We start from the raw sequence: 72,089 nt of genomic DNA, 5'->3' as shown, positions 1-72,089 counted from the left end.
TTCCGCCGTCCTGGTTCGGGGGTGTGACAGATTGGTATAAGAGCATTGTTTATAGTGAACTAGTATATCTAACCATACAACATACATGAATATAAATACAATGGGACTAAAATAATCTTACTAAAAGTATACCTTAAGGATATAAGTATTTTCTAAAAGTATACATACTTGCTAGAACCGTATCATAATAAGAACGAAACAAAAGTATTTAGATGTTGAACACTACAGTCAAACCTGGATAGTTATGTAATCATATCTGGGATATATATAGCCTAATCAACTATATTTATTTGAGATACGACCAACATGTGTTTGGGGGTTATAGTGTGTGGAAATAAGTCTAAAACTTACCAACCCTAAATGCAAAGGAACATTAGAACCAAACTTAAAGTTTAAAGTACTATAGGAGTATTTTATGATACTAAACAATAACAACAAGTCTAAAAACTTATCGATTTCGTACACCAGGAAGTCCTAGGATCAAATAGGTAATACTATAGAAGTATTTTAGAATACCATATGACCTCCACACTCAAAACTTCTACATGTATCTCATACGTCTATTCTCGCATCGACAACATGGTTGAGCTTCACCACGAAGACCACTACTACCCTGCGGTAATAGCCAACGAATGGATCGAGGAAGAGCCATAAAAGTGCAAGGGGAGACCCAGAAGTAGTCCCCGAAGAATACCAAGTGATGGACTACGAGGGAGAAGACTCTGATGAGGAATCAGACGAGGGTGAAGACGCCGAAGAGATCCTTAGCAAGCCTCACCTTTCAGGAGCAATACCGAACCAGTCCACAGAGAAGGAGGATCTTACCGAACTTCTACGCTCCTTAGAGGAGGAAGTGATCACCCTAAGGCAACAACTCATTGAGGATGAGCCTAGGGCAGCCTTAGCAGAGCAGAGACCGGAAGAGGCCACTCATGAGATGAGTGAAATGGCTAGGCACCCTGTGCGCCACTTCGACATGTGAGAGTCACTACACCACTCGTACTACATCTTAGGTTTATTATGTATTCGTTACCACTAGTAGTAGTAAATGAAGAGAGGTGCGCCCTCCAAAAATCCATGTAATCTGAATTCACTAATTACATGGATAGCTATATTCTATTATGATAAACTTAGCATTCGTACAATGTGTATTTCTACTCTTTACCATAAATACATCATCGAGATCTAGATCGAAACATTTAGAATCATACCACAAGGCAGGTGGCTTGTATGTGTGCATACATAAATGTGTATCTATAAATATAGCAAAGACACAACTGGATATAACCATAGTAACATACGAGCTCGTTTCTCCTCATGAAACAAAATTATGTCTTCTCATCGAAACAACCAGCCAACTGGCGAAACACCGATCCTACGAATAGAGTCCGCTACGTTCCAAGCCGCAGTGACAGCTGTTGTGACAGCCATCATGACACAACTCAACAACACCAATGGAAATGGAAATAGTGTCGACAATCCTACCGGCAGTGAGGACCAAAGTCACCAGCAAGTGTCTACCTACAAGAACACCATGAACCACAAATCCATGAACAAGAAGCGAAAGTCTTGGAACAAGAGAGGGAGCAGTTTAACTCCAGGACGTACTAAAAGGCAACAAGTTGTAGCAGCCCTTACCCCCACTACCCTACTACCTCAACGCCAAGAACCCCATATGTTGGGATCAGCCCAAAATACAACAAGTGCGGTTTCCAGCACTATGGAACCTGGCGAACGTTACACTGCAAAAATTGCAACTGGAGGGGCACACTACCCGTTTTTGCAGGGCATCAGCACGACAAATCTCCCAGACCCCCGACATTAGAATAAGACCGACCTGTTACGAGTGTCATGAATCTGGACACTTCAGGAGGGACTGTCCAATAACAAGGAACTATGGCAGGGAGGGAAGAGTGCTGACAATCACTGTAGGAGAGACCATCCCAGAATCACCTGTGAGCAGCAGTACGTTTTCCCAATAAAGATATGTAAAGGCTTTAGTCAATAATTAAAAATTACTCTCTCGTCCGAACGAAACATATCATTCTTATAAAAACTAAGGGTCCTCGCAGGTGAGCTACGATGGATTAGTGTATACATTAGGGTCATATATAATTGAGATTCTAAAGGCTTAGAGTGTGTGATTCTGCCTTATTTCCTGTTCCTTGTTTGGTTGTGGATTTATGACAGAGTCCCTCAGTCGACGGTCTTCCCATTTTTAATTATACATGACTCATATACACCAAGCGATTATAGAGGGGCCTAGTCGGGACCAAACTATCAAATTTCATCACTAATAATCGGAGCACACATACTGCTAATACTCGCTAAGCGTGGTACAAAATGTTCGCAGTAGTGATAACAAGGATGAAGCTGGTAACGTTAAAAAAGTGTACATAGAACACACCACCATTCCAAACGACCATCCCTTATAAATCAATACAACATCTATTACAACAAGGAGCCCAACAACGTCATTTGATACGGGCTCACTTGGTCCTCACCATACAAATTTCATGTGCCACAAAGAGACCCTTCTCTTTAACCAATCGATTAACGAAACCCTTACAACTAATAACGACAAATCCTCAAATCATCCCTGGCATCTAGACTCCTAAGTACCTATGTAAAAAATACCACGCTCTTTCCTAGCTCGCAGTAGAAATAAGAAACAAGAAGCAAAGGACACCGAGGGTAACCTCAGAAATTTATAACCTCCCCCAGATTGTTCCCGAAGCTCTTTCGGAAATATCACCTACGTGCCAAGTTGAGTTCGGAAATCGACTCAACTCATGGAGCCCTTTCCATAGCCCGACCACCAAGGTCGCTCAGCACCAACTTAAACGCCGAAGGCGTCCGGTCGATTGAACGAGCCAGTAAGTATGAGAGTTATCAGACAAAGACTTGAACCTCAGAGAACACCCATCCAACTCATAAAGAGGAAAAGCTAATTATCCATAGGACCACTGACTACTAAGAATCGAATAAACCCATCCTCAAGAATCGATATCCCCTATCCCGAATAAAAGACTTACTCGACCTACCCTCAAAAACAAGAAAAAATCGACATCCCACTAGCTCAGAATCCTGTAGTAAGAAACTCCCAAGACAGCCTAAGAATTATAAGCCCAACTACATCACGCGACCTTATCTATAGTGACAATAGTGTTCACCTTCAGATTTAGAGACACTATTTTTAGGGCGTCAAGTACACAATCCTCATTAACCATGACCATCCATTCACCTCACCATAGAGGATGTAAATGCAGACCACCCCGTGTAGGCTGAGGTGACCAACACACGGCTAACCAAAGGGCAAGTGCCCGAAGGCACTGTCACCGACCCCGAAAACACCAGGGAGAAAACCGAAAAGATCACCCAAACTAGAGCAGGACTATAGGCATCTAGAAACTGACAAAAGAACTACGCAAGTAAGTGACAGGAGCCCTTGGAATCCCAAGTCAATGATCGTGTCCTACTAAAAGCCCCCATTTGGAAGGGGAAAATACGCTTTGGGAAAGCGTAGGAAATTAAACCCGACACACATCAGACCTTTGAAAATCCTTGCTAGGAGTGGTCCAATGGCTTATAAACTCCTGTTACTGCTTGAACCCGACAATGTACACCCTCTCATTGTCCCGCTTGACGAAATTGAAGGGAATCAATACCTCCATTTCGTCGAAGAAATCATAGAAGTAATGGACTGGGAAACCAAAGGAGCAAGGTCAAACGCCAGTAGCGAAGGTCTGCTGGAACACTAAACAAGGACCTAAATTCTCCAAGGAAAGAAGAGACTAGAAAAAACTGAGACACCCACATTTTTCCCTAGTACTTGAGAGCTTCTTTAGAATGAATTTTGGGACGAAAATCCCTTCAACGGGGGGATGATGTCACAACTAGAAATTTAGGGTTTAAGATGTGAAGTTTGCTCACAACAGTTTCCTCTATAAAACCTTGCAACACTCCATTTAGTGAAAATTGAACTACCGTGCTATCTAAGTTCCAACGTTCACACATTGTGATTCAAGTCGAAACAACCTCGTATAAGCCCAAAAACTAGATCCAATAAGCCAAGTCCAATAAATTTTGGGTCTTAGCCCAAGAATTCTCGGCCCAAAACCCTTATTGGACCAAGACTTCCTTATTGGGCCCTAATGGGCCGATAACTTCTCCTTTTCGCATTGTTGGGCCGAAAACCCCTCTTTGGGCCCTAATGGGCCGAAAGCTTCTACTAGGCATTACTTTTGGTCGAAAACTCCTCTAAAGGGCCTTTTTGGGCCGAAAGCTTCTAGTTGGCCTTTATATGTGCTGAAAACCCTTTTGGGCCATCATGTGGGACGAGAACCATCCCTAATCAGTTGGCCTATCTAACCAAAAAAAAAGGGTGAGATAAGGGTGCATGCCACCTCACAAATACACAACATGTAACAAGGTTTTTGCCCAACAAATTCCCATGCACCTCACATAACCAAGCCTAGGTCAACTCCTATTCTCTCCCCCCTCTTGTTGAATCGTCTTACCTCCCCTCTCTCTCTCTCTCCACATTCACTTCCAAACTTCACTCTCATCTCATTTCTCTATCAAGTCTCCATTGTTTTCTAAAGAATTTTCGAGCTCATCATAATCAAACATCAATCTTTAAGCTCCTTGGTAAGTCCATAGTAAACTCAAGATGTTTTACTTCAACTTTATACTAAGATCTTTCCTCTTACACTCTTATTTTCGTGAATATGAACCCTAGAGCACCACCATTTCGAGAATCTTACCAAGAGAACAAGCTAGGATCGAAAATCCTTCTTCTCCTTCCTCTACATCTCGAAAACCCCCAAGGTGAGCTTCATACCTCACTCTTTTCAAGTTTTCATCCTTTTTGGGGGAGAATACAAGTCAAGTCTTGTTGAAATCTTTGGATATTTTCATGTACTTGTATGTTTATATGTTTATGTGTGTTGAAATGTTGTTATTTCATGCTATAACTCCTTAAACTCGAAAGTTTTACAAAGTCTCAAGTTGTTGGAACAAAGTTATCTTTGTGTAGTTTCACATATTTTGGTGTCATGTTGAAAATGAAACATGTTGCTAAGTGAAAGTGGTCTCTTTGAAATGTGTGTTATAAATCACAAATAATGTCAAAGAAATGTTGAAGCATTTATGGTTATCAAAGCTTGAAAAATGGTAAATATGAGAGTTTACACTCGAAAATGGTAAATTTTTGGTTATATAAACTTTTACCACTAACACTTGTAAAATTATGGAAACATAACAAATTTCAAGGTTTTATGTATTTTTTTTTATAAATTGTGACAAGTATTAGTCAAACAAAATTAGAGTATATTTGGTGCTACAAAGCACTTTTAACAAAAAATTTGGTGTGTTAAAAACTCACCACAACATTTGAATATTTTACTAAATATAGTTTTCTTTTTGTTAGTAAAATAATCGTAAAAGTTTGCACTACTTCAAAGGTATAAAACCTAGAATATTTTGTTACGCAAAACAGAGTTTTACGACAGAGTTTTACAACATATATGGTGAGTTGACAAGTTAATTGTAATTATTTATAAATATCATTAGAAATAATTTAATATGACTGGTAAGCAAAACAGAGTTTTACGACAGGAATATCCGTGTGTCATAATCTGTCCATCATAAAGCTTTTACTAATACGTATTAAGTCGTATGTCATAAAGCTTTAAAATTCGTGTCATAAAACCGCAATCATGAATTTAACCTAAGAGCGTCGTCTGGATTATTCGATAAATTCGCGTAAATTTTATTGAGGCTCTTATGAGACACTCCTTCATCGTACCTACCTAGCGTACACCGTAAGCCCTGTAGTTATAACCAGAGTGTCCTGGAGGGAGGGCGAGGTAATTGTGTATAGATCTATTTGGGGTTGACACCTCACACCTGAGTTGTTCGCTACAACTAGACGGTCTAGTCTAGGGTGACAAATATCTCTTAGAAACCGACGCCCGAAGAACGTCAACACAGACGCGTTAGTCATGTTATCAGGTTGTGACAAATCACATAGAGAATAACATTATTATTTGAATTTAGGAAGAATATACACTCTCATAGTTTTATGAAATACACAACTATGTTTCATCTATTTTGTAAACTAATTTAACCACTCGGTGTTAGGGTTGTAAGACCACAACTCTTTTATATACAAGAAATATAGGATTTTCTGGGAGCACACTCTATTCAAAAACAAACAAAGGAAAATAAGGAACAAGCATGCAAATATACATGGTTTTGGAACGAGACTTTCAAACTACTTTTTATAGAAAATATTGGATTTTCTGGCGTTTTACAACTTATTATACACGAAGATATTACAAAGTTTTTCATGCAAACATGTTTATGAACTCCCCAACATTCTATGTTGACGCTTTTCAAAACGACTTGTATTCTCAGGGAGTCAGTGAACTGGTACTCGAGCCTTGGATCTGGATATTTTGCTATCTTTTTGAGACATCATACTTTATGTATTTTTGTGTAATCGAAGAATAAGTACAATTTGTAAACAATAAATGTTGGTATATTGTAATGTATGATGTTTGGTTGCTATGTATCATTTATATTCAACTGCTATTATATTAATAAGTGATCTTTTCGCCGTCCTGGTTCTGGGGTGTGACACCAATCTGCTCACTGCCTTAACTCAAAAGGGTGTACCCTTCATCTGGGAGAGGAAACAAGAGACTTCCTTTTAAATCTTGAAACAAGCCCTCTGCAGCACTCCAGTTTTCTCTCTTCCAGAGGGGACAGAAGATTTCATGGTTTATTGTGATGCTTCCAATCAGGGGTTAGGATGTGTACTTATGCAACACGCGAAGGTTATAGCCTATGCGTCAAGGAAACTGAAGTCCCACGAAGTAAACTACACCACTCACGATCTTGAGCTGGGAGCTGTTCTCTTCGCTCTAAAAATTTGGAGGCACTATCTCTACGGGATGAAATGCAAAATTTTTACAGACCACAAAAGCGTCCAACATATATTGAAGCAAGAGGAACGAAACATGAGGTAACGGCGATGGGTTGAGCTGCTGAATGATTATGAATGTGAGATCTGTTACCATCCGGTCAAAGCCAACGTGGTGGCTGACGCCCTAAGCAGGAAAGAATACTCGGGTCACCGAGCGAGAAAACTAACAATGATTATCCATTCCCACTTGTCTTCACAAATCAAGGAGGATCAACTGGAAGCCTTGATGCCGGAAAACGTCACGAGTGAACTGTGACAACCCGAAATTTCTAACTTGTACATCCTTCATTTTTATCAAAGTTAGCCTCGTTTTACGATTTTGTAATGAAGTTGTGGGTCTATATGAGTGTTCTAGGCTTAGTACAACCTAGATATGAGTCTTAGAAAGGGTTAGAATGTGTTTAGCATCAATAAATCGGGCCAAACACACCCAACATGGTGTGTGCGGCCACATACCTAAGTGTGCGGCCAGCCAGCCGCACACCCTCCCAGCCGCACACCCAACCCTATATATTGGAGGAGACCCCCTTCATTCACTCTTTTCCCATTTTGGCTGCACTCTACTTTCTCTCACTACTTTCTCTCTCTAAAAACTTCATCCAAGAACACTCTAAGGGCCTCAAAAACGGGAAATACTCCATCTTTCAGCTTGTTATAGTGGTAAGACACCTTGATCTAAGCTTAAAACTCATAGTGTTCTTCATGTTCTTCATCACTTGAAGGTGTACGGCCGCACACCTTCATAAGATGGCCGTACACACCTTAAAGACTCTCCAAACTGAGAGTTTGGCCTCCATTTTGCTAGTTGGACATGGTATTGGCTTTGAAACACCTGAAAATTGACGTTTTGAGCATGAAGGAAGAGTGTACGGCCGCACACTCCCATGTACGACCGCACACTCCCATGTATGATCGCACACAGGCCTGGCCGCACACCCTGGCCGCACACATGGCCGTACACACATAAAAGTTGAGTTTGGTGGCCTTACACTCAAATCTAAGGCCTTACACTCATTTCAGGACTTCAATAGGTGTTTGTAACACTTAATTCTAAGTGTTTTCATGTCCCTAAGGTGTGTCCATGTGTTTTATTAGTGGTTATATACCCTAAGTGTATTCATTTATGTTTTATTACATGGTAAACTAGGATCCGTTTGTGCTCACGACTTAATTCGACACCCGATGATCCTATATCAATCTTTCTTTCGAGTTACTCACTTCAGGTGAGTTCATACCCCTTAATCAACCTTTGAAATGATTTTAATTGCTTTTATGGGGGGGATACAAGTTGAACTGACAAGTTATTATATCAATCACATGTGATTAATAGCCGTCAGACAAATAGATTTTTGCATGTTAAACTGTTTGATTCAGCTAAAGGTTTTCAAATCTTGTTTTCAAGTCTCTTTTAAAATACAAAAACCTCTTTTTAAGTTACGAAATTTTTATCAAAGTCTTTTCAACTTATACTCTTGTTAGATTCATGTCTATATAGATATATTTATATAAGTAGGTTTTGAAGGACTTAGGACTGATTGCCCGCTTTATTTCCTGTTCCTTGTTTGGTTGTGGACTTAGAGCATCCAGTTATCTGTCCGAGTGTTGTTGAAGTCCTAGTTATATATTATGTATATCTGGTTAGATATTAAAACTCTTACTCCAGTTCAACACCTTTGGATAGAAAAGGTACCTAGATGACCTCTCAAGTAAACTATAATAGGTATAGTTTAGAAACCAATCATAACTTTCATGAAGGATAACTTAGTTATATCTATATTATAAAAACTCGTACTTTTAGTGAAAAGAAAGGTATACAGAAATCATAACACGAGATACATCCTCATGACGCGGATTTCACCGTTGTCGAGTGGTAACCAGAGTCTCCTGGAGGGAGAGCGGGCATTGTGTGTATAGATCTATACAGGACAGACCATTCCACATCCTGACTGCTAGCTACAGTCCCGGCCGACCAAGCCAAGGGGTGACAAATGTCACATTCATTTCGACGCCAGCAGGTCGTCGTGTTTACATCCGTCAATCAGTATGGTTACGAGTGTCTTTACATTTACCTTATAATTCATGGCCTTAAGGTAAGTATTATCACGGTATTTTCTACATATAAAACCAGCATAATATATTTTCCTAGTTATACACTAGGCCACATTTAAACCTTTAAACTAACCTACTTAGGTTTAAAGGCTGATTTAGACTTTTTGAGGCGTAGTGTTCATTCGATACCACCTGGAGTCTACACTTCATTCATTTAGACTTTTCGAGGCGTATTGTTCATTCGATACCACCTGGAGTCTACACTTCATTCATTTAGACTTCTCGAGGCGTATTGTTCATTAGATACCACCTGGAGTCTACACTTCATTCATTTAGACTTTTCGAGGTGTATTGTTCATTCGATACTACTTGGAGTCTACACTTCATTCATTTAGACTTTTCGAGGCATATTGTTCATTCGATACCACCTGGAGTCTACACTTCATTCATTTAGAGTCTACGAGGCGTAGTTTTCATCTAATACTACCAAGAGTCTGCATTTTATTACCATATAGACAACAATGTCATTGTTGAAGTAAAATATTATTTTCCCCTATTACATTAAATTGTCGTTTTCCCATATACTCATTAATGTAAAAAGTATATTTTGATAATGATAGTAACATTTGGGGAAAACTGCCCTTTAAACACAAAACAGTCCGGTCTTGGTAGAAGACTACTTTTAATAGTAAACATAGGATCTTCTGGATGGAATTCAAATACCTTATAAGCTCTTATCACCATCATCTAATGAGATTATTTTGAGGAAAAAACATGTATTTATATCAATGTCATTAAAATACTTATGAACTCACTAGCATTAAAATGCTGATACTCTCTTTCAAAATAACTTGTATTCTCAGGTCGTCAGTAGACAGGTACACTCCGGGAGCTTTTGTGAAGACAACCTTGTACCGAGCTACATTTTATGTTATTCTCTGTATTTACTTTTGATGTTGTTGCTAAATGTAACCTATGTAAAATTATTACTATTAATGCAATGGTTGTTGTACTTTGATTACTATACTGCATATGTTCTGATACTTGACATGACGTCCTCCACCCCAGAACGTTTCCGCCGTTCCGGTTTTGGGGTGTGACAGATTGGTATCAGAGCATTGTTTATAGTGAGCTCAGTATATCAAATCATAAAAGATATACAACCTATAAATACAATAGGATAAAATACCCGAACAAGTATCACAGGAACAATAAGAATAAAAGTCTTTGGATGTTGAGTATTACCGTCAAACCTGGGCAGTTATGTAATCGTAAGCTGGAATAAATATAACCTGATCAACTATATTTATTCGAGATGCGACTAACGTGTGCTTGGGAGTGTTGGTGGTGTTGCAATGAATCTGAAACTTACCATGTAGGAATGCTAGAGCCAAACATAAAGTTAAAAATACTATAGGAGTATTTTGTAATACTAAAAGACTAACAATAAACCCAAAGGCATGTTCAGAAGTTTTAGAATCAAACATGTAATTAAAATAGTATAGGGGTATTTTAGGAACCATAAATAACCTTGCTTGAAAACTAAAAAGATCCTTATGGATCGGTCTATGATTACAGAATGTATGCTTCCAAAGATTATATATAATTAGGATCTCATAGGCTGAGAATGTGTGGTTTCGCTCTACTTCCTTTTCCTTGTTTGGATGTGGATATGGGGTAGTATCACATATTCGAAGGCCTATTAGATCTAAGTTATATATGATTTGTGTGCACTATGTAATTGTAGCAAGACTCGATATGGATCACCCAGTAAAATGTTTTAATAATCTCTTAAGATTCTTTTGACATTCCCATTCTCGCATGAGCCCCTTTAGAAAACCTTATCCACTTCAGAAATTGGCATAAGAGTCGATACAGACCCAAAAGAGGTTCATTGAGAAGATTTCCAATTAGGAAATAAATGAACAGGGACGAGACTATTGAAATCACCATGTGCCTATACCTTTTAGGGACATCGGTGGGAAATTCGCCTGAACTTCCGAGATTCCAGTCATCCCTTATGAAGTGATGACACTCAGAGTCAGAATCGGAAGTAAGGCGGAGCAGAAATTCAATATGTTTGCGAGAGCAGAGAACCCTATATAGATACCCGAAGGAAACCAACGCTTGTTCTAGTCAGGGATAAGAGGTGGACAGAGGAAGCCAATGCATGGAACCGGAGAACTATTTCTACCTCCTTAACGTCATGCTAATAACCCATAAAATAATACAATTTAGTGAGCTAGTGATTACACTGCTCACACTATGTGTTAGGCAAATCGTCTATCCAGTCGCGATTAATATAAATAGATCGGATCACAAAACCTTGATTTAGAGTGTTTAGCCATAAACTTTCATGAGCCTTTTCTTTTGTGAATCTCCGTTTCAAACTTCTCTCAAATCTTTTCAAAACCGGAGAGTGTGCCTCTCCAATTTAAAGATAATTTAGTGGAACGACACCCGATTTATGGCTTTCCGATACACTTACTCCTACCCTGTTACCCGGACTGCATCATAGGGATGTAGGTCGACAATCAGATAACCGTAATTCGAGGCGCGGGAAAATTTATGCCTATCATAGTAAAGAAAGATACGTCTAGGGTAACCATCGTTTCTCATCAGCTTGTGTTCCTATTCATGTAGGAAAAACCATGCTTCCAAAGAAACGTAACCAACCCACTGGTAACACACCGATTCTTCAAATCGATGAAGCTACGTTTCAAGCTGCAGTTTCAGCAGCCGTAGCAGCTGTCATGGCTCACCTGAACACTAACAACGCCAATGTTAGCAGGAGCCCTATCGGGAATCCCGATCATAGCAATGGACAGCAGCAACCAGCACCGGTGTGTAAAGCCACCCAAGAACTCTAACCTAACCCACTGAAAAGGAAGTTTGGGAACGAGGAGGTAAGTTCCTCGACTCAAGGACCCTCTGAGGGATAGCAAGCTGAGGTGATCAATACCCCTATCGACCCGCCTGCCTCGACACCAAGAAGACCATACCTAGGAAACCTTCCCCGCTGCAGCAAGTGTAACTACCATCATTATGGTATCTGTCGAGAACTCTTTTGCGTTAGATGCAACATGAAGGGGCATACCGCTCGCTTCTGTAGAACCCCGGTTGAGTTCATTACATCAACCACCAATATAGCGACCAGTCCAGTATGCCACCTATGTGGTGAAATTAGGCACTTCAAGAAGGACTGTCCAACTGAAAGAAATGACAAGGGCACAGGAGGAGTTTAACCCTAATGACTAGGGGAAACATCAAGAAACCCGGTAGAATTTTGGTACGCTTCTCAACCTTAAATAACTAATCAGAAACTTAAAATCATCAATTCTAATTGTAATTACTCCCTCGTTAAGGCGAAAGTCGCAGCACAGTTGTAACACTTAAAAACCCATCAGGTAAAGCTATGATGGCTTAGTATATACGTTAAGGCCATTTATAATTAAGATTGATAGACCCCGAGTTAGTGATGCTGCCTTATCTCCTGTTCCTTGTTTGGTTGTGGATTTAGGGAGGAGTCGCTCAGTCAACAGTCCTTTTAATCTTAATTGTACATGACTAGTGTATACTAGGCGGTTATAGAGAGGCCTCGTGAGAAATCCGTTCATGAAAAGTACATTATTCCGAAACATCAGGACCCCTAAAGTTCAGCGTCAACCATGTCGGTCCAAGTATCCACGATAGTGATACCATGGACGAAACCGGAGACGCTAAAAACTTGTGTGCCTTGTTCAGCACATGGTCCTATCGATCTTCATTCCATATCGTGTCGATGATCGTAAATCTCGACACTACCTTCAGACATGGTTCGACTTGGTTCGACCACGCGAAAATCCCTAGTGTTGTGTAAAAAGAACTTTCACCTTATCATAAGTGTCAAATAAAGGTTCTTTCGAACCTAATAAGAAAACCTAATGCGAACCATCGGTCGTCTCTTTCATCCAACCTTCAGAAGTACCTAGGAGAGGGGTATCGCGCGTTGTTGACCAACCCCATTAGACATTAAAAAGCAAAAGGCACTGCAGATATTCCGGAAGGTAATAACCGCCCGAGGCCTACTCAATAGATCCTCTAGAAAGACCACTTGCACCGCACGATCTAGTTCGTGAATCAAGAGAAAGAACTCATGGGATTAACTTACTACTACTGAGTATATGCATTAGAGTGGTATATAATTTAGGTTGATAAGATTTAAGATGTGTGCTTCCGCCCTACTCCCTGTTCCTTGTATGGTTGTGGGTTTGGGGTGGGGCCACACATCTGAACATCCTATCAATCTCAATTATATACGACTTATATACACTGAGTAATAGTAATTGAGTCGAGCATGAGGTCTACCATGAACCTTAAAATAAAACCCTTCATCATATAACCATAGGAAAGGAGCTGAAGTCAAGAGAACAATTGTGGGTTAAGCTACTAAAATGACTACAAATTCGAAATTTGTTGTCATCCCGGGTTAGGCCAACATAGTAGCTGACACCCTCAGTTAGGAAAAGTAACTCAAGTCGTAAGAGTCAAAAACGTTGACTACGACCATCCATTCACGCCTGATCCCACAAGTTAAGCATCTCAGTAGTGAGCAAAGAAACTTGGAAAGCTGTGACAGGTTAAACTCTGAGAAGAATCGATGAGGAAATTAGAGGTTCTGAGTGGTAGAGTCTTAGGCAATCTCGATTTAATCTAGATAGAGAAAGTCGGTAACATCGGAAGAGTAGTTGCAAGGGATGCTCGCACTACTCAAGCACGTCGTTCATCCAGATACAGACGAGAAGTGCCTAGGTCGGAAAGAGTTGTGATAGTGCCTCGTCATCTGAGAAAAGTTACCTTCGCCCTATAGATGATAGTCTGCATTCACCAAAGTTAATACTAGGATGCTAAGAAACACATGATTACCTCCACGACCTGGAATACTTGAGTAAAGTAGGCAACAAGTTGCGTTAAGCTTTATAACCCAGGTCATAAAGGGATTGTGGACTCGACACCAGTCTAGGTGTTAGTCAACAGGTTATACAAGATCACGTGCTTCCTACAAACTAGTGGAAACAGACACAATGGGGAAACTAATGGAGCATGCCTTACAGATTTGTTAGACTACAAGGTGTTCCAAGGAACATTATCTTTAAGAGATAGTAGAACCACCTCCCGAGATAGTCAATCACTTCAGAAAATCTGTAAGGGCGAAGCTAGCCCTAATCAGAGACTGCTATCCATGAAACAACGAACCGAATGAGAGAACGATTCCTTCCGATTAGGGATTATGCTGGGAAAGTATCTATTAGACTATGATGAAAATTGGAGTTATCTAAGCATCATCTGGTAAAACCCTCTATCATCCTAACGTTTGAGATATTCCATTAGAAGCACCTCATGAGTCGAAAGTGCAGGTCCTTTCTGCACTGGGCTGAGGTAGATGCCTCGCAACCAATAGATGCCAGCATATAGACAGCACCTTCATTGATCCAGAAAATCTCCGAAAGCCAACCAGTAGGAAATACGAATCCGAATACGACCTGAGACCCCTAGAAACTAATCATGAGGACTACACCTCCAGTAAGGGAAAACTTTTGGAACCTCAAAATTGTGATCACGCCAAGTGACGATCTCACCATGGAGGTACATTATGTTATGGGTACTGAAATGTTCCATATTCCAAAGAACCGAGGACCATCAGAGATTCTTGATAGAATTGGTCCAACATCCGTCAGACCCAGACTGCTTTAGGGATTCCATAAATTCCACCCTAACATATCCACGTCTCAGCAAATGACCCGGTAGTACCCGACAAAACTCTCACCATTTTCTCGATTTGATCCATGGAAACCAGACTCACGTTCGTTAAGGGAAACAGGAGAAATCTAGCTCGGTAAAGGAAACTGATGAAACCTTATCCCGTGTGGCCCAGAGATCGAAAAAGAAACTATACCTCGTAACGAAAATTCGCTAAAACTCAGTATGGACCTGATTTCCATAAGGAGCGGGCGGATCAGCTAGAGCATGAAGTATCCACATCTTTCGCATCCATCCTTGAGTGTTCGTTAAGATTCTAATTTCGGGACGAAATTCCCTCTAACGGGGGTGATGTGACAACCCAAAATTTCTAACTTGTATATCCTTCATTTTTATCAAAGTTAGCCTCGTTTTATGATTTTGTGATGAAGTTGTGGGTCTATATGAGTGTTCTAGGCTTAGTACAACCTAGATATGAGTCTTAGAAAGGGTTAGAATGTGTGTAGCATCAATAAATCGGGCCAAACACACCCAGCATGGTGTGTGCAGCTGCACACCTGAGTGTGCGCCCAGCCAACCGCACACCCTCCCAGCCGCACACCTAACCCTATATATTGGAGGAGACCCCCTTCATTCACTCTTTTCCCATTTTGGCTGCACTCTACTTTCTCTCACTACTTTCTCTCTCTAAAAACTTCATCCAAGAACACTCTAAGGGCCTCAAAAACGAGAAATACTCCATCTTTCAGCTTGTTATAGTGGTAAGACACCTTGATCTAAGCTTAAAACTCATAGTGTTCTTCATGTTCTTCATCACTTGAAGGTGTACGGCCGCACACCTTCATAAGGTGGCCGTACACACCTTAAAGACTCTCCAAAGTGAGAGTTTGGCCTCCATTTTGCTAGTTGGACTTGGTATTGGCTTTGAAACACCTGAAAATCGACGTTTTGAGCATGAAGGAAGAGTGTACGGCCGCACACTCCCATGTACGGCCGTACACTCCCATGTACGACCGCACACAGGCCTGGCCGCACACCGTGGCCGCACACATGGCCGCACACACATAAAAGTTGAGTTTGGTGGCCTTACACTCAAATCTAAGGCGTTACACTCATTTCAGGACTTCAATAGGTGTTTGTAACACTTAATTCTAAGTGTTTTCATGTCCCTAAGGTTTGTCCATGTGTCTATTAGTGGTTATATACCCTAAGTGTATTCATATATGTGTTATTACATGTTAAACTAGGATCCGTTTGTGCTCACGACTTCATTCGACATTCGGTGATCCTATATCAATCTTTCTTTCGAGTTACTCACTTCAGGTGAGTTCATACCCCTTAATCAACCTTTGAAATGATTTTAAATGCTTTTATGGGGGGGGGATACAAGTTGAACTGACAAGTTATTATATCAATCACATGTGATTAATAACCGTCAGGCAAATAGATTTTTGCATGTTAAACTGTTTTATTCAGCTAAAGGTTTTCAAATCTTGTTTTCAAGTCTCTTTTAAAATAAAAAAACCTCTTTTTAAGTTACTAAAATTTTATCAAAGTCTTTTCAACTTATACTCTTGTTAGATTCATGTCTATATAGATATAGTTATATAAGTAGGGTTTGAAGGACTTAGGACTGATAGCCCGCTTTATTTCCTGTTCCTTGTTTGGTTGTGGACTTAGAGCATCCAGTTATCTGTCCGACTGTCGTTGAAGTCCTAGTTATATATTATGTGTATTTGGTTAGATATTAAAACTCTTACTCCAGTTCAACACCTTTAGGTAGCAAAGGTACCTAGATGACCTCTCAAGTAAACTATAATAGGTATAGTTTAGAAACCAATCATAACTTTCATGAAGGAAAACTTAGTTATATCTATATTCTAAAAACTCGTACTTTTAGTGAAAAGAAAGGTATATAGAAATCATAACACGAGATACATCCTCATGACGCGGATTTCACCGTTGTCGAGTGGTAACCAGAGTCTCCTGGAGGGAGAGCGGGCATTGTGTGTATACATCTATACGGGACAGACCATCCGACATCCTGACTGCTCGCTACAGTCCCGGCCGACGAAGCCAAGGGGTGACAAATGTCACAATTATCACGGTATTTTCTACATATAAAACCAGCATAATATATTTTCCTAGTTATACACTAGGCCACATTAAAACCTTTAAACTAACCTACTTAGGTTTAAAGGCTGATTTAGACTTTTCGAGGCGTATTGTTCATTCGATACCACCTGGAGTCTACACTTCATTCATTTAGACTTTTCGAGGCGTATTGTTCATTCGATACCACCTGGAGTCTACACTTCATTGATTTAGACTTCTCGAGGCGTATTGTTCGTTCGATACCACCTAGAGTCTACACTTCATTCATTTAGACTTTTCGAGGCGTATTGTTAATTCGATAGCACCTGGAGTCTACACTTCATTCATTTAGACTTTTCGAGGCATATTGTTCATTCGATACCACCTGGATTCTACACTTCATTCATTTAGACTCTCCGAGGCGCATTTTTCATCTAATACTACCAGGAGTCTGCATTTTATTACCATATAAACAACAATGTCATTGTTGAAGGAAAATATTATTTTCCCCTATTACATTAAATTGTGGTTTTCCCATATACTCATTAATGTAAAAACTATATTTTGATAATGATAGTAACATTTGGGGAAAAATGTCCTTTAAACACAAAACAGTATGGTCTTGGTAGAAGACTACTTTTAATAGTAAATATAGGATCTTCTGGAAGGAATTCAAATACCTTATAAGCTCTTATCACCATCATCTAATGAGATTATTTTGTGGAAAAAAAACATGTATTTATATCAATGTCATTAAAATACTTATGAACTCACCAGCATTAAAATGTTGATACGCTCTTTCAAAATAACTTGTATTCTCAGGTCGTCAGTAGACAGGTACACTCCGGGAGCTTTTGTGAAGACAGCCTTGTACCGAGCTGCATTTTATGTTATTCTCTGTATTTACTTTTGATGTTGTTGCTAAATGTAACCTATGTAAAATTATTACTATTAATGCAATAGTTGTTGTACTTTGATTACTATACTGCATATGTTGTGATACTTGACATGACGTCCTCCACCCCAGAACGTTTCCACCGTTTCGGTTTTGGGGTGTGACATGAACCCTTGTGTGGGATGGACAAAAACCTCACGATCAAGGAAAATGGAGCCTACTACCTTATGGACCGGATCTGGACCCCGAAGTTCGGTGGGTATAGAGACGTGGTTATGAATGAAGCCCACAAAACAAAGTACTCTGTCCATCCCAGTTCTGACAAAATGTATTTGGATCATAAACAACATTATTGGTGCCCGAAATTGCATCCTATATGGACCGTAAACTCCTAAAAAGGAGTGAAATGTTGCCCTAATCTCTTCCTAAGGCTTAAACATGAAGTAGGAATGCTTCTTGTGATCTTTAAGGCTTCAAAACACAAAATGGTCAAGAAACATGAGTTTACGGCCGTAAACTCATGGGTTTACGACCGTAAACTCAAGGAGTTATGGTCACAAAACCGTAAACTCCATAGGAGTTTACCCTCGAACCCCAAACTCAATAGCAATGTCCTACAACACTTAGATGCAATCACTAGCACTTATAACACTTATATAAGGTGTTTTACATGTCCTGGGATGTCTTAACTTTGTTAATTTGTTGTTTAAAGACTAATTGGATACATATATGTGTTATTATATGTTAACTAGGATCATTGTGTGTGTACAAGTCTTCACTTGACACCTAGCATCCTATACATTCCGTTCATCCAAACCACTCACTACAGGTGAGTTCATACCCCTTAATTAACCTTTTAAATGTTTTTAAATGCTTTTATGGGGGGGGGGATACAAGTTGAATCATGATAGTTATCATATCAATCACATGTGATTAATAACTATCAAACTATAAATTTACTACACTTTTAGCTGTTTTATCAAGTAAACTACTTCAAATTGATTTCTTATACTTTAAAATGTTCTTATCAAACAAACTGCTTTCAAATCATTTTAATAAACTGACATCAAGTCATCGATTCTTATTTATTAAACTTTTCAAAGGTTTTACCAATACTTCTTTTATACTTTTAAATTGTTAAAAGCATGTCTAGATATGTATAGTTATATAAATAATGTTTAAAGGAATTAGGACTGCTAACTCGCTTTATTTCCTTTTCCTTGTTTGGATGTGGCCTTAGATTATCGGTTATTGGTCCGAATGTCGTCTAAATATTAGTTATATAATATGTATACATATATAGACATAAAAGTTCTATCAGTCAATTCAGTACCTTTGGGTAGCAAAGGCATACTTTCGGATATTCACATACATTACTAGTAACTATAATAGGTATAGTTAGGAGATACTATTTACTATTCTTAGTACAATTGTTAAAAGCATGTCTAGATATGTATAGTTATATAAATAATGTTTAAAGGACTTAGAACTGCTAACTCGTTTTATTTCCTTTTCCTTGTTTCGATGTGTACTTAAGGTATCGGTTAGTTGTCCAAAGGTCGTCTAAATATTACTTATATATTAGGTATACATATGTAGATATAATGGTTCTAATCAGTAAGTTCAGTATATATATATATATATATATATATATATATATATATATATATATATATATAATTCCTAGTAACCTATTATAGGTATAGTGTTGGGTATATATAGGATTTCGTATCATTAATGTGGATTATTAGACCTAGCAATTCGTTGCGGAAGTCACCTTTAGTTCCCATAATCTGTTATATGGAGAACTTTTAGAATGGGGACTATCAATCACATTATTACTTACTTACAGCGGGTCTCGCGAGAAGACTACTTACTTACAGCGGGTCTCGTGAGAAGACTACTTACTTACAGCGAGTCTCGTGAGAAGACTACCTACTTACAGCGGGTCTCGTTAGAAGACTACTTACGTACTTTCATTCGGGTCTCAGTAGATGACTCCTTTTTACACTAGTAGGAAATATGGGCTTTTCTAGGAAGTCAAACGTTTACAATTACTTACAAACCTTTTCATTGGTACTTATATAAATAATGACATTAAATACTTATGAATTCACCAGCTTTATGCTGATACTCGCTTTCAAAATAATTTGTATTCTCAGGTCACCAATAGACAGGTACGACGATCAGGTTTTATGAAGACGGAGCAGTCCAGACTCGTCTTTTATTTTGAATATTCGTTATATTGTTTTATTCTATGAAAGAACACACTTGTAAGTAAAATTATACTATTAATGCAATGGATGATGTTGTTGCTTGTTTACTACTTTACATTGTTGTGATACATTACATGACGTCCTCCGCCCCAGAACGTTTCCGCCGTTCTCGGTTTTGGGGTGTGACAATATCTGACAGAGATAGTAGATTTACATCATGATTTTGGCAGTCACTCCAGAGATCGTTGGGAACTCAACTTGATATGAGTATTGGTTACCATCCCCAAATAGATGCACATAGTAAGAGGACCATCCAAACATTGGAGGATATGCTCAGAGCCTGTGTGATAGATTTCGGCAAGGAATGGGATATCTAGTTGCCACTTATTGAATTCTCCTACAATAATAGCCAACACACAAACATCAAGGTTGCTCCCTTTGAGGCCCTATATGGACGAAAATATAGATCACCTCTCTGTTGGGCTAAGGTGGGAGACACACAACTGGTGAAAGGGAAAGTACCAAACATCACACTCACCGGGACCGAGATCATTAGGGAAACAACTAAGAAGATTGTTCAGATTAGGGAACGACTAAATGCGTCTAGAGACCGACAAAATAGCTACGCAGATAGACGATGGAAGCCCTTGGAATTTCAAGTCGGTGATCACGTACTGCTAAAAGTCTCTCCCTGGAAAGGGATGATACGCTTTGGAAAGTGGTAAAAATTGAATCCAAGGTACATCGGACCATTCGAAATCCTTTCCAGGATCGGTCTAGTGGCTTACAAGCTTCAGTTACCACCAGAGCTTAGCAATGTACACCATGTCTTTCATGTGTCAAACCTGAAGAAATGCCTATCTTAAGAAACTCCCGTTGTCCCACTTGATGAGGTTGAGGTAAATGAAGACCTTCATTTCGTTGAGGAACCCCTAGAAATAATGGATAAGGAGGTGAAACGAACGAAACAAATTCGCATACCTATCGTGAAGGTCCGATGGAGTGCCAAAAGAGGACTTGAGTTCACCTGGGAGCGCGAAGACCAGATGAAGCAGAAGTATCCGCACCTCTTTCCTAGTTCTTGAGCGCGCGCTCTAGAACTAATTTCGGTATGAAATTCCCTCTAACGGGTGGATGATGTCACAACTAGAAATATTAGGGTCAAACCTAGTCTAAGGGGTCTTGTGTACAAGTGTATCCATAATGTAAGATGTAACCATATTGCAATAAAACATTTGAAATCCGTATGAGCATTGATGTTATAAGATATTATATATATATATATATATATATATATATATATATATATATATATACATATATATATATATATAAATATATATATATATATATATATATATATATATATATATATATATATATATATATATATATATATATATATACATGACACCTTACTAAGGCCGAAAACCCTTCATGGGGGACCTCAAGACCATAATCAACCCAAAACCAAGCACCATGGTGAAAAACTACCTTAATGAATCATGTTTTGGCCGAAAACTCTAAAAGAAAAGACTTAGAACTGTAAATACCCCTAATGGACCACACTTTGACCGAAAACCATCTCACTAGCTCAATGTTGGGCCGAAATCACAAAGGAAAAGGACTTAGGACCGAAAACCAAAAAGGAAACCCATCCTAGGACCGCAATCACATGTTTTTGCGGTCATGCTAGGATATAATATAGTGTTTGCGGCCTAGAGTAAAGAAAAGGCAAACATAGTTGACTTTAAGGTGTGACATCTCAACCATTTCCCATGCAATTCACAGTAAACCACGTAATAACCACCATATAACAATGCATTAACCTCCAATAATCCATGTAAATATCATGTCAACCTTCTCTTTTTTATTATGGACAAGAACCCTTCTTCCCATACTACAATTCCACTTTCACTTACTGTGAAGTTCCAAATTTACTCTTAAAGAATTCAAGCTTCAAGCTTTAAGAAGACTTATTTTTCAAAGCATTCCCTAGACCCTCGTAAGTATTTTGAGTTTGGATAGTGATTCTACACATTATCTTGTTAATTTCATTCTATTTACACATAATATTATGTGTTGACAACTTTAGGGTATCATAATCTTTAAGAGTTCATCAAACACTCCAAGTGTTTTAGGCTCAAAACATTCATCTCATCACTTCAACTACACACATCAACCACTCAAGGTGAGCTCCATACCCCCATTTTGTCGAGATTTCATGCTTTTAAGTGGGGGGGGGGAGTACAAATCAAACATGTTTAACTTACGAATATTTGCTAGATTCATCTTTTAATATTTATGAAACAATATTTGCATAAGATATGCTCAACATTATTTTATCTACACAAAAATCATATATATATAAGTTGATGTACAAAAGTAAAACTCATTATGTGATACAAGTAGCAACAAGAAAAATATGAGTTGTAAAACTACAAGTTTTGGTAACCCTCTTTGCTAAAATAGTTTTTCTAGTAAAAGTGGTCATATTTTAGTCATCACTTTTGGTGGGTTAAAACCCAAGAATATTATGTTTAACAACATATATTACTACTAGACAAGATTTCAACTCAATATTTATATAATAAGTTTATATAAATAGTTTACACAAAAACATACAAGACAAATTATTAATAGCATAGTTTGTGTATCATGAAACTCATATCATAAGTTTTTCTAAAAGTGCAATTATGTTAATATACAAGAAAAAGGGAGTCGAAGTTCATATAAATCCGTTAATGCTCTTGTGATACATTCCTTCCCCGTACCTACCTAGGATACACCTTAAGTCCTGCATTATAGCCAGAGTCTCCTTGAGGGAGAGCGAGACCGTTGTGTATAGATCTATATGGGATTGACAACCCCACACCTCAACTGTTCACTACAGTTAGACGGACAAGTCTAGGGTGACAAATGTCTTACCAACTCCGACGCCTGAAGAACGTCGTTTCAGGCATATCAGTCATTTTTTCATGGTTAGAATAACTCACATAGGGATTAACAAAACTATATTGGTTTACGGGAAGCATACACTTCACCAGTTTTATAAAATATAAAGCTACATATTACTTTTCAATATACTATTCCGGTTTTAGGGTTTAAGACTACAGCTTTTCACATATCAGAATATACTGGATTTTCTGGGAACTTACATTTACAAGATACAAAGTACATGCATTCATACATTCTAGTCTTTAGTAAAAGGAATACAATCATTTTTATAGAAAATATCGGATTTTCTAGAACATACAATCAAACAAAGTAGTTACAAAATGTTCTTATACAAAAATGCTTATGAACTTACCAACTTTATAGTTGACGCTTTTCAAAATGAGTTGTATTCTCAGGGAACCCGTAAACATGTACTTAAGTCATTAGGAACTGGATTATGCTGAATTATGGAAATTGTACTTTTCTGTATTGGTTATGTAATTTTGAAACGAATACATTATGTAAACTATGTAAGTCGTATTCTTAATATATGTTGTGTGGATTGCTATGTTTCATTTATATTTAATTATTATGATACTATACAATGACGTCATCTGCCCTCTGACGTTTATGCCGTCCTGGTTCGGGGGTGTGACAAAGCAAAAGAAAAACGATGATGCCAAGGGATATTAAATGGAAGATGAGAAAAAGCAAAAGAATCTAGATGGAGACTCAGGATTTGACTGTAACTACTGTAACAGTAAGGATCATTTTTCCAAATAGTTCATGCTCTGAAAGCAGAGTGAGAAGATGGAGAATCAAAAAGGTGAAGTGTATTATGTTAAGAAAATCGAAGAGTTAATGAATTCCAAGAGTCAAGGAAAGGTACTGGTCGTTGAAGAGGATAACACCGATGATGGAAATGTTGAAGTGTAGTCTACCTATTTTGAAGAAGAAGAAGAGCTTCGCAGGCCTACACATAGAAATTATTTTGTTGCTAAATGCAGGTGCGATGATAAATAAGTTCTTGATGGTGAGTAGCATAGGTTCGGATGATCAAGGTAACTCTTCTGAGAATTATAATGCTTCCAATGGTGCGAAGTCATAGACCTCTTGATTTTCATATATAAGTGTAGGAGAGCAGATATGTCACACCCCAAAACCAAGAACGGCGGAAACTTTCTCGGGCGGAGGACGTCATGTACAGTATCACAACAATGAATAATAGTAAACAAGCAACAACATCATCCATTGCATTAATAATATAATTTAATACAAGTGTGTTTTGTCAAGTTTTATAGACAACAAAAATATACATCAAAATAAAAGATGAGTCTTGAACGAGCTCCATCTTCTCAAAACCTGGCTCCGGTACCTGTCTACTAGTGACATGAGAACACAAGTTATTTTGAAAGTGTAGATCAGCTTTAAAGCTGGTGAGATCATAAGTATATTAATGTCTATATTTGTAGGAAAGTATTTGTAATATGTTTTGTAAGATGTTTTGTAAGATGTTTTGAACTCTCCTAGAAAACCCTATGTTTCCTACTAAAAGTAGCCTTCTACCAAGGCATCTAGTGGCTGTGTGTGTGTCTCTTGTAAGAGCATGTATTTTCCCAAATCTGGCTATCATTAACCAAAAATATAGTTTTTACATTACAGTGCATAGTGTCAATGTTCACAAAGTGAATGTAATGGGAAATGAAATAGTATTGTAGTGTTGTATTAAGTAACTAATGCTGTAGTAACTACCTTAAACCAATTATTATTTAAAGTACCATATGATCGGCCTATACCCTGCTACCGACTCATAGAAAAATGACGATGTAAGACGTTATAAGAAATGAAGTTTGGCACCCGTAGACTTGCATGTCCCACTGTAGCGAGCAGCAAGGTGTAGGATAGTCAATCCAGTATAGATCTATACACAAACTCATACACTCCCTATTTAAGGAGATTCTGGATACAAAACGGGTCATGACAAGTAGTGCCATGCCCCCGTTAAGTGGCTCACATAACTGTAAGTAATGTATATGTATATGTATATGTATGTGCTAGCTGTATTGTGTGTTCTTTCTCTGTCCAGCTTGTATGTTTTGTTTCTCATCACTGTGTATTATGTTTGTTTCTCATCACTATGTATTATGTTTGTTTCTCATCACTATGTATTACGTTTGTTTCTCATCACTATGTATTATGTTTGTTTCTCATCACTATGTATTATGTTTGTTTCTCATCACTATGTATTACGTTTGTTTCTCATCACTATGTATTATGTTTGTTTCTCATCACTATGTATTATGTTTGTTTCTCATCACTATGTATTATCTTTGTTTCTCATCACTATGTATTATGTTTGTTTCTCATCACTATGTATTATGTATTGACTCATGTATGAACTGAGTCATTGTATGATTCATTGTTCTAGCAACAGTATTAGTAACTCCTTAAACTACACCTATAGTAGCTTACTAGTAGTATGATTTGAATGTATAAACATGTATGTATGCCTTTGCTACCCAAAGGTTTTGAATAGAAAGAAGGAACTTTTATATCTATATACATATACATAATATATAACTAGGATTCAAACGACATTCGGACAAATAACCGATACCCTAAGTCCACAACCAAACGAGGAACATGAGGTAGGGTGAGTTATCACTTCTAAGTCCTTTCAATCCTACTTATATAACTATATCTATAAAGATATAGATTTAACAGAATATAAGTGTAAAAGATTTGAAGTAAAAGTATTTGGCATGTAAAAGAGTTTAAGTAAAGTATTTGATATGTAAAAGAGTTTGTAAAACTGTTTGAAAAGTAGTTTGTTGAAAATACAGTTTGAAAAGTAAGAAATCCACTAGTTTGGTAGTCATTAATCACATGTGATTGATATAATGACTATAAGAATTTAACTTGTATTCCCCCCCCCCCCCATAAAACATATAAAAACATTTAAAAGGTTAATAAAGGGGTATGAACTCTCCTGTAGTGAGTGGTTTGGATGAACAGATTGATATAGGATGCTAAGTGTCAAGTGAAGACTTGAGCACACACAAGGATCCTAGTTATCATATAAAGACACATATATGTATCCAATTAGTTATAAAACAACTAATTAACCCAGTTAAGACATCCTAAGACATGTAAAACACTTGATTTAAGTGCTGTAAGTCCTAAGGATTGCATCTAAAGGTTGTAGGACATTGCTATTGAGTTTAGGGTTCAAGGGGATCCTTTATTTGAGTTTACGGTTTTGTGACCATAACTCATTGAGTTTACGGTCATAAACCCATGAGTTTACGGCCGTAAACTCATGTTTCTTTGACCCTCTTGTGTTTTGAAGCCTTAAAGATCACAAGAAGCATTCCTACTTCATGTTTAAGCCTTAGGAAGAGATTAGGGCACCATTTCACTCCTTTTAGGAGTTTACGGTCCTTGGACCATTTCCCTTTGGGTTTACGGCCGTAAACCCAAATGGTTTATGGTTTTTGATGTTTTCAAGTACTAAGCACATCAAGGAAGGGATCTAGGCTAGTTTCCAAGGCTTAGAAGGGACTAGGGCACACTTTGGCACCCTTTTTGGGGTTTACGGTCCAAGAACATCTTGGACCGTAAACACCTTTGATCTTTGGTTTCTAGGGTGTTTTCTTGATGTTTAGAAGTGTAACAAGCTCTATAATACTCTAGGATAGAAGTACTTACTAGTTAGAAGCTTGAAAAGGTGCTAAAAGTCCAAGAACACTAGTGTGTGTTCTTGGTGTTCCTGGTTAAACTTGAAGATCTACACTTTTGGAATGATTTCACGGATGGAATCATGTTATATCACTAGATTAAGGTATATATCAACTTATTAGGGTAAAAAACACTTACAAGTTGAAGATATTGAAGAAATGTTGGATGATACTTGAGAGAGAATTGAGATTTGGATCTTGAAAATGTGAAAAATGGTAAGATATGACTAAGTGTCATATTTATACCCTCCTTTTCGGGTTTACGGCCGTAAACACCTTTATTTAGGCTGTAAACTCCAAACTCTTGAGGTTTTGGAATAATATTGTTGCACAATAAACCCTAGGGCATCCTCTCTCCTGTTATCTCCTGAAGTACTAATCTTAAAATACTCAAACTTATTCCAAAAAGCTTGAAAATTAGCAAAAACAATTTTGACTCCTATTGAAGTGAATGGTTGTACAGAATAGAAATTTCGGGTTGTCACATCATTCCCCCGTTAGAAGGAATTTCGTCCCAAAATTAGAATTTAAGCTCCCAAGTGAATTCAGGTCCCCGCTTGGCGTTCCAGCGAACCTTCACTATCGGGATACAGCTTTGTTTCGTTTGCTTGACCCCCTGGTCCATGATCTCTACAGGTTCTTCCACGTAGTTGAGGCTCTCGTTGATCTCGATCTCGTCGAGTGGGATTACAAGAGTCTCATCGGACATACACTTTTTCAAGTTCGAGACGTGGAAAGTAGAATATACGTTACTGAGCTCGCGCGGTAAGTTAAGTTCTTGTAAGCTTCTCCATCTTGTCTGTTTCTTTGGTAGGCAGGAAGTGTGCGGACTTGGTCAATCTATCGACGATGATCCATATGGTATCAAGTCCACCCGTTGTCTTGGGCAACTTGGTTAAGAAATCCATAGTGATCCGCTCCCACTTCCATTCCGGTATCTCCGGCTGTTGTAGTGGTCCTGAGGGTTTCTGGTATTTGACCTCGACCTTGACGCAAGTAGGACATTTACTCCTGACGTAGATGCTTACTATGCTCTTCCTTACTACGAGAGTAGATAAGTTTGTCATCTAAGAAGACGATGACTACTGATCCAAGTAAGGATGGCATACCCTATTCATTAACTTCATGAATACTTCGGGCGCATTAGTCAATCTGAATGGTACTACTACAAACCCGTTGCGTCCGTAACGAGTTCGGAAGGCTGTCCTCTTGACGAATAAGACTGGAGCTCCCCAGGGTGAGAAGCTTGGTCTTATAAAGCCCTTGCTAAGCGGTTCGTTAAGTTTACAGGACAGCCCTTGCATCTCTGCGGGTTTTAGGCGATATGGCGATTTGGCTACTAGGGTAGCCCCTGGAACTAAGTCGATTCTGAACTCGACTTGATGTTGCGGAGGTAATCCTGGGGGTTTTCTGTTCTATCTGGATCTATTAACTCGATCGGTGAGAAGGGCATTTGATTGGATTCTAAGTTTATCCGCATGGCAGTACCATCACTCGTAGTCTTGGGCAGTCTCCGTCCTAAAGTTCATATCAAAAGTCATATTTGGTTCATCAATCACAGTTTCATGTATACGAGTTGTATATAATTAAGATTGAAAAGGCAGTCGAATAAATAATTCTTCTTCAAGCCCACATCCAAACAAGGAAAAGAAGCTGAAGCGGAATTACAAATTCTAAGCCTGTAGAACCTTGATTATATACCACCCTTGCGTATACCTTCTTCAGCGATAGATCAACCGTATGGGTCTTCGGGTTGAACTTGATGTACTGTACGAGTGGTACTCCGGGGAGTTTTGCTGAAGTGTCTTTGGGAAGGATACGAGACATAAGGTACTCTCTGCATGAGTACCTCGAAGTTCTGGAATGATGGCTTCGCTAGAAAGGAGATTTCGGAGAAAAGAATCTATGCATGAAACTAGCATTGCGAGGATCAAATTTACTCAAGTTAAACGTTAATGTCGGACTACTCGGAATAAAAGGTGTTAGACTGGATAACAAAAGTGTTTTCAAAACATCACAGTGAAACTTCTACAGAGTTTGAGTATTTTAGATATATCTATAAGACTACTGCTGCGAACAGGGTATACTACAAAAGCAAGTATACGCAGCACGAGAGTCCCTTGACTGACGGGGTCTCGCCAAAAAGATAAGACTCGAGTTGCACTAGTTTTTAACAGTTTATAAGTCTACTATTACGAAACGCCCTAGTATTTCAAAGTGGGTCCGGACTAGTCTCTCCTGCGGCTGTGATCCTTAGTATCTTCCCGTCTGCACCGGAGTTCTTTGTTATTGGACAATCCTTCTTGAGATGTACTATCTCACCACATAAATGACACATCTGGCTAGCACTCGCATCGGTGGTGGAAATGATGTGTCGGGTCAGGGTTATGTAGACACGGTCGCTTTCGCTGCTCCTCCTTTTCGAACAATTCCTCTTAAGGTGTCCGATTTCACCGGCACCATAGCAAGCCTAGCTGACTCCGATGTTAGGGACTGGAGTGATGGGTCGTGCCGGTGCTCCACAGTTACGAGCATGGTGCCCTATTTTGTGGCAATTGCAGCATTGTATTTCATGGCAAGCCCCATTATGATGAAAGCTACACTTGTCACACTTTGGAAGCTTTCCCTCGTATAGTCTGATCGGTACTGGGATGGCAAGGGTTGCCACTTGTTGTTGTTGTATGGCAAGTCTTTGGGATCGCTTGCGCTCCATTTGGGCTTGGCGCTTTCGTTTTCTTTTCTCGGTTTTACTGCTTTCCAAGCCTGTGACCGTTATCATTTGTTGGTTTCCCGGATTGATACTACGATTGGATTCATCCACCCCTTTGGCAGCCTTGCTTGCGTTGTTAGCGCTGAGGTTTGCAAGGACAGCTGCCACGGCAGTTGATACCGCGGCTTGGAAAGTAGCGGCGTCGATGTGAAGGATAGGTGTTTCGTTGCTCGGCTTGTTATTTCTGGGTGACGACATGATTCTGTTATGGAAAGGAAAATGAGTTCGTGAGTGATTATGGTTGAAGCTAGATGCATTTCGACTATTCATATAAAGAGTATGAGTAAGTTCTCGGGGGTTTTGACCTACATCCCTATGATGCAGTCCTAGTAACGTGTGGAAGTAAGTTCCTAGAATGGTTATAAGACGATCGCTATCCAACCTTTGACAAGGATTAGAAGGAATCCTTGAGCTAATTCACCATAGCTCATTAATTGGACGAAGTGAGGGTTTAGATAGGATTCTAACGATAGCAAAACGAAAGTATCTGAACAGGGATTGGCACAGAATTTAGCCGACTGACAATATCATTGATATTTAAAATGTAATATATTTGGGAAAAATGACCTTGGAGTAGGTCTTACATCATACCCGAAGTAGCAAAAGTTTTGACGGCATACTGGCCTAACTAGAAAGCCCCTACAGTACAAAGTTAGTTACATAGAAAAGTGCTACTTGGAGCATAGATAGGAAGACTATTCTTTCTACCCGGGAGAGAAGGTAGAATATCCCCTACTGGGGATGATTATCCCATGGGTGAACCCTCAGTTCAGCCAGCTGACGCTCCATATCAAGTAAGTATCTTTCGTACACCCCTTGGAATACTCGAAGCTCTATGACTTCAGCTCGAGTTTTAGCTAGCTCTTGCTGCAGGGTCTCATGGTCTACTCTAGATCAGTCACGAGCATCTTTCAGACGAATGGTGCGGAGGGTATGCATTCTCGCATTGGTGACAATTTCTGTGATTTAATGGAGAGCTCTCCTGCCTTGAATCACATTTCGGGCCACTCTGCGGACCAGGATTGGCAAGATTCTGTCTGCTGAGCCCCCTTCGCTCAGGTCATAAAAGCTTCGGTCTCCATTAAATGGCATGGGCTGATCTTGCCATTGGCTCCATGTTTCCAAGCTTTCCACCCACGGAGGCGTCGGGCCTTGAAAAGCCGGACGAGGGTTAGGATTTGGGACAAGAGCCATCGGGGGTAGGTTCTCAACTTCAGGCTCGGAGTCAGAACCATCTGCAAAGCCTTCAGCCTGGTGACCATCCATAGGAATTTGGTGATCATTTTCTGGCTCTGCTTCAAACCATCCATCATTACCTTGGTTAGGGAAGTATAAGTTGCCGTGGGGATGGAATCCAGCCATGTTATCTACGCGAGAAAAGGGATATAAGAATCTAGCACATAAGTAGTTTATAGTAACACACAAAATACTCCTATAGTATTTTAGGTTTATGTTCTATTGTTCTCATTGTGGTATTGTGGGTAAGTTTTTATACTTGTTGCAACCTCACAACCACACTTAGGCACATGCTAGTCAACCCTCGGATAATATAGTTGATCAGGCTATATCTTCCCAGTTTTGACTATATGTCTCTAGGCCTACTTGTGCTGCCCAACAATCGTAATACTTTTGTTCTGTCATAGTGACACTGATTTTAGTATGAATGCAGGCATGTATACTTAATTAAATATTTTATTATTTAAAAGTATAAACTCTTTATCAGAGTATTTTAATCCCTATTGTATTTATAGTATGTATATCTTTTATGGGTTGATATACTCAATTCACTATAAACAGTGCTCTGATACCAATCTGTCACACCCCAAAACCAAGAACGGCGGAAACGTTCTCGGGCGGAGGACGTCGTGTATAGTATCACAACAATGAATAGTAGTAAACAAGCAACAACATCATCCATTGCATTAATAATATAATTTAATACAAGTGTGTTCTGTCAAGTTTTATAGACACCAAAAATATACATCAAAATAAAAGATGAGTCTTGAACGAGCTCCATCTTCTCAAAACGTGGCTCCGGTACCTGTCTACTAGTGACCTGAGAACACAAGTTATTTTGATAGTGTAGATCAGCTTTAAAGCTGGTGAGATAATAAGTATATTAATGTCTGTATTTGTACGAAAGTATTTGTAAGATGTTTTGTAAGATGTTTTGAACTCTCCTAGAAAACCCTATGTTTCCTACTAAAAGTAGCCTTCTACCAAGGCATCTAGTGTCTGTGTGTGTGTCTCTTGTAAGAGCATGTATTTTCCCAAATCTGACTATCATTAACCCAAAAATAAATATCTTTTACATTACATTGCATTGTGTGAATGTTCACAAAGTGAATGTAATGGGAAAAGGAAATAGTACTGTAGTGTTGTATTAAGTAACTACTGCTATACTAACTACCTTAAACCAATTATTATTTAAAGTACCATGTGATAGGCCTGTACCCTGCTACCGACTCATAGAAAAACGACGATGTAAGACGTCGTAAGAAATGACGTTTGGCACCCGTAGACTTGCAAGTCCCACTGTAGCGAGCAGCAAGGTGTAGGATAGTCAATCCAGTATAGATCTATACACAAACTTATACGCTCCCCATTTAAGGAGATTCTGGATACAAAACGGGTCATGACAGGTAGTGCCATGCCCCCGTTAAGTGGCTCACATAACTGTAAGTAATGTATATATATATGTATATGTATGTGCTAGCTGTATTGTGTGTTCTTTCTCTGTCTAGCTTGTATGTTTTGTTTCTCATCACTGTGCATTATGTTTGTTTCTCATCACTATCTATTATGTTTGTTTCTCATCACTATGTATTATGTTTGTTTCTCATCACTATGTATTATGTTTGTTTCTCATCACTATGTATTATGTTTGTTTCTCATCACTATGTATTATGTTTGTTTCTCATCACTATGTATTATGTATTGACTCATGTATGAACTGACTCATTGTATGATTCATTGTTCTAGCAACAGTATTAGTAACTCCCTAAACTACACCTATAGTAGCTTACTAGTAGTATGATTTGAATGTATAAACATGTATGTATGCCTTTCCTACCCAAAGGTTTTAAATAGAAAGAAGGAACTTTTATATCTATATACATACACATAATATATAACTAGGATTCAAACGACCTTTGGACAAATAACCGATACCCTAAGTCCACAACCAAACGAGGAACAGGAGGTAGGGTGAGTTATCAGTTCTAAGTCCTTTCAATCCTACTTATATAACTATATCTATAAAGATATACATTTAACAGAATATAAGTGTAAAAGATTTGAAGTAAAAGTATTTGGCATGTAAAAGAGTTTAAGTAAAGTATTTGATATGTAAAAGAGTTTGTAAAACCGTTTGAAAAGTAGTTTGTTGAAAACACAGTTTGAAAAGTAAGAAATCCACTAGTTTGGTTGTCATTAATCACATGTGATTGATATAATGACTATAAGAATTTAACTTGTATTCCCCCCCATAAAACATATAAAAACATTTAAAAGGTTAATTAAGGGGTATGAACTCACCTGTAGTGAGTGGTTTGGATGAACGGATTGATATAGGATGCTAAGTGTCAAGTGAAGACTTGAGCACACACAAGGATCCAAGTTATCATATAAAGACACATATATGTATCCAATTAGTTATAAAACAACTAATTAACTAAGTTAAGACATCATAAGACATGTAAAACACTTGATTTAAGTGTTGTAAGTCCTATGGATTGCATCTAAGGGTTGTAGGACATTGCTATTGAGTTTAGGGTTCAAGGGGACCTTTTATTTGAGTTTACGGTTTTGTGACCATATCTCATTGAGTTTACGGTCGTAAACCCATGACTTTACTGCCGTAAACTCATTTTTCTTTGACCCTCTTGTGTTTTAAAGCCTTAAAGATCACAAGAAGCATTCCTACTTCATGTTTAAGCCTTAGGAAGAGATTAGGGCACCATTTCACTTCTTTAAGGAGTTTACGGTCCTTGGACCATTTTCCTTTGGGTTTACGGCCGTAAACCCAAATGGTTTATGGTATTTTGATGTTTTCAAGTACTAAGCACATCAAGGAAGGGATCTAGGCTAGTTTCCAAGGCCTAGAAGGGACTAGGGCACAATTTGGCACCCTTTTTGGGGTTTACGGTCCAAGAACATCTTGGACCGTAAACACCTTTGATCTTTGGTTTCTTGGGTGGTTTCTTGATGTTTAGAAGTGTAACAAGCTCTATAATACTCTAGGATAGAAGTACTTACTAGGTAGAAGCTTGAAAAGGTGCTAAAAGTCCAAGAACACTAGTGTGTGTTCTTGGTGTTCTTGGTGAAACTTGAAGATCTACACTTTTGGAATGATTTCAAGGATGGAATCATGTTAGATCACTAGATTAAGGTATATATCAACTTATTAGGGTAAGAAACACTTACAAGTTGAAGATCTTTAAGAAATGTTGGATGATACTTGAGAGAGAATTGAGATTTGGATCTTGAAAATGTGAAAAATGGTAAAATATGACTAAATGTCATATTTATACCCCCCTTTTAGGGTTTATGGCCGTAAACACCTTTGTTTAGGCCGTAAACTCCAAACTCTTGGTGTTTTCGAATAATATTGTTGCACAATAAACCCTAGGGCATCCTCTCTCCTGTTATCTCCTGAAGTACTAATTTTAAAATACTCAAACTTATTCCAAAAAGCTTGAAAATTAGCAGAAACAGTTTTGACTCCTATTGAAGTGAATGGTTGTACATAATAGAAATTTCGGGTTGTCACAAGATAGGGTCGTGTAACAAGTATACTAATAAGGTACATTTTATTCTCAAAATTTTATATATTTCGGTTTATTCTTATAATTATGAATTAACTGAACTAAAAGAAAATATTTGTGAATTAGGTGAAAGTCTAAGATGGAATAGATTGAAAGCTTCTGATCTTAATGACAATCTTAGCAGGTGTCAATTTAAAATCGAAGAAAGAAGAATTATAATAGTGAATTTAGACATAGAACTTAGAAGATATAAATACGATATACAGTTTTTGAAATGTAACAATAAAATCTTTATGAAAGAATGCAATACTTTTTGTGCTATTGCGAAATGTATGTATAAGCATATTAATAAGTTGTACTTGAACTGTGAAATTGCTACTGATTTACAGAGAAAAATGCTTCCGTTCATAGAATTTAAAGAATAAGAAATTAATGGTGAATGCTATGAATTATAATCTTTACTCTTAGCTAATGAATCCTTAAGTGATTCGTAAAGGGTTGGTCTCGAAAATGATGGAGAATTTTTTAAATATAAAGACAAAAAAAGTAATGACGAAAATTATGTTGAATGATGAAGAAAAGCTACAAATTTATATTCAGATCTGATGAAAGTGTGAATAATGGAAAAGGAAGTTGATTGTTACAACTTTAAGAAATCTCAAGTTGAACCAATAAATTGATTTCTAAGGAATTCATTGAATTTGAACAATTTGTTAAAAATGGAGGAATTAAAAAATTAAAAGAAAAAACGGTTGTTTTTCCAAAAGTTAAAAGCACTATAAATGATGTTTTTATTATAGAAGAACTACACAAATATGATATTCAGAATTTCACATCTATTGTGAAGACCGATAGTGATCATTCTTGTGAAAATCATTTTTGGTCTGCCCCAATAGATAATAGTGATGGAACCATTGAAATTTCGGACAAAGAAACATGGAAAGTGAAAGGTAGATATATTTCAGGACCATTGAACACTGATTCTACTTCACAAGAGTTTGTAGGACATTCAGAATCTCAAGATGAAGAAATCATTTCAAAAGAAGAGAGTAACTCAAGATATTAAAAAGGAAAGACAATTATGAATAATGAAAGTGATTCTAGAAATAAGAATAAGAGTGAAAAATTTTAAACCGTGGAAAAAAAGATCAAAGCTAAAGATGATAGATTTAAAAAGAATTTGAAAGAAATGAATAAGATTCAGAAACTTAACAAGAAAAGAGAGAATTCTGAATCTCAAAATGTTTATTGTTCTTGTTCACCATCACACGTCCACATTCAAAAGTGTAACAATCCATCAAACTATCATAACCAAAATTATCATTAAAAAAAATTGCAAAGTCAAAGTGTAATTTTGGTCCAAATTCTTTTTACACGGGAAGTGTCAAACCAAAGAAGGATGTTGAAAAACACAAAGATTCTTTAAAGAGAACTCATTTAAACTACTCATTTGTTCAAAAGAAAGTTGTGTCACACAAAATATTATACTAAAGAATGATTTGGCAAAACAAAAGAAGAAGAGAAGAAATTTTTTAGAAGCTTAATTCCAAAAAGCAAAAGCTTTTATTCAATGAAAAACACCAACTGTTGAGATAAATCATTATGACAAAAAGACTCAAATCTTCAAATCTGCGAAAAATGTGAATGATGATTCGGTTAAGAAATTGATTTTGATTGATAACACAAATATTTTTCCTTCTAAAAATTTAAAATAAAAAATCTCACATAGACCCAAGATGGTTTGGGTTCCTTAATTTACTTAATTGTGTTGGTAATTTGTGACGAGGAGTACGATTCATAATTCAATATTGATAGTGGGTTTTATCATCATATTAATAGGAGTAAATCACAACTACAAGTCTTTAGAAGTTTGAAGGATGTTGGAAGAGTCTAGTATGGAAATAATGCAACATGAGAAATAAAAGGATATATCTTGATAACCAATCTGTCACACCCCAAAATCGGAACGGCGGAATCGTTCGGGGGTGGAGGACGTCATGTTCAGTATCACAACAATGCAAATAAGTAAACAAACAACAACATCATCCATTGCATTAATAATATTATTTCATACAAGTGTGTTCTGTCAAATTGTATAGACACATAAAATATACATCAAAATAAAAGATGAGTCTTGAACGAGCTCCATCTTCTCAAAACCTGGCACCGGTACCTGTCTACTGGTGACCTGAGAATACAAGTTATTTTGAAAGAGTTTATCAGCTTTAAAGATGGTGAGATCATAAGTATATTAATGTCTGTATTTACATGAAAGTGTTTGTAAGTCTGTAATTGTATAAGTTTGTAAAAGTTTGTAATTGTTTGAACTCCCCTAGAAAACCCTATGTTTCCTACTAAAAGTAGCCTTCTACCAAGGCATCTAGTATCTGTGTGTGTGTCTCTTGTAAGAGTGTGTATTTTCCCAAATCCAAGTATCATTAACCAAAATATAGTTTTTGCATTATTGTTTATGTTGTGAAGATCACAAAGTAAATGTAATGGGAAAATGAAATAGTACTGTAGTGTTGTATTAAGTAACTACTGCTGTACTAACTACCTGAAACCAATTGTTATTTAAAGTACCATGTGATCGGCCTGTATCCTGCTACCGACTCATAGAAAAACGATGATGTAAGACGTCGTAAGAAATGACGTTTGGCACCCGTAGACTTGCAAGTCCCACTGTAGCGAGCAGTAAAGTGTAGGATAGTCAATCCAGTATAGATCTATACACAAACTCATACGCTCCCCACTTAAGGACATTCTGGATACAAAACGGTAATGACAGGTAGTGCCATGCCCCGTTACGTGGCTCACATAAATGTAATAATGTTCTAGTATATGTATGTGCTAGTTGTATTGTGTGTTCTCTCCCTGTCTAGCATGTATTGTTTGTTTCTCATCATAGTATTCTATTGTTTGTTTCTCATCATAGTATCTATTGTTTGTTTCCCATCATAGTATCTATTGTTTGTTTCTCATCATAGTATCTATTGTTTGTTTCTCATCATAGTATCTATTGTTTGTTTGTTATTGACTCCTGTATGAACTGACTCATTGTATGTTTCCCTGTTCTAGTAATAGTATTAGTATCTCCCTAAACTATACCTATTATAGTTTACTAGTAATGTTGTTTGAATGTATGAACATGTTTGTGTACCTTTGCTACCCAAAGGTATTGAACTGAATGAAGTAACCTTTTATATCTATACACATATACATGATATATAACTAGGATTCAAACGACCTTCGGACAAATAACCAGAATACCCTAAGTCCACAACCAAACAAGGAACAGGAAGTAAGGTGAGCTATCAGTCCTAAGTCCTTTTAATCCTACTTATATAACTATATCTACATAGATACACAGAATATAAGTTAAAAGAGTTTAATAAAAGTATTTGATATGAAAAAGAGTTTATAAAACAGTTTGAAGTAAAACAGTTTGGTAACACAATTTGAAAAGTAAGAAATCCACTTGTTTGGTAGTTATTAATCACATGTGATTGATATAATAACTATAATAGTTCAACTTGTATTCCCCCCCATAAAAGCATTTAAAAACATTTAAAAGGTTAATTAAGGGGTATGAACTCACCTGTAGTGAGTGGTTTGGATGAACGGAATGTATAGGATGCTAAGTGTCAAGTGAAGACTTGAACACACACAAGGATCCTAGTTAACATATAATAACACATATACGTATCCAATTAGTCGTAAAACAACTAATTAACCAAGTTTAAGACATCCTAAGACATGTAAAACACTTGATTTAAGTGCTATAAGTCCTAAGGATTGCATCTAAGGGTGGTAGGACCTTGTATTTAAGTTTAGGGTTTAAGGGTAAACTCCTTTGGAGTTTACGGTTTTGTGACCATCACCCTTTGAGTTTACGGTCGTAAACCCATGAGTTTACGACTGTAAACTCATGGTACTTTTACCATTTTTTGATTTGAACCTTATAAGGTCATAAGAAGCATTCCTACTTCATGTTTAAGCCTTAGGAAGAGATTAGGGCACCATTTCACTCCTTTGTGGAGTTTACGGTCCTTGGACCACTTGTCCTTGGGTTTACGGCCGTAAACCCAAATGGTTTATGGTATTTTTGATGTTTTAAGTCCTAAGCACATCAAGGTTATGTTTTACACTAGTTTCCAGGGCTTGGTAAGGGACAAGGGCACACTTTGGTACCCTTATAAGGGTTTACGGTCCAAGAACATCTTGGACTATAAACACCTTTCATCTTGTGTTTCCTTGGTGTTTTCTAGATGATTAGAAGTGTAGCAAGCCTTATAACACACTAGGGTAACATTACTTACTATGTAGAAGCTTGAAAAGGTGTTAAAAGTCCAAGAACACTAGTGTGTGTTCTTGGTGAAACTAAGAACGCTTGAAGATCTACACAAATGGAATGATTTCATGGATGGAATCACGTAAGATCACTAGATTAAGTTGTTGAGAGAAAAACTTGGAGACACACTTGAACAAAAGTTAGAACAAGTATAATGCGGAATAGTTAATCTCAAAGGATCTAAAAGCTCAACAATAATATAGTTAGATAGTTGGAGAGTTAGTTGCGAAAATGTAACGGAATGGAAATGACATCAATTGTTATATCAAGAAGACACTTAAGCTGATTCATAACAAGGAATGCATTCACTCCAAGTTAATAAGGAAGATCAAGCTTAGTGATTAAGTCTTAAAGACTTGCTCCGAAAAGGGATTATGATCAGCAGAATTATGATAAGATTTAAGTGAGAAGAGATGAGTGAAGAAAGATAGAGAGATAACTTCAGAATGTGTATTCAGGTAGAATTCATAAGTTATCGGTTCTTCCTATCTTTTTGAATACAAAGAGAGTAAGTCTATTTATAGAGACTTAGGAACTACACTAGATTACAACTCTATAAGCAGCCGTGCAAGGCATACTGGATAATAGAGTGTATTACATAAAAGACAAATAAAGTAATCTAGCTAAGTTGACCGCGGTAGCTGACTCCGGTTGCTGATACGGTTGCTGATGAACAAGATTGACTCCGGGTGCTGAACCGTTGTGGTAGAAAGTTGGTTGCGGTAGCTGAGTTCAAGAGGGTCACTTTTATGATTCAACAATTTCCCCCTAAGTGACCTTTTTAACTCTGGTTCAACTATCAAGTTTGAGGAACTTGATCAAAATCCACCAGAACTTCCTGACGTTTTCCAACCATGTGATTCTTCTTGTGATCTCGAACTTGACTTATGCGGTAGTGTGCTTAGATCTTTCAATTGCAGTCCGGCAGATGTCAAGTTGTTTCTTGGTCAGGCGGTGCATGGCAGTCATAGGAATGAAATATTTGACGTTGTCAGTATTCCTTTTGAAAATGACTCCAAGTTCAAGGTAGTTTGTTGCGCCTAGAGATCTTTCTTGGAAGCCTTCGGTAGGCATTGGAACAGGTTCAAAAGGTGGGAGATCAAACTTCTTGAGGATGGTGGGGTAGATATCCGCATCTATCTTGGCAAAGTCACAGACCGTATCCTTGAGAAAAGAGTTGGCTTTGTCAAGCGCTATCTGCATTTTAGGGTGCTTTTCTGACTTCTTTTCGAACACCCTGGCAATAAGGAAGATTTCTTCCGGATTCATACAAGGAAAGTCTGCGTGGGTGCGGATGTAGTCATGCTCCCTTCTGGTGAGGGTATACTGGATGTAGTCAGCCTTCATAAATTTCCTGACTTTGTAGTTCTTGACTGCGGATGGTCTGTCGTTAGACCATATGTTTTCAATGGAGGAGGCATGTTTAGCATGAAAAAGACTAAGTCTCTCAAACTCCATTGGCAGTCTCTTGTGATCTGGAAGGCTTTGGTCAAACTGCTCAAATACAGTGAAGTACTTGGCATTTGGAGAAATTGGTATATCCCAGTATCCATCAGCAGGGGGTTCAGCATAAGTGAGGTGCGGTCTGTAATCTTCGTCTAGGAGCCTGCGGTGCGGATTGATCCAATAATTGATCAAGGACTCATCCATCATGGTGTCAAACCCGCATTCTCTCCAAATTAACTCTGCCAGCTTGGCTGCTTTCCAATCATGCTTCCTTTGAGCGGTGGCAGGGGAGTCTGTGGTGCTTGGAGAAGACATGTTTTCAGCCAAGTTCTTGAAGTGCGGAGGAGTCTCTGGCTTTTTGGGAGTATCTTTTGGAGGTGAAGTGTGAGGAGATGGAGTATGTGGAGATGGTTGCGGTGGTGTGGGAATTTTTTCAGTGATGATGGGGGGACTCTGATGAATAGAAGTATCAGAGTGATGGACTTCTTGTTCTTCATCACTTCCCCCTCTTGAGGGATGCAACCCCGATGCTTCCTCAAGCAATTGCTTAAGTCCATCCACCTTGTTGAAGACTTCTTGGAACTGAGCTTTGAGAGCTTCTGCCAAATGTTGGTTGTTTGGAGTGGAGGAGCTGAAGAGCAACTTGTGGATTTATTTGGTGAGCTGGAGGATCTCAGGGCCATGGAAGTTGGAGGAAATGGATTTCTGCAGTCTGTTGATGTTTGCTTGAAGAACAGAGATAGTGGACTCATAAGCAGTATGAGTCTCATCTATCAATTTCTGAGACTGAGAAGCTTGATCCGCGATGGCCGCTTGAAGATCCACTTTGATTGCGGTCACCTCAGTAATGAGGCGTTCCGTTGCAGCCATGAAGTCCTTGTGGTCAGCCTTGCAGTTATTATCAAGGGACCAGATCCCCATCTCTACTTTGAGAGATATTCGTTCAGCAGCCATGCGTTCCCTTGTTTCCAGACGCTCTATTCTTTTAATCAGTGATTGCGGTCCTGGAGTGTCTTCAGGTTGCGGTTGAGTAGGCTGGACTGCAGCCAAGATCTGATCGATTTTGGCTTGAAGGCTCATGAACTCCTTCCGGGTGACAACATTCTTCTTCTTTTTCTTCTTCTCTTTAGGCTTGGAAGACGAATGTTGAGAACCGCTGGACTCCTCTTCTTCAAACATCATGAGGTCATCATCAGAAGGGCTTGGCTTGTTTACTTCTTGGATGTCTTCATCATCAAGACCGAAGGTGGGAGCTGAACTGAGTTCGATTGCAGGTTCTTCGTCTTGTGATGGATTGAATGTAGGAGTGGGAGATGGAATGGGAGTTGGAGTAGGAGGAACTTTGGAGGTACCTGCGGCTGCACCTGAAGCTTGAGCTTTTGAAATTGTTTCAGCCATCTGATCCATCCAATTCTGAATTTTTTGAATGGTGGCTACGGTACTGGCATTGCTGATGGCATTTGCCCAATATCTAGCCACAGACTGGATCTCCTGTTCTTTCTGTTGTTGCTGCTTGATTTGTTGTTCCTTGCGGGCTTGGAAAGCCCTTTGGAACACAGCATACTTCTTCTTGTCTGACTCAGTTACCGGATTGTAATGTAACCAAGAGTCATTGGATGCATCACCGTCAAATCCTTCAAAGCGCACCTAAGTGTCCTTCGGGTCCAAGGATCCTTGCACATTTGTGCTCACCGTGCCTAAACCACCTGTAAAGGATGAAAGCAGAGTAGGATTTCCTGAGCTTCCTCGGTCTCCTTGACCCGTGGTCAAGTGTGGCCTCTGCTCATTTCTGGCATGGGCGAAAGAAGTGCCCTGCGGGTGGGAAGGTGTTTGTAGTGTTTGCGTGACAGAAAGAAGAATGGAGCGCAACTCCTCTGGTGAAAAGAAATACAGTCGGGAAGCCCTGGAGACCTTAGGGCGTGAACCAGTGTCGTCCTCTTGGGAGTGCACTGGGGGGGAGTCTCCATGTAGTTGAGAATCAGACTCACTTTCTGAGTCTGACTGGAAAATGATGGTGGTGTCGAATGGGTGTGCGGGCACCCCAAGGACTACTGGAGCCTATTGAGAGGCTTCAGCATCGGTCCGGTCATGCATATGGATAGTGGTATCGGTTGTTTTCCTTTTCTTGAAGATAGAGATTGGATGCCTATCCTCATCTGAATCACTACTAGATATGATTGGGGCAGGTTTTGTTTTGCGTTTCTTGGTGGGTGCGGTTCGTTTAGGAGCATCCTTCTTGGGTGTTCTTTGTTTCTTGGTTGCCAACTGCTTTCTTCTTTGAGAAAGATTAGATAGTGTAGTGGAAGAGGGGACCGCGGTACCCTCAGGGATAATGGTTGCGGATGGAAGAGGCGGGGTAGGAGGTTATGGGGCAATACCTTCCGTAGCCTCAATGTGGTCTGAGACATCAACAGTCTCAAGACCAAGAGAAAAAAGGATATGAGTAGGGAGTCTGCGGATCGGTCCAAATGTCGTTTGATCAGAAGAAGGGTTGTACCTTTTAAGATCCTTAGTGACGAAAAAGTTGATGTCACTACCCATGTCTATTCCAGCATCCGCATGTAAGTCTGAGATGCAAAGTGACCAGAACCGTGCAAATGTGAGCTCGGTTGGGTTCTCCCTTGGGTGCTCTTTGGGAATGTATTGGAGGAAGTCGTCCCAAAGGATTTGTCCATAGTTTACGTCGTGGCCTGTGTATATGCTCCATACCAATTCCAGTAGCTTCAGTCCCATGTTGTCGATGCCTCCGGTTCTACCGGATAGGCAGCGGATGACAAAATGACACACAAACTGCCATACCGCAGGCACCTGATTCTTTTTGAACTCACCACTCCCTCGAATTGGTTTCTGATACCCCATCTGGTAGAGTGCGGATGTAATGTCTGCCATTGAAGGTGAGAAAATCTTGATGGAGGGGTGAACCAGAAGATTAATGGCATTTAAGAACTTTTCTTTGGACAAGATGACCAAAGAATCGTTCATGAGATTGAGGTGAACTTCTTGGGGGTTCTCCATTGGGCGATATGCTGAGAATGCACATTTAAATAGAATAGAAACTGGAACAACGTCTGTAAATGCATCGAATGGACCAAACAGAGGGTGGTTCCTGAGAAACTTGATCATAAGCTTGATGGGAGCATTATATGAAGGATGATCTTCAAATATTGCTCTGAAATTACTTGAAGCGATTGTTGGAGAGTTGGAACCTGTTGGATTTACAGAACCTGAAGCCTTGGATTGTTTCTTTGATGCACCTGATTTCACCATTGTTGAAGATTTGAGAGAAGAAAACAGAGTTCTTGAAAGTTTTGAAGGTTTTGAGGAATTTGGGAGAAAGAATCGATATTCAAAAAACGTAAAGTATTGTTGGGGAAGACGATGGGTTTATAAAGGGGGGGTAAAAAAGTGTTTAACCCTAGGTAAATGGTAAGGATAGGGTAAAATGTCGATTGGGGTTTTGGGGGGAATCTATGAATTTTGGATTAAATCTCAGCCACACATAATTAAAATGGGTTTGAAGAGATTTTGGGAGATTTCCAAAAGGGGTTTTGCATTTAATGTAGAGTCAGACGCATGTCAATACGTCAGGTGATCGTGGGGGTGATGGGAGAGGAAGTTGTAACGGATGGGACGTATTGGGGAGAGGAAAGGACAAATTAAGGATGAGTTTATTGAAAAACGTTCTTTTTGTCATCATCCCTAAAATAGGTCTGATACAAGGATTATTCAGAAAGAGAATGTGACAGTTTGTAAAGAGAATGTTTTTTTTTCTTTAATGTTTAATTTAATGAAGGATCATTAAATAGCACACAAAGATTCACGAGTTGATAAAACTGTTAAGAAATTATCATGATGATCGCGGATGGAAAATTCATTGTAGTTAGAAACGTCATTACGGATGGAACTTTCATTGCGGTTGAGAAACATCATTGCGGATGGAACTTTCATTGCGGTTGAGAAACGTCATTGTGGATGGAACTTTCATTGCGGTTGAGAAACATCATTGCGGATGAACACGAAAAGACTGCAGTGAGAAACTGAGGAAAACACTTGTACAAAGATTAGTAATAACAGACCATAAAGACCCATGAGAGATACGTATGATATATGGTTGCGGTACCTAGACAGTGGTACCAAAACCATCTATCACATGTAATTCTCAGTTAGAACCACAACGGAGACCAAGGATGGTCTGCGGTAGCCAACAATTCAAAAAGAATTGCGGGTCTGGATTTATCATTCCTAACATTTGCAAGAAGATGTTAAGCTTTGTTGAATCGAGAGCTTTTGTGAACACATCAGCAATCTCTTCATGAGAAGGGAAAAAGATGAGTTCAATATTACCTTTTAAGATGTGGTCTTTGATGAAATGATACCGTAGTTCAATGTGCTTAGTCTTGGAGAGCTGAATTGGATTGTGAGAAATAGCAATAGCACTTTCAGAGTCACAATAGATCGGTATCCGCAGCATTCTATACCCGTAGTCCATTAGTTGAGTTTTCATCCAAAGGACTTGAGAGCAACAGCTGGCTGCGGCCACATACTCGGCTTCTGCAGTTGATAGAGAGACACAACTTTGTTTTCTTGAGGACCAGCTGACTAGTCTTTCACCCAAGAATTGACATCCTCCTGAAGTGCTTTTTCGACCGAGCTTGCATCCGGCATGATCCGCATCTGTGAAAGCTTGCAGGCTGAAGTCATTGCCTGCGGGGTACCATAGACCAAGAGATTTGCTTCCTTTCAGGTACCGTAGTATCTGTTTGGCTGCGGTCATATGTGAGACTTTTGGGTCAGCCTGATACCTTGCACATACACCAGTTGCAAAGACAATGTCTGGCCTGCTTGCAGTGAGGTACATCAAAGAGCCGATGATGCCTCTATAAGTCTTGTGATCCACAGATTCGCCTGAGGGATCAGCAGAGATCTTATAACCGAAGCCCATGGGGACCTTAGTAGATGAACAGTTGTCCATAGAATATTTCTTCAATAGTTCAGTGGTGTATTTTTCTTGATGAATGAATATGCCTTGCGGTACTTGTTTCACTTGAAGACCTAGAAAGAAATTAATCTCTCTATTCATGCTCATTTTGAACTTGTTGGTCATGAGCTTAGCAAATTCATCCACGATGCCTTGATCAGTCGAACCGAAGATGATATCATCCACATATATCTGTACCATCATGAGGTGGTCTCCATTTGCTTTTCTGAATAGTGTGGGATCAATCACTCCTCTCTTGTACCCGGATGAGACAAGGAATTCAGAAAGAGTCTCATACTATGCTCTTGGGGCTTGTATCAGACCGTAGACTGCCTTTTCAAGCTTGTAGCAGTGGTCTGGGAATTCAACATTTTCAAAGCCTGGAGGTTGTTGAAGATAAACCTCTTCTTTTAGTTCCCCATTGAGAAAGGCACTCTACCTTGACGTTTTTGTGGGCTGCTTATGCTAGAAAGATCCGGATAGCTTCCATTCGTGCTACCGGAGCATACGTTTCATCGTAGTCAATGCCTTCAAGTTGACTATACCCCTTTGCAACAAGCCTTGCCTTGTTTCTGACTACCGCACCAGATTCATCCAACTTATTTTTGAACACCCATCTAGTGTCAACAATGGAGTGACCACGTGGCTTCGGAACGAGCTGCCAAACTTTATTTCTTTGAAATTCTTCAAGCTCTTCTTGCATTGCGGGTATCCAGTCAGGTTCAAGCAATGCTTCTTTGATCGTTCTGGGTTCTACCGAGGACATAAATGCTGCATAGTGGCAGTGATCAGATAGGTCCTTGCAAGATCGAGTCTGGATGCCTACGGATGGGTTCCCAATGATTTGACCTGGTGGGTGGTCTTTCGTCTATACATGAAGACGTGGCAACAGATGATCAGCGGCTGCGGTAGAGGGAATATCTTGAATGTCAGAGGAATCTGCGGTTGGAGATGACAGTTCCCCCTGGACTTGAGAACATCCTGCTGAGTCATCTTGATCTATTGGAACGGAATTTTCTTGAGCAGTTGGGAGAGGTTCCCCCTGGGTTGCAGATAGGAGTTCCTCTGGAACCTGAGAAGGTTCCCCCTGGACTGCGGATGGGAGAGTGACAATCCTTGGATCAGTTCTAGTGTCGATATTTTCTATGAGTTCATCATCCGAATCCGAAGATACGTTTGATGGTAATGCTTCTCTGCGGATAGGAATTTGAACAACATCAAGTACTGGAACCTCGACGGTTGCGGCTAGATCCGGAGTAGATCTTTCCCCCTCAACCGGAGAGGTGGAAGTATTGAGAGAGGCTACTTCAGATAGAGATGGTCCAGAAACATCAGCATGTTGTTGTTGAGCTGCGGGTGACACAAGAACTTCGGATAGTTTCGCCGTTTCAATAGGATCGAAAAGATCCTCATAGTTGACTTCAACTAGATTCAAGGGACCTGAAGAGGCAGGAATGTGACTTTCCATGATTGCGGTGGTTTCAGTAGATGGAGGGGCGTCGCAGATGTGAGAATCATCAAATTTCACATCGAAGCTTTCAATGATCAGCCTTGAACGCCTGATGAGCACTCGATAAGCAACCTTGTTAGTGGAGTAACCAAGGAATATGCCTTCGTCGGACTTCGGTGCAAACTTGTTGAGCTGATCTCTGTTGTTGATCACGAAGCATCTACACCCAAAAATATGAAAGAAGTGAACATTGGGCTTGCGGTTGTTAAGGCCATCATATGGTGTTTTATTGAGGCGTTTGCACACGATACTTCAGTTTTGGACAAAGCATGCGGTTGCTACTGCTTCAGCCCAGAAGTAGAGAGGAAGTTGGGCGAAGTTAAGCATGGATCTGGCTGCTTCTACTAGTGTGCGGTTCCTTCTTTCTACTACACCATTTTGTTGCGGTGTGTAGGGTGCTGAGAAGTTGTGAGAAATGCCTTTGGACACCAAGAAACTGTTAAGAAGATGATTAGTGAACTCGGTTCCATTATCACTGCGGATGCGTCTAACTGGAAGCTTGATCTGAAGTTTGATTTCTTTGATGAAGTTGATGAAGATCTGCGGTGTCTCTGATTTGAGTCTGAGGAAGAAGACCCATGTGAAGCGTGTATAGTCATCAACAATAACCATTATATACTTCTTGTGGTGGAGGCTGGCTACGGTTGATGGACCGCAGAGATCAATGTGCAATAGCTCCAGTGGTTCAGAAATAGAAGAGTCCATTATCAGAGGGTGACTTGCTTTAGACTGCTTACCACATTCACAAGCCGGACAGAGAGTGTCGTTGCTAAATTTGAGAATAGGGAGACCGTGGACTAGTTCTCCAGTGACTAAGTTGTTGATGTACCGGAAGTTGAGATGAGCTAGCTTACGGTGCCATAGCCAGCTGACTTCGGCTACAGCTTTGGACAAGAAACACAATTGCGGTTTACCAATGATTAGAGAAACATCCAAAGGGTACATGGTACCTTCGGATCGAGATTTGATCAGGCAAGTGTTTCTATCACTCGTCATTACGTAGCAAAACTGATCATCAAATTCAACATGATGTCCTGCTTTACATAGTTGGCCAATACTGATGAGATTGTGTTTAAGGCTTTCTACATAAGCAACCTTCTGAATGGAAAAGTTCCCCGTAGTGAGAACATCGTAACCTCGGATGACACCGTTTGCATTGTTACCAAACGTGACATTTCCACCATTGCATATAGGCCTGAAATCCTGAAGGTACTCTAACCTTCCAGTCATGTGCAAGGAGCAGGCACTGTCAATTAACCACTCTTCTTCTTGTTCCTCCTTGCACAAAGCCTGAGAATTACACGGTTAGTTTAGGCATCCAAACAAGTTTGGAGCCTGGGACAATTGATGTGTTTCTGAGTGATGCATGGTCCGAGGTTGTAGGGACAGGTCTCTTGTCAACTTTTGAGTCTAGTCGTGGGTGTTTGAGTAGATTTGGAGTGTTGTGATTTTTTGAAGAAATACGAGATTTCTGACTCTGACTCGATTTGACCTGAGATAAAACATTTTGACAACTACACTGACATTTACAAAAGGAGATTTTGTCTTTTGATCTAACACTGTGATTGGTCAGCGGTTTTAAGGATGTTTTGGATCTGTTACCGGTCCGAGATGGGTAATTCCTGACAAGAGTGTTTTTGGGTTTTGAAAAAGTCTGTTTATGAAAGGTTTTAGCACGTGTAGATTTCTGAATTCTTTTTGATGGATTTGGTAAGATACCCTTCCATTTGAAATTTTGACGTGACTTTAAAAGTGTTGGAGTGGGTAAAATACCTTTCCATTTAGGATCATTTGAAGAATAGACCTGAAAAACATATTTTCGAAAAGATTGAACACCCTTTTGGGTTGTGTCAGAAGGAGAAGGAATGACTTTTGAAACTGAACTTTCCTTTTTGTTTGTTTTCATGAAAGAAGAGTTTTTTGAAATGTAGTGAGAGAAAACAAATTTTTTAGGACTTTTGGATTTAGGATATCTGACTTGCTTCTTGTTTTTTGAAAAAGTTTGTCTATTAGTACCGTGAGATCTGATTTCTTCTTTAAAAGCCCTTTTTGCCAAAGATTTTGGTGAACCGCAGTCATTGTTGTTCAACTGCGGTTTCCTGGAATTCTTAGAATGATTTTGAAAACGCGGACTTGAGTCATCAGAACGTGAGGATTCAGGAATTTGGGAACATTGACCTACTTCAAAATTTTCTATAGGTAGTTCATGAAATATTGGCTGAAGAGTTACAGTTCCTTGAACTGATGACTGCGGTAGGGATGACTTGACTACCGCTAAGTAAGTCTTAGATGGGACTTCGGTGGGACATTTGTGGGACATTTGACTACAGTGAGAGACACTGCGGTCTGAGGACAGAGATGGAAAGTCTTTTGAGACTTCGGGGCCCTCAACAACAATCTCTTCATCAACTACGGATGAAGTTCAAGAATTTGGATATATGGTGCCACAGATAGGAAATTGATCACATGTGTGACCCGAAACCTCCGGCACAATTTCCTCAATGACACAATTATTGGTTAAGTTGTGCAGTCTACCGAAGTGAGTTTTAATATCTTCGGGAAAAGTCTTGTCATTGACAGGGAAATGAAATTCTTGGTCTGGAGGGACATACAGTCTGTCTTTGATGAACCGGGGTGAGGAATCCATTGAGGTAGGATATCCATTTGACCAACCCCAATTGTATGTATTGTCCACGGTTCCATTCTTTACCAAATTTTCAATAGCTTCACTTTCATTAAACAATTTTTCAATTAAGAGATTTAAGCGTACAATTTCTCTCTGAGCTAAATCTCTCTGGTTCAACGCTATCTCTAATTGGGTTTCACTTAACATTCTTGCATCCTTTTCTAACTCTAGGTCCTTCTCTAACATAGCCATCTTAAGTCTTTTGTTATCCAGTTGTCCTCTCACGTGGAACATCTCTTGGGACGCAATGTTCTTCTCATCTAAGGCTTTATTATAGTCTGTAAGGACGGCAGCACAGGTGTCATTAAGATCATCTATGTAAGGCTGACAGTCATGCATGCTATAGTTTAGAGTTTGGATCATGAGTTTTACCTGTTCGACGATGCTTAGTGTTCCATCCTTTGCCATGTAGCAGTAGTTCTTGTTCAACATTGTAGACCCATCATCATCCGCAGTGGCCAGCATGCAGATTTTCCCTTTTCTTTTGACACTGCTGATGGCCTCATCTTCGTCTCCGGATAACTAGACTTGATGGTCTCTTTTGACATGGGCCACGTATACCCTTGCCTTTTCAGCATTTTCTTTGTCTTCCAACTCTTGAGCCATTCTAAGGTAGAATGCTCTGTCTTTTACTACGTTGGCCTTACAATCTCGTGCAAAGTGATTCTCTTTGTTGCATTTGTGACAAATTACAACATCAGTCTTGTCTTCTGAAGGAGTACCAGAGTCAGCGATTTGAGGAGATTGCGGTACCTCCTTTGATTGAATATTCTGAGATTGCGGTGGTGGAGGAGAACTTTTGGGAAATCGAGAGTGGTTATTCTGAGAACCGAAGTTACGGTTGAATGGAGGTTTATTGAACTGCTGATTCTTGCGGAAGGAAGGAGGTGGTAGACGGTTGAACTGTTGGCTAAGCAGAGCAATAGCCTTCTGAAAATCTTCTTCATCATCATATTCAAAATCCGCTTCGTATGACTGCGGTAGAGTGTCATACGAGGAAGGGTAAGGTGACTGCGGTGGAGCTTGTGCTATGAGAGCAAGTGGTCCTCCGAAGTCAGCATAGTCTTTGAGTACGGTGGATTCTTGAGCTTTCAGCTCTCCATAGAGCTTGTAAAATGACAGGGAGTGAATCTTTCTATCGCCTTGGACTATCATCTTGGCCGTAGACCAATGTCTGCCCAAACCATTAAGAAACTGAAGATTGATTTCATGGTTACTGCGGATGGTGCCCGCATTGGATAACTTGGTGACTATCAGGTTGAACCTTTTGAAGGAGTCTTCCAAACTTTCTCCAGTGTGAGCTTTAAAGTTGTTGAACTCGTTGAGTGCGGTAGTAAGCTTCTTATCTTGTGCTTGTTCTGAGCCTTCGTACAGGTTTTTGAGAACATCCCAGATCTCTTTCGCTGATTTGCAATTTATGATAATATCGAAGTTGTCAGGAGCAACTCTGCAGGAGATTTCATAAAAAGCAACAACATCATTTTCCATTTTATCGAGATCATCCTTGGTGGGACGGCTCATGGCTGGTTGACCTCCTCCTAGCCTGGTTGCAGCGCCGTCAGTTTGGACTGGTGTAAGGACTGGAACATGTGGTCCTTCTTCTACGGATCGCCATACATCTCTACCCAGTCTTCTCAAGTACCTTTCCATTCTTTGTGACAAGTGATGATACTCATTTGCGACTAGTATTGGGGCACGGTTAGAACCACCGACACTGTTGGAAACATTTACAGATAATGATTGTGCCATTTGAAATTGTTTTTTTTTTGTTTTGAAGAAATGAGTTTTAGTGGTATAGAAGGCTCTTTGAAAAATCAGAGTTCCGTTTTCAAAAAGCAACCACTTTGGCTCTGATACCAATTGTTGAGAGAAAAACTTCGAGACACACTTGAACAAAAGTTAGAACAAGTATAATGCGGAATAGTTAATCTCAAAGGATCTAAAAGCTCAACAATAATATAGTTAGATAGTTAGAGAGTTAGTTGCGGAAATGTAACAGAATAGAAATGACAGCAATTGTTATATCAAGAAGACACTTAAGCTGATTCATAACAAGGAATGCATTCACTCCAAGTTAATAAGGAAGATCAAGCTTAGTGATTAAGTCTTAAAGACTTGCTCCGAAGAGGGATTATGATCAGCAGAATTATGATAAGATTTAAGTGAGAAGAGATGAGTGAAGAAAGATAGAGAGATAACTTCAGAATGTGTATTCAGGTAGAATTCATAAGTTATCGGTTCTTCCTATGTTTTTGAATACAAAGAGAGTACGTCTATTTATAGAGACTTAGGAACTACACTAGATTACAACTCTATAAGCAGCCGTGCAAGGGATACTGGATAATAGAGTGTATTACATAAAAGACAAATAAAGTAATCTAGCTAAGTTAACTGCGGTAGCTGAATCCGGTTGCTGATACGGTTGTTGATGAACAAGATTGACTCCGGGTGCTGAACCGTTGTGGTAGAAAGATGGTTGCGGTAGCTGAGTTCAAGAGGGTCACTTTTATGATTCAACATAAGTAAGATATCGACTAAACAAGGAAAGAAACACTTACTTTCTTGAAGATCTTGAAGAAAATTCGGATGATACTTGAGAGAGAAATGAGTTCTAGTTCTTGAAAAGTGAAAAAGTGATTAAAATTGCTAAGTGTCATATTTATACCCTTGGGGTTTACGGCCGTAACCACATTGTTTCGGCCGTAAACTCCAAAATCTTGGAGTGTTGGGACATTATTGCTACACAATAAACCCTAGGGCATCCTCTCTCCTGTTATCTCCTGAAGTACTAGTCTTTAGGACACTCAAACTGACTCTACACAGCTCAAAAGTTAGCAGAAACTGTTATGTCTTCTATTGAAGTGAATGGTTGTATAGAATAGAAATGTCGGGTTGTCACACCAATGGAGAATTAATGATTCATAAGGCAGAATATGTTAAAGCCTTATCTCATAATTTAAGAAGTGTTTCTTAGTGGTTGTAGGTACTATATTTAAAGTGTCATTTGATGAGGAAGGTTCAAAAATAACTCATAAGGAATCAGAGAAAGTAATTTTGAAATAAAGGAGAAAAGGAGAAATATATCATTTGTTAATGAAGCCCATTGAAGGAAAGCCATATGTTTGTTTACTTGTGAATGTTATCTCGAATGAGAATTGGTTTTGGAATAGGATACTTTCACATATTAACTTCTCATATATCAAGAAACTAGTTTTGGTTGATCTAAAGTGAGATATTTCGCTTCTTAAGTATGAATAAGATCATTTGTGTTATGCATGTGAATTGGGAAAGCAAAGTGGAAAGATTCAGTCTTCTATCATGAATAACAAGATAGTTAAAACTCTTGAACTACTACACATTTATTTGTGTGGTCCATCTTTGATCGAGAGTATTGGTGGTAGTAAGTATATACTTTCTATTTTCGATGATTTTTCTCGATTTACTTGGGGGTTCTTTCTTAAGCAGAATTCCGAAACTACTTCAAAAATGATAGATTTTGTAAAGCAAATAGAGCTACAACTACGAAAACACGTATGGGAGATTTGTAGTTACAACGAAACTGGATTTAAGAATCATGTATTTTAGGAATTTTTGACAAACAAATACATTAGTCATTATTTCTCATTTCCATACACACCACAAGAAAATGGTGTTATTGAAAGGTAAAATTGATCATTACGTGAAGTTATGAGGATGATGCTATCTTTCGCAGATCTACCTCTTTATTTTTGCACTAATCCTATTTCAAAAACAGTTTTTTTCATAAAAGAAATCTTACATTAATAAACGATCGTAAACATAATGTAAATTTTTTACATGTGTTTGGTTCTAGGTGTTTTACCTACATCTCAAGGAGCATCTCAATAAGTTTGATGTCATGGCTAATGAAACAATCTTTCTGTAAGTCCCACATTTGCTTGATGTAACTTTCTTGGATACTCATTAAATTGAAAGGCGTATCGAGTTCTAAACAAGAAAACTGAACAAATTGAAGAAAGTTATTATATCACTTTTGATGACAAGTCCATTAAATCGTCTAAAAAGAAGTTTCCTAATGTGCAGAAATTTTTCCATCTAAATGTTAAAATACATCTCCGATTTTAACATTGGATTATGACGTCCATTATTTCTTTGATGATGCAGATCATAATTATAGAACAGAAGCCAAGGCTACTATAAATATTCATGATCAATAGTTAGAGATTGTTGATGAAGCTGTTAAAAATGTTGAAACCCATATTGAAGAAGAAAATGTTAATTCGTAGATTGCTCTTTTAGAGTGGGAGAATATTGAAAATTCTTCTATTCCAAATATTGTTGAGCCAATTATTCAAGTAATTTCGATTTGGATACCCAATTTCAGGGGGAGATTTCAAGAAATGCTCAAATTTAAGTGGAGGGTCATGCAAATAATGAAAATGTTCAAAATGAGAGTTTGTTAAATGGAGATTGTGGTGATTATTCCGAAACCGAAGAAGTATTCTTCTGAAGTAATACCTTAGTATGATCCTAATTATTCGCCTCTAATCAAATAGAAAAAAGATGATCCTAGAACAGAAGTCATTAGTGAAACATTTTTTAGAGTTCTCACTCGTGCTCAACAAAAGGAGAAACAAGCTTTCTTGAATGATGAAGGTTGGTATCGATGAGATACAATTCAAGTAAAATAAACAAAGAACAAACAAATTAACTAAACAAATAAAGAACAAAAAAGTAAAGAATACGAGATATTCACAAAGTTGTCTTTTACCAAGAAAGGGTTTGTTTTCACCAAGAAAATGGGTTGGCACAAAGACGGTCACCAAGACGATTACATTCACAAAGATATCGAATTTGCTATATATTCTATACATATCTGTATAATTATCTAATATAAAAATATTACATTAGATTACTATCCACACGCTGACGCTGATATGGCTTGAGGCGCTGACGTTGGTGTTGATGTTGGCGTTAGTGCTGGCAGTAAGCATATAGAATGTTTGCCTCCTCAGATCATAAGGTGCGACCTTACAGTCTCCCCTATCTATTGATATCAAAACTAATATTCAAAATTATTCATCTCATACTCCTCTTAATAAAGTGTATGACTCTTTCCAAATTTGATTATCAGTACTAGAAGCAGCATTTATGAGTTGCAGCGGACACATAGATGATAAGTTGATAGAATGTTGATATTAGCTATCAGTTTGGCAGTTTGGTTCCCCCTTCGATTTTTCTTTTCTTCAGATCAATAACACTTAGTAGTTTCTCACATTTAGGAAGTCACTCCCCTTTTTTGACATCAACAACAAATATGGGACTGGAAGAAGCGATTTGTGTATCAAAGTTGCAACTTGTAACCCATTAATCACTTTTATTAGAAGAAAAAATGGCAAGATTGGAATGATGCATGTGATAATTTGTGGTATTTTAGCTTAACCATCGGCATATATTTTTCAAGATCTCATCAGCATATGGTACATTACACTAAATCATAAAGCGTTTTATGAAGAAGATAAGGAGGGAATAGAGTGTTTTAGTAATGTTGAGGTGAAATTAGTGTGAATCATAAACAATGTCAGCTCATCAACAAGAAGTGATTCAACATTCGTATCATATATTTGAGTTGCAGTCTAGAACTTTGAAGTTCACTGTCAACCCATTCAATGGTATCATTTTATACCTCGTGCTAGGAGGTCAAGAACATAAATAACCCTTTGTCATTTAAGGACCAGACAAGTATCTCTTACCTTGATGACTATTCAATCCAACATAATCCACTGGGTTATGCTCCATGTTTAAGCAGAACGTGAGACTTTATGCATACAACAAGCATGCTTCTAGGGACAAGAGGCAGGTAAGACAATTAACTAAAAATAAACACCCAAGCCCTTTCTATAATTTTTTTATTTGGACCAGGCAATATCACTTAGAAAGTTTAGACGATGCTAGACAATCAGCACGAGGGGGTAACTCAATGTTAGTTCAACAGATGGTCTTGGTGACGAGATACTTAGAGAGATTTAGGCACATGCAACAGCATGCTTCTAGGGACAATAAATTGTTAATAGTTACATACTTGGCTTAGGAACTGCCACCGCCAAATTCTATAAAATGGTACAAAACAAAATAATAAATAATATAATGTGACAACTCGAAATTTCTATCTTGTACAACAATTCACTTCAATCTAAGTCAGACTTATTTCTGCTTACTTTTAGCACTGTTTAGAGCATGTTTGAGTGTTCTAAAGCCTAGTACCTTCAAGAGGTAAATATAGGAAGTATACACTAGAGTTCAATGTGCAACATTTAAGTCTCAAAACTCCAAGAGTTTGGAGTTTACGGCCATAAAATGGAGTTGAAGGCCGTAAACTCTAAGGTATAAATATGACACTTAGTCATTTTTAGTCATTTTTACCATTTTCAAGCCTGGAAGTCATTCTATCTCAAGTATCATCCGGTTTTTCACTAAGATCTTCAACTTTGTAAGTGTTTATTTCCTTGATTAGTTGATATCCTTCAATATCTAGTGATTGTACATGATTTCATCCATGAAATCTCTCCATTTTGATAGATCTACAAGTGTTCTTCATTTCACCAAGAACACCAAGAACACACACTAGTATTTTTGGACCTTAAACACCCTTACACACTAGTGTTCTTGGAACCAAGCCTAGAATACTTCCAAGAAGAGTATAGGACCTTAAACAGCAAAATAATAAAAAACACATGGTGTTTACGTCGAAGGAAATCACCTTGGGCCGTAAACCCTAAAAAGTGGTGCATTTGTGCCACTATTCCTTCTTAAGGCTTAGACTTGATCATAGAACACTTCATTATGACTTTTAAGACCTTATAACACAACTTGGTACAAAATACCATGAGTTTACGGCCGTAAACTCATGGGGAAATTAACCCTGGTCCGTAAACTCATGTGATGCCTCCATGTTGGCCATAAAATCTAATGAGAGGCCATACTCCCCTTAGATGCCTCCATGTTGGCCATAAACTCTAATGAGAGGCCGTAAACTCATGTGATGCCTCCATGTTGGCCATAAACTCTAATGAGAGGCCATAAACTCTAATTAGAGGCCATACTCCTTAGATGCAATCCGTGTGTGTGCTCAAGTCTTCACTTGACACTTAGCATCCTATACCATCCGTTCATCCAAACCGCCCACTACAGGTGAGTTCATACCCCTTAAATCAATCTTTTAAATGATTTTAAATGCTTTTATGGGGGGGGGGGGAATACATGTAGAACTATTATAGTTATTATATCAATCACATGTGATTAATAACTACCAAACAAGTAGATTTCTTACTTTTCAAACTGTGTTATCAAACAAAATACATCAAATAGTTTTACAAACCCTTTTACATGCTAAATACTTTTATTAAACTCTTTTAAACTTATATTTTGTCAAAAGTGTATCTATATAGATATAGTTATATAAGTAGGATTGAAAGGACTTAGGACTGATAGCTCACCTCGCTTCCTGTTCCTTGTTTGGTTGTGGACTTAGGGTATCGGTTGTTTGTCCGAAGGTCGTTTGAATCTTAGTTTTATATTATGTATATGTATATAGATATAAAAGTTCCTTCATTCAGTTCAATACCTTTGGGTAGCAAGGGTATTCAAACATGTTCATTCATACAAAAAACATTACTAGTAAACTATAATAAGTATAGTTTAGGAAGTTACTAATACTATTACTAGAACAATGAAACATACAAAGAGTCAGTTCATACATGAGTCAATACATACTATTATGAGAAACTAAGAGAACATACTATTATGAGAAACTAAGAGAACATACATACATACAAGACAGCGAGAACATACAATACAGCTAATACATACTATACATTATACAAGAGAACATGCTATTATGAGAAACTAAGAGAACATACGTACATACTAGACAGAGAGAACATACAATACAGCTAGTACATACATTACATATAGAAGTATACAATAACATAAATGTGAACCATCGTTCGGGGCATGGCATCACCTGTCATGGCTCGATTTGTAGCCAGAATCTCCTAGAGCAAGAGAGTGAATTTGTGTATAGACTTATACTGGATTGACTATCCTACACCTTGCTGTTCGCCACAGTGGGACTTGCAAGTCTACGGGTGCCAAATGTCATTTCTTCCGACGTCTTTCATCATCGTGTTATTAGTCGATAGTATGGTGCAACCATTTCACATTTAATCTTAATTAACAGCCGGATTAAGGTAGAAAGTACAGCAGTAGTTACAATAATACAACACTACAATACTTTATTATTTCCCCATTGCATTCACATTGTGATATTTTCACATAAAAGGTAATGTAAATCTATATTTTTGGTTAATGATAGTCACACTTGGGAAAACATACACTCTTACAAGAAACAAACCTACATTTCATTTGATGCCTTGGTAGAAGGCTACGTTTAGTAGAAAATATAGGATTTTCTAGGAGATATAAACATTTACGAACATTTACAAACATTTACAAACTTATACATCAAGTACATACAAACATTTTCATACAAACAATGACACTAAAATGCTTATGAACTCACTAGATTTAAAGCTGACAAACTCTTTCAAAATAACTTGTATTCTCAGGTCATCAGTAAACATGTACCGATGCCACGTTTTGAGAAGATGGAGCTCGTTCAAGATTCATCTCTTATTTTTGATTTACATTTTTGGTGTCTTTTAAACTTCACAGAACACACTTGTATGAAATTATATTATTAATGCAATGGATGATGTTGTTGGTTGTTTACTACTATGCTTTGTTGTGATACTGTACATGACGTCCTCCACCCCCAAACGATTCCGCCGTTCCGGTTTTGGGGTGTGACAGATTGGTATCAGAGCATTGTTTATAATGAATCGAGTATATCAACCCATCACAGATATACAAACTATAAACACAACGGGATTAAAATACTCTGACCAAGAGTTTATACTTTTAAATAATAAAATATTTAACTAAGTATACATACCTGCATTCATACTAAAATCAGTGTCACTAGGACAAAACAAAAGTATTACGATTTTTGAACATCACAATTAGACTCGGGGATGTATGATCAGTTTTGGGAATGACATTCCCTGATCAACTATGTTGGTCCGAGAAGTGATTAGCATATGCCCGAGAATGGTTGTGATGTGGAAACAAGTCTAAAAACTTACCAATACTACTACAAAGAAAACATCAGAACATAACATAAACTTAAAATACTATAGGAGTATTTTGTGTTGCTATAAATTACTTATGTGCGAACTAAAAAGGTCTTTATCAGTAGGTCAATAGTTTCTAAGTGGATACGCTAAGGTTATATGTAACTAGGATGTCATAGACTTAGAATCTGTAATCTTTGCTTTACTTCCTGTTCCTTGTTTGGTTGTGGGTTTCGAGTTAGGGTCACTTATTCGAAGGTCTATCCTGTTTTCATTACATATAACTGGTATGCACTAAAAAAGTATTGAAGTAACTGATAAAGATCATCTTATAATTATCTAATTAGTACGTCTATTTAGTTATTTCTTATACCCCTTTTCTCGCGTAGATATCATGGTTGGATTCCATCTCCTAGGAGATCCATACTTCCCAAACGAAGGCAATTCTGGATGGCTTGGAGAAGAGCCAGAAGATGATCATCCAATCCCTTTGGACGATCACCACGCTGAAGGCTTTTCGGATAGTTCTGACTCCGAGCCAGAAGTCAACAATCTACCTCAAGGGGTTTAAGTCCCAAATCTCAACCCCCGACCAGCATTTCAAGGTCCCACACCCTTGTGGGCGACAAACTTGAACCGATGGAGTGATGAGTAGGGTCAGCCCTTACCCTACAATGGGGACTGAAGCTTCTACAATCTAAGAGAGGGAGGTTCAGCTGACTGAGTCATGCCCATCATGGTACGTAGGATTGCTTGGAGCACCGAGCAAGGTCGAGCAGCCATCGACCGAGTCGTGAAAATTGACGCCAACTATGGCATTAACACAGTCCGTATTCGTCAGCTGGAGTCTGCTGATGAAAGAACCCAGAATCAGAATGCAGCCCTGCGGAGAGAACTTACTGAAACCCAAGCTGAAGTCAGGGAACTTCGAGCTCGTCAGGCAATATCTGAAAGGCGCATGAGAGACATGGAGCGTCGTCTGTCAGAATCCAGAACTCACTCTAGTGGCTCTCGTCATAGATAGAGCCTACTCAACTTTCTCTTTTGGATGTAACTTAGTTTATGTAAAGACTCTAGTTTAATTTCCTAGCTTTGTGAAGACCTTAGATCTGTTAAGTCATGATTTGGTCTTAGTTCTGTCAAAATTTTACCATCTTGGTTTGATGTAAGACCTACTTCTAGGTCACTTTTCCCGAAATTGTTACATCTGTAATACCAGTATAATTGACATATATCTAATCTCATAGAATTTAATATCCAACTGCTCTCATCTTTTAGTACTAGATCTACATTCAATCATACTATTCAATTGTGTTGTTGGGCTACGGAGAGTTAGCCCATGAGTCACGCTCATCAATTTCTCTATTCTTACCAATATCGTCATCTTTGTAAACTTTTAGTTAAAAGATGCCTCCGCGCCGATCAACGAGACACAATCCTCCGGTAACTGCAACACCACCTACTCCTCAAATTGATACGACAGCTATAAATGCTGCAGTAGCTGCGGCTGTGGCAACAGCCATGGCTCAATATCATTCTTCAAGTGCCACCAGAGGTGGAACACCTGTTCATTCTACTCACGGTGAAGCCCCCGTGCGCTCGAGAGAGTGCTCCTACAACGACTTCACCAACTGCAAGCCAAAGTCCTTTAAAGGGACTGGCGGAGTCATTGCCCTCTCGCAATGGTTTGAGAAGACCGAATCGGTTTTCGAAATATGCTCCTGTCCAGAAGGGAGCAAGGTCAAATTCGCTGCTTGCACCTTCGAGGAAAAAGCCCTGACATGGTGGAATAGCCATGTCAAGTCACTATCTCTAGTGGTGGCAAATGCTATAGGCTGGGAAGCTCTTAGAGAGCTCATGATTGAAGAATACTGCCCGAGGGGCGAAATCCAGAAATTGGAACAGGAACTATGGAGCCTAACCATGAAGGGCTCCGACATAGTTTCCTATACCGCCAGGTTCAGCGAGCTGGTGGCCCTGTGTCCCAAGATGGTTCACACGGAGGGAAAGAAAATAGAGAGGTACATCTGGGGGCTGTTGCCTCCATTTCAGGGGAATGTTTTAGCATCAAACCCCACTACATTCGATAGTGCTAAGAGGTTGGCACAACGACACATTGACCATGGGGTCCGTACCCCATCAGCAACAACAACCCTAGCCATCTCAAAAATCTCCAAAGCCACTGATAACAAGCGGAAATTCTGGGATGACAAGAAGAAGAAGAAGGCTGCCAAAAAGCAGCAGGTCGTGGAAGTTCATGTTGCGATAGCGCCTGCCGCTGCTGCTCCGGTAAAGCAGTACGCTGGAAGTTTGCCCAAGTGCAACAAATGCAACTTCCACCACACTGGAGCCAGCCGGGAAATGCAGTGTTCAAACTGCAACAGGAAGGGGCACACTACCCGTTTCTGCAAAGCTCCGGCAAGGCCAATCAACCAAGTCCCCGACGCTGGAGTGGGCCAAGCTTGCTACGGTTGTGGCGAAGTGGGCCACTACAAAAGGAACTGCCCGAAGGCAGGGAATGCTAGCGGAGTGGGAAGAGTTCTGGCTATAGGCCACGAGGAAGCAGTTGCCGACCCCACAGTGCTCACTGGTATGTTTCTCCTCGATAACTCTTATGCATGCATTTTGTTTGATAGTGGAGCGGAGACGAGTTTCGTGAACCAAAAATTTGCTCACTTACTTAAGCAAAAATCACGAGCAATTAAGGAACCGTTCACAGTAGAAATGGCTAATGGAAAGACAGAGAGTACTAGCTGCATATACATAGGTTGTAATCTAAGTCTAGATAGCCATTCATTTTCAATCGACCTCATGCCGGTCTCAATTAAAAGTTTCGACGTCATTATCGGCATAGATTGGTTGAGTCTGCATCGTGCCGACATCATGTGTTATGAAAAGGTTGTTCGCCTTAATATGCCGTCTAGCAAAACTCTAGTAATCTACGGCGACGAACCCGACACTAACCTTCGCCTCATCTCGAGTATTCAAGCCTAGAAATTCTTGCGAAAGGAATGCCGCGCATTCCTTGCTGATGTTGTCGATGTGAGCCAAGAAACAAAATACATTAAGAACATTCCAGTAGTACGCGATTTTCCCGACATCTTTCCAGAAGAACTCCCAGGATTACCCCCACAACGTCAAGTCGAGTTCAGAATCGACTTAGTTCCAGGGGCTACCCCAGTAGCCAAATTGCCCTATCGTCTAGCACCTGCAGAGATGCAAGAACTGTCCGGTCAACTTAACGAACTGCTCAGCAAGGGCATTATAAGACTAAGCTTCTCACCCTGGGGAGCTCCGGTTTTGTTCGTCAAGAAGAAAGACGGATCGTTTCGTATGTGCATCAACTACATGGAGCTCAACAAGCTTACCATTAAGAATCGTTACCCTTTGCCTCATATAGACGATTTGTTTGACCAACTTCAAGGGGCGAACTTCTTTTCGAAAACCGATCTAAGATCCGGGTATCACCAGTTACGGGTGTTAGGGGAGGATGTTCCGAAGACAGCCTTCCGAACTCGTTATGGACACTACGAGTTTGTAGTGATGCCGTTCGGATTGACCAATGCGCCCGCAGTATTCATGGATTTGATGAATAGGGTGTGTCGTCCCTACTTGGATCAGTTAGTCATCGTCTTTATCGATTGGAAACACTACGATCGGAGAAGCTCTATGCGAAGTTCTCGAAACGCGAATTTTGGATCCGCAGGGTCGAATTCTTAGGACACGTGGTTATCGAAGAAGGAATACACGTGGACCCTTCAAAAATCAAAGCCATTGAGAACTGGTCAGCACCGAAGACGCCTACGGAAATTCATCAATTTCTAGGCCTCGCTGGCTACTATCGCAGGTTCATTCAGAACTTCTCACGGATTGCAAAACCTCTTACGACTTTGACCCAGAACGGCGTGGCTTTTGACTGGGAAGAGAAGCAGGAGAAAGCGTTCCAAACGCTAAAGTGAACCTTATGCACCACACCAATACTATCCCTCCCCGAAGGGATAGAAGACTTCATGGTCTATTGCGATGCGTCAAATCTAGGGCTCGGATGTGTTTTGATGCAGCGAGGTAAGGTCATCGCCTATGCCTCGAGACAGCTGAAGACACACGAGTTCAACTACACCACTCACGATCTTGAGTTGGAAGAAGTAGTGTTTGCTCTGAAGATCTGGAGACACTACCTGTATGGTACAAAAAGCACTATCTTTACAGACCACAAAAGCCTACAACATATATTCGACCAGAAGGAACTCAACATGAGACAACGATGGTGGGTCGAGCTACTCAGTGATTATGAATGCGAAATTCGTTATCATCCCGGCAAGGCCAACGTGGTAGCTGACGCCCTAAGTTGGAAACAATACTCTGGTCGTAGAGTCAAATCTTTGACTATGACTATCCACTCACACTTCTCCACACAAATAAAGGAAGCTCAGCTCGAATCCTTGAAACCTGAAAATGTGGCGGGTGAATCCCTAAGAGGGATGAATAATAATTTGGAAGTCAAGGGTAGCGGAGCCTTATATCTCATGGATCGAATCTGGATACCGAAACACGGTGGTTTCAGAGACTTGATCATGACCGAAGCTCACAACACTCGATATTCCGTCCACCCAGGTTTAGATAAGATGTATCTGGATCTTAAAAAGCAATACTGGTGGCCTAACATGAAAGCATAGATTGCTACCTTCGTAAGTAAATGCCTTACTTGCGCCAAGGTTAAGGTCGAATACCAGAAACCCTCAGGTTTGCTACAACAGTCGGAGATACCGGAATGGAAGTTGGAGCGGATCACGATGGACTTCATAACCAAGTTGCCCAAGACAACGGGTGGTCTCGATACCATTTGGGTGATCGTAGACAGGTTGACCGAGTCCGCACACTTCCTGCCTATCAAAGAAACGGACAAGATGGAGAAGCTAACAAGAACTTACATAAGGGAGATCGTACGAGTGCATGGTATTCCCATATCCATTATCCCTGATAGAGATAGTAGATTCACTTCGAGGTTCTGGCAGTCGCTACAAAGTTCCCTAGGAACTAGGCTGGACATGAGTACAGCCTACCATCCACAGACCGACGGACAAAGTGAGAGGACTATCCAAACCATGCAAGATATGTTGCGAGCCTGTGTGATCGACTTTGGGAAGGCATGGGATACTCATTCACCCCTTGTCGCGTTTTCCTACAACAATAGTTATCACACGAGCATAAAGGTTGCTCCATTTGAAGCCCTCTATGGCCGAAAGTGCAGATCCCCTATGTGCTGGGCTGAGGTGGGTGACACCCAGTTAGCTAAAGGGCGAGTTCCTGACAGCACTCTCACCGGTCCGGAGATCATTCGGGAAACGACAGAGAAGATCGTTCAGATTCGTGAACGATTGAAAGCCTCTAGAGACCGATAGAAAAGCTACGCAGATAAACAAAGGAAACCGTTGGAACTCCAGGTGGGCGACCGTGTTCTATTGGAAAGCGTGGAAAGCTAAACCCAAGATACATAGGGCCATTCGAGATTCTCGCTAGAATCGGCCCTGTAGCTTACAAACTTAACTTACCTCGCGAACTCAGTAACGTACATTCTACTTTCCATGTCTCAAACTTGAAAAAGTGTCTGTCCGACGACACTCTTGTAATCCCACTCGAAGAGATAGAGATCAACGAGAGCCTCAACTTCGTGGAAGAACCTGTAGAGATCATGGACCGAGAGGTCAAGCAAACGAAGCAAATTCGTATCCCGATAGTGAAGGTTCGCTGGAACGCCAAGCGAGGACCTGAATTCACTTGGGAGCGCGAGGATCAAATGAAACTGAAATATCCTCATCTTTTTACTAAGTTATTTGCTTAAACTCAAATTTCGGGACGAAATTCCCTCTAACGGGGGGATGATGTGACAACTCGAAATTTCTATCTTGTACAACAATTCACTTCAATCTAAGTCATACTTATTTCTGCTAACTTTTAGCACTGTTTAGAGCCTGTTTGAGTGTTCTAAAGCCTAGTACCTTCAAGAGGTAAATATAGGAAGTATACTCTAGAGTTCAATGTGCAACATCTAAGTCTCAAAACTCCAAGAGTTTGGAGTTTACGGCCATAAAATGGAGTTTACGGCCGTAAACTCTAAGGTATAAATATGACACTTAGTCATTTTTACCATTTTCAAGCCTAGAAGTCATTCTCTCTCAAGTATCATCCAATTTGTCACTAAGATCTTCAACTTTGTAAGTGTTTCTTTCCTTGATTAGTTGATATCCTTCAATATCTAGTGATTGTACATGATTTCATCCATGAAATCTCTCCATTTTGATAGACCTTCAAGTGTTCTTCATTTCACCAAGAACACCAAGAACACACACTAGTGTTTTTGGACCTTAATCACCCTTACAAGCTTCTATATTGTAAGTACTCTTGCCTTAGCTTGTTATATGCTTGAATCACTTAGTTTACACTTAGAAAACATCAAGAAAACAATATCAAAAGGTGTTTACGGCCAAGGCAATCTCCTTTGGCCGTAAACCCTAATTAAGGCTGCAAACGAGCCCTAATCCCTTCCAAAGCCTTGGAACCAAGTCTAGAATAATTCCAAGAAGAGTATAGAACAAAATAATCAAGAACACATGGTGTTTACGGCCAAGGCAATCACCTTGGGCCGTAAACCCTAAAAGGTGAGGCTTAGACTTTATCATAGAACACTTCATTATGACTTATAAGACCTTATAACAGAACTTGGTACAAAATACCATGAGTTTACGACCGTAAACTCATGGCGAAATTACCCATGGGCTGTAAACTCATGTGATGCCTCCATGTTGGCCATAAACTCTACTGAGAGGCCATACTACCCTTAGATGCAACCCTTTGGTACTTCTAGCACTTGAATTAAAGTGTTTTCCATGTCCTATGGTGTCTTTACTTGCTTAATTAGTTGTTAACTGACTAATTAGATACATATATGTGTCATTATATGTTAAATAGGATCTGTGTGTGTGCTCAAGTCTTCACTTGACACTTAGCATCCTATACCATCCGTTCATCCAAAGCACTCACTACAGGTGAGTTCATACCCCTTAAATCAACCTTTTAAATGATTTTAAATGCTTTTATGGGGGGGGGGGGGGGGAATACAAGTTGAACTATTATAGTTATTATATCAATCACATGTGATTAATAACTACCGAACAAGTGGATTTCTTATTTTTCAAACTGTGTTATCAAACAAACTACTTCAAATCGTTTTACAAACCCTTTTACATGCTAAATACTTTTAAACTCTTTTAAACTTATATTTTGTCAAAAGTGTATCTATATAGATATAGTTATATAAGTTGGATTAAAAGGACTTAGGACTGATAGCTCACCTTACTTCCTGTTCCTTGTTTGGTTGTGGACTTAAGGTATCGGTTGTTTGTCCGAAGGTCGCTTGAATCTTAGTTATATATTATGTATATGTATATAGATATAAAAGTTCCTTCATTCAGTTCAATACCTTTGGGTAGCAAGGATATTCAAACATGTTCATTCATACAAACAACATTACTTATAATAAGTATAGTTTAGGAAGTTACTAATACTATTACTAGAACAATGAAACATACAAAAAGTCAGTTCATACATGAGTCAATACATACTATTATGAGAAACTAAGAGAACATACTATTATGAGAAACTAAGAGAACATACATACATACTAGACAGAGAGAACATACAATACAGCTAGTACATACTATACATTATACAAGAGAACATACTATTATGAGAAACTAAGAGAACATACATACATACTAGACAGAGAGAACATACAATACAGCTAGTACATACATGACATATAGAAGTATACAATAACATAAATGTGAACCATCGTTCGGGGCATGACATCACCTGTCATGGCTCGATTTGTAGCCATAATCTCCTAGAGGGAGAGCGTGAATTTGTGTATAGATTTATATTGGATTGACTATCCTACACCTTGCTGTTCGCTATATTGGGACTTGCAAGTCTACGAGTGCCAAATGTCATTTCTTCCGACGTCTTTCATCGTTGTGTTATTAGTCGATAGTATGGTGCAACAATTTCACATTTAATCTTAATTAACGGTCGAATTAAGGTAGAAAGTACAGCAGTAGTTACTATAATACAACACTACAGTACTTTATTATTTCCCCATTGCATTGACATTGTGATATTTTCACATAAAAGGTAATGTAAAACTATATGTTTGGTTAATGATAGTCACACTGGGGAAAACATACACTCTTACAAGAAACAAACCTACATTTCATTTGATGCCTTGGTAGAAGGCCACGTTTAGTAGAAAATATAGGATTTTCTAGGAGATACAAACATTTACGAATATTTACAAACATTTACAAACATTTACAGACTTATACATCAAGTGCATACAAACATTTTCATACAAACAATGACACTAAAATGCTTATGAACTCACCAGCTTTAAAGCTGATAAACTCTTTCAAAATAAATTGTATTCTCAGGTCATCAGTAAACAGGTACCGATGCCAGGTTTTGAGAAGATGGAGCTCATTCAAGACTCATCACTTATTTTTGATTTACATTTTTGGTGTCTTTTAAACTTCACAGAACACACTTGTATGAAATTATACTATTAATGCAATGGATGATGTTGTTGGTTGTTTACTACTATGCTTTGTTGTGATACTGTACACGACGTTCTCCACCCCCGAACGATTCCGCCGTTCCGGTTTTGGGGTGTGACATATAAGAATACAAACAAAAGAGTTACTCAAACAATGAAATAATCTAAAAGCGATATTTTTGCAACTTTTTCATAAATTCTCTACCTAGCCTTTGCAGAGGAATCATAAAGGCAGAAAATGTTTTAAGTGGAATGACCAAAGAAAAACTTTTGAAATGAATACTCATTAATTAATTTCCTTTCTTCAAGATATCCACCCTTGAACTCTGGCTATAAAAGAAAACACAAGAAACAACAAATAGATTACAATACAACTTACTACAAACTAAAAATGATGAGGCCATTAATCGATGAGATGTTGCAGATAGATTCCAAGCTTCATGTCCATCAAGAGCAAGAGAGGAGTAGAAAATAGTATTTGTAACCAACGAGTTAACTGGCTTAAATCCATGAAACCATTGTGTTAACAAGATCCACACGATAGCATTCGAGGTTTTATCGGATTATGTGTTAGTAAATGAAAACAAGACTCGTTGCATTGATGGTTGCTGCTTGCATCCATAAAAGTGAGTTGAGGAAAAAGAGGGCATTATAAACAAGAAGAGGACATGATGCCAATATTCTTCTCAACAACGAAAGCATTCAAAATATTTTGTATGAATCCATCTCTTTCTAACTTCTGTTAAGAAAAAGTGAAAGTAAACCTTAGATAGGCATGAAGGATAGACAATAGAAAGAAACTAGAATACTTGTAAATATTAGAAACAAAGCTTAATCAAAGTATGTAAAGTTCTAAAAACATAATAAAAGCATCACTTCTTTTTGTGTTCTTGAGAAAGCAAGTAAAAGAGAGTGAGAAAACGATTAAGTCATCGAAAGCATGCCAAGATCCGCAATCAGTTTGTTTAGAGTCTTCTCGTCCAATGCCTTAGCGAAATTGTCAGTCAGTTGATCAGTGGATGGTATATATAATAGCTCCACTTTTCCTTTTTAAACAATGTCCCTAACGAAGTGATGATGGATATCAATGTGCTTGGTTTTGTAATGTTACACTGGACTTTGTATCATCTGTAAGGAAGTGGTGTTGTCACAGTAGATGGGAGTCTTTGAGAAGTTTATACCATAATCTAAGAGTCGATTTTGAATCCATAGAATCTGAGCACAACACCTTCCAGCAACGACATATTCAGCTTCAGCGGTAGAGCAACCCACTGATGTCTGCTTCTTGCTATACCAACTCACCAATGTATCTCCAAACATTTGAGCCCCTCCTGAAGTACTTTTACGATCAATGCCACATCCACCATGATCATAATCAGTGTATCCCACCAACTTGAACTCAAAATTGCGAGGATACCATCACCAAATATTGGGTGTATGTCTTAAATAATGAAAAATTATTTTTACATTTAAAAGATAAGATTCCTTAGAACTGGGTTGATAAGAAGCACACAATATGGTAGCAAACATAATGTCAGGATGACTAGCACTAAGATGGAGCTTTGAACCTATCATTCCTTGATATAGATTGTATTCACATCAGCGCTAGCTAGATCAGCGCCAATAGTAGTGGATGAGGACATTGGAGTCTTTTTTCGCTTGCAATCAGAAAAACCAACCTTCTTCAGCATATATGCAATGTATTTAGCTTGGCAAAAAATTCCACCAGTTAGTTTTTTATCCTAAAAACCTAAATAACACATCATGCTCATCTCAAAGTTTTTATCCATGATCTCAACAAATTTTGAACATAGTTTCTCAGCAATGGATCCAAAAATGATATCATCAACATGCACTTGAGCAAGAGTGATGTGAGATCTTGAATGCTTGATGAACAAAGTGTTGTCAATCTTTCCCCATTTGTATCTATTTGTAAGAAGATTGCTTGCCAATGTGTTATACCATGCTCTAGGTGCTTTCTTTAAAACATAGACCGCTTTGTCAAGATGATATACATGATTTGGAAGCTCTTCACTTTCAAAGCCTGGAGGTTGCTTTAGAAAGACTTCTTCTTCAAGATCTTCATGTAAGAAGGCAATCTTAACATCTATTTGATAGACTTTGAAGTTCTTGAATGAAGCAAAAGAAAGGAACGAACGAACTGCTTCAATTCTAGCAACATGGGCAAATGATTCATCATAGTCTAACCCTCCAGTTGGTAAAAACCTTAAGCCACAAGTCTTGTTTTGTTTCTTATGAAAATCCAATCTTCATAAATGTTGTTTCAAAATACACAGCGAGTGCCAATGATAGTTTTTCCTTGAGGCCTGGGAACAAGACCCCATAAATGGTGACGTTTAAACTCATTCAGCTCATCCTGCATAACCTTGATCTAGTAAGCTTCTTTGAGGTCGTCAACGACATTCGTTCGTTCAATTATCGAGACAAAGTAAATAAACATGCAGAAGTTGTTGCACCCCCAAACCGGAACGGCGGAAACGTTCGAGGACGAAGGACATCATATGTAGTATCGCAACACATGCATCATAGTAATCAAAGTAACAAACAACCATTACATTAATATTAAAGTGTTTACAAAGTATGTGGTTCACAAAAGGTTAAATTCAAGTAAATAACAAAACAAGACATCAAGATACTATGCTCCATCTTCTGAATCCCATAGCGCGTACCTGTCTACTAATCTCCTAAGAATACAAGTTATTTTGAAAGAATAGACGACATTTAAGCTACTGAGTTCATAAGTATTTTAGTGATGAAAGTAAGTTGTAGTTCTTTTTAGAAAAGTTGCCAGTTCCTCCAGAGAATACTATATCTTCTGATATGATGAATGAAAGTAAAAATGACTCTACAAATCCTTCTATAAGTACTAAATGGTTACCAGTTATGTACAACCCAGATCAAACAGACAATCTACCCTAAGCCCACAACCAAACAAGGAACAACAAATGAGGCGGAAGTCATACATCCCATTGTTTGTTAGATCTTCATTGTATATAACCCTGGTGTAATCATTTGGTACTTACGGAGTTAACTGTAATAGTTCCTTTATTTGATGAAAACATTATTTAAGAAAATCATATATTCCCTTTAGTAAAATGGTAACCACAATAGTTCCTTCTATAATCACTTAGTTTATACTAGTTATATATAATCTAATATCGAACGGACAGTTAATTGTGTGAATCTGCTCTAAGCCCACAACTAAACAAGGAACAGGAAGTAAGGCGGAAAGCACACATCTAATTACCTATCGGATATTAATTATATATAACCCTGATGTATAAACTAAGGTATTATAAAATTAACTACTAAAGGTCCTTTAAGTTATATTGGTTTAATATAATGAATTAAACCCTTTTACTGATAAGTTTCTAGTTTAGCCTACTAAATGTTCTATCTGAAAAGTATGTTTTTGTACTAGAAAATGGTATATTGAATTTGTATACTATGACCTGACCCTTACCTGGTACTCCTTATGATTACTTAGTGTATACGGAATATATATAGCTAAGATCGAATAGATAGTAGGCTGGGTGAATCTGCTCTAAGCCCACAACCAAACAAGGAACGGAAAATGAAGCGGAAAGCACACATCCTACTGTCTGCCAGACCCGATTAATATATATCCCTGATTTATCTCCGAGGAATCATAAAGTTAGCATTATAGGCCCCCTTCTATCTGAATGTACTAAGACTCGACTGTTCTATTTGTCTTTTGTAATAATGTAAGTTTTCCCAAGTTTAAGACTATCTTTACTAGAAAATAGTTTGCGTTACTTTTTATGTGAGAAGATCACTATATGAATGTAATGGGAAAATAAAGTATTCAGTAATCATGTATAAAGTAACTACTGAAACACTAACTACCTTAAAACCCAGTTTGTTAATTAAGGTTAAAATGTGATGAGATTATAACCATACTTGATTGACTTGTAAAACACGACGATCAAAGACGTCGAAATGGTATGACATTCGTCACCCGTATACCTGCAGGTCCCACTGTAGCTAACAGCAAGGTGTAGGATGGTCAATCTCGTATAGATCTATACAAAAATTCACCCTCTCCCTCCAGGAGACTCTGGTTACAAAACGTGACACAACAGTATTGTCATGCCAGAAAGTAGTGGCTTACATTAATGTTATAGCGTTCTTATATTTGTATAGTGTGTTCTCTCTGTTCTAGTATATAGTATGTTCTCTCTATTCTAGTTATTATCTGTTCTGAACCCCTAAACTATAGCTATTATAGTTTACTAGTATGCTTGTTTTGTACTGTCCCTGATTCGTAGAAAAAACTCAATTATCTATTGTGTTATGATTTTACTTTAAAACAAAGTTTTATAAACAAAAATGTAGCATAAATTTAAAAGAGTTTTTGAAATTATTTGATCACTTATAAAAGCATGACAAATCCTTTAACGTGTTGGTTATCACAAATAACATTTACACAATATCATTGTGTTCAACTTGTATTCCCCCTCCCCCTTAAAAGCATTTAAAACATTTAAATGATTGATTATAGGGGTATGAACTCACCTTATGTTGGTGATTCAATTGATGATTCGTGTAAGGATGAGAAGTTCCACGAATGAATTCCCGAGACACAAAGGAGTCCTAAATGACATATAATGGCATATATACGCATGGAATTAGTGTTTAACACAACTAACATGCGAGGAAACAACCTTAGGGACTAGGAAACACTTGTAAGAAAGTGTCACAATCACATGTGATTGTCTAGAGGGAGTTTACGGCCAAAGGAAGGTGTGTTCACGGCCACACATGAGTTTAGGGCCAAGGGAGATGAGTTTACGGCCAAGGGAGATGTTTACAGCCGTAAACACTCCAAAATGATGCATTTTGGACCTTTATTCATGCTTATAAGGTGTTTGTTTCATGAGGCTTCAAGAGTTTCTAGTGGTTAACAAGAATATGGAAGGATAGTTACGATTGTGAAGCCTTTGGGAGTTCACGGCCACCAAGAACAAGTAGGTGTTCTTGGTATTCTTAGTGAAAAGATGAAGATCTTGAAGATCTTGAAGGAAAAATGATGAATTCAAGGATGTTATCAAAGGGTTTCACAAGGTCAAGAAGGATATTATGAAACAATGGAAGAATCACTTAC

Source organism: Lactuca virosa, chromosome 3 (assembly GCF_052849685.1).
Source record: "Lactuca virosa cultivar CGN04683 chromosome 3, Lactuca_virosa_CGN04683_v6, whole genome shotgun sequence".
Classification (NCBI taxonomy): domain Eukaryota; kingdom Viridiplantae; phylum Streptophyta; class Magnoliopsida; order Asterales; family Asteraceae; genus Lactuca; species Lactuca virosa.
The sequence above is the reverse complement of the archived record's forward strand: the minus strand, read 5'-3'. Positions refer to the sequence as shown.